Source organism: Biomphalaria glabrata, chromosome 2 (genome assembly GCF_947242115.1).
Source record: "Biomphalaria glabrata chromosome 2, xgBioGlab47.1, whole genome shotgun sequence".
NCBI lineage: Eukaryota > Metazoa > Mollusca > Gastropoda > Planorbidae > Biomphalaria > Biomphalaria glabrata.
Window position 1 is genome coordinate 41403578 of NC_074712.1, and position 72089 is coordinate 41475666.

General features: G+C 35.3%; 3 protein-coding genes across 13 annotated transcripts in view; 2 read left to right on the forward strand and 1 right to left on the reverse strand.

Annotated features, from left to right (window-relative positions):
* Positions 1–1240: 1240 nt before the first annotated feature.
* LOC106054307 (uncharacterized) lies at positions 1241–40745 on the reverse strand. 7 transcript variants are annotated; one of them, XM_056020606.1, is made up of 4 exons: positions 40692–40745; positions 17613–18426; positions 7001–7165; positions 1241–5888 (listed from the first exon to the last, which is right to left on the reverse strand). In XM_056020606.1, the coding sequence occupies exons 2-4, from the start codon at positions 18334–18336 to the stop codon at positions 5260–5262; spliced, it is 1518 nt and encodes a 505-aa protein (XP_055876581.1). In that variant the 5' UTR covers positions 18337–18426; positions 40692–40745; the 3' UTR covers positions 1241–5259. The 7 variants fall into 7 exon arrangements, with proteins under 7 accessions (XP_055876581.1, XP_055876578.1, XP_013065581.2 ...); XM_056020603.1 differs by lacking the exon at positions 40692–40745 and adding an exon at positions 40278–40536; XM_013210127.2 differs by lacking the exon at positions 40692–40745 and adding an exon at positions 40050–40270.
* Positions 40746–40767: 22 nt separating this feature from the next.
* LOC106054330 (cytokine receptor-like factor 3) lies at positions 40768–57310 on the forward strand. 5 transcript variants are annotated; one of them, XM_056020608.1, is made up of 9 exons: positions 40768–41168; positions 41275–41463; positions 44075–44190; positions 45026–45233; positions 47394–47481; positions 48988–49168; positions 50288–50531; positions 50879–51124; positions 54449–57310. In XM_056020608.1, exons 3-9 carry the CDS (start codon positions 44083–44085, stop codon positions 54736–54738), a joined length of 1365 nt encoding a protein of 454 aa, XP_055876583.1. In that variant the 5' UTR covers positions 40768–41168; positions 41275–41463; positions 44075–44082; the 3' UTR covers positions 54739–57310. The 5 variants fall into 5 exon arrangements, with proteins under 5 accessions (XP_055876583.1, XP_055876582.1, XP_055876584.1 ...); XM_056020607.1 differs by having other exon boundaries at positions 40768–41463; XM_056020609.1 differs by lacking the exon at positions 41275–41463.
* Positions 57311–64976: 7666 nt separating this feature from the next.
* The window catches only part of LOC106054291 (monocarboxylate transporter 9-like), a 12993-nt gene continuing 5880 nt past the window's right edge, over positions 64977–72089 (forward strand). The window contains exons 1-3 of the mRNA XM_013210101.2: positions 64977–65179; positions 66052–68806; positions 68940–69141. Coding sequence (XP_013065555.2) covers positions 66337–68806; positions 68940–69109 — 2640 coding nt within the window. The 5' untranslated portion in view covers positions 64977–65179; positions 66052–66336 and the 3' untranslated portion in view covers positions 69110–69141. The remainder of the gene's footprint in view (positions 65180–66051; positions 68807–68939; positions 69142–72089) is intronic.

Sequence of the window (72089 nt, forward strand, 5' to 3'; positions counted from 1 at the left end):
AGATGTGAATCTGGCCTAACTAGTTCCCCTTTCAGACCTTGTGGTCTATAGGGCAGATGATGTAAAGTTCATCTGTTTTTGTGGCCTACAGTTAACGAGGGTGTCATGTAGCCAGCACAACGACCAACCGCCTTTACTTTTTCCCAACTAATGTCAGGTACCCATTAGAGTTGGGTGGACTCAGAGGCGCCCAAGGATTCCAAAGTTGAAAATCCCAGGATTCGATCCCGGGACCCCCGGTTTGGAAGCCAAGCGCTTTACCGCTCAACAACCGCGCCTCCCCTGGCCTAACTGATGTCTTATAATTGATCTAATGGTTTTGAAAAAGCTCAATCTTAGGTCTAAATTATGATGCATACTAATTAGCTTTTTCTCTTTAAAAAACTGCTTGAATGACTGATTTTAAAAAATTAGATTTTTCGCTTTCAGAAAAAAAAAAGTAGCTGTTGCATCAGAACTTTGAATGGTCTAAAATATTGTGATGTCGGATTTTCAATATCTTTTCTAGTTTACGAGATCTGAACGGGACAGACATTTCGCACAAAACTAATAGCATCTTTTCCCCTTTCGGGGGCCGCTAAAAATGAACAACAGCCAGTATTTACTAGAGATGCTCACATACAGCAAAAAAAAAAAATCTCAGGAATCCAATTGTTTTCCAGCATTCTGAGTTTCAGAAATGTATTTTCCTGGTGTATCCAACAAACTATTTCTTCTAGAAAGAAGAGTGCAGCTTGAATATAGTTCAATTAAGAAGACAAGGGATTCATTTGAGGCAATAGCCCATGTTAGTCTATATAGGGTTTGATTGTAGTAAGATCATCAGGTTAAAGCAAATATTTTTGGCATGTTTGTTCACACAAAAGATTTAAACAGAATGAAAGGCTCCAAATCACTTTGGCCAAAAGGACATGTATTCTTCACAAAGAAAGGTTCGAATTAATCATGTGCCTTGTCCCAAGATCTTATTTAAAAATGAAAATTATTTTTTTATAAATATTAATAACAATGTTGTTTTTATTGGATGAACTCTGGATTTATAACTAGAGTGCAAATACATGACATTAAACAAAAAAAGACTACTTTTGCTTCCCCCCTTGGTCAACATGTTAGATTTAGTTATGTTACCTTTGGGTTGAGCACCCATTGAGAAACATAATGTAGACATTGAAGTAGCACTTTGCATCAATAACCACTAATCAGGATGATAAATATAATTGTAAAATGAGAAAACTGAAACTATCAAAGAAAAAAAAAAGTTTATTTGTTTGAAACATAAACATACATTGTACTACTAATAATAATACATCCTACTTATAGGCAATGCCTTTTGTAGAATATCATGGCAAAGTATATAAATGACTGAATGAAATGACATAATTGTTTTATTTTGTAGACGGAAACAATTGTATGCAAACTTTGTACCTTGACTTCATAAGAACATTTCAATGAAAAAAAAAATACAATTGTAGACTTTTACAAGATTACAAAAATTATCAGATAAAAACTTTTCAAATGAAAAATAAAAAGACTAGCAGCAGACTTGAATACAAACACTTTTGGAATGTCCAGACAAACATTTGGTCAAATAACAGACAACAGATTTTTTGTTTCCCAAAGCTATGACCTTGATGGTCTCCCTTGAATAGCTTCCCTCTTATTGAACTTAGACATCATCAGTCAAAACAAAATTATGACACACTTTCAGTTGAATCACTTGCATAGATAATTGTATCACTCACTGAAATATTTCACTTTGCCTGCCAGGTAAAACTTTCACAAGTTTGATTTTAGACATTTTTAATCTGGCCTAAATGAGTTCAACAAGAAAAATTGAATAAAACTATGTGATGAAGTCTCCATTACACAAATCATAATGTACAACATGACATAGGTATTAAAAAATGACATTCCATTTCAGAAACCAATCAAGAATGAATCAACTCACACTTCTCTCCACAGGTGTGTTGTGTTGGACATAACATTGTTTACATTTTTCAGCAGTTCTACAAGTTTATGCCACTAGTCATCCCATTTCCAATGGGAATACCTAGAGCAATAAGTGAATTTAATGAGTCCAGTCAAACTGAAATACAGATCTAAAAATTTTAGTTATCTGGTTTTAATAATCTATTGTTCTGTAATATGTACTTGTGTTACATATAAAAACAGAAACAATTCTTTAAATATAGAGACATAGATCATTGATTCTGCAAGTTGTTTTCGTGTTCTATGGTAGGGTAAGTGACCTGTAATTTTAGCTAGAATGTCAACCATAGAGTAGTAAGTAAAAAAAAACCCACCTAGACCAGAGTATTGGAAACTGAGTGCTGTGATAAAAGATGTATAGGTGCTAATATTTTTTTTAATCCAGACAATTCTTGTTTACCTTTTAATAAAAAACCAGCAAAGTGATATTGTTCAAACTTCACTAGGGATTGACCTGTTGGTAATGTGGCATCTTAGGTAATATTGGTGGTAAGATAAGAATAATTAATTCTTACATTAAGAGAGAATTTTCTTGCTTAGACAAGTGTAAGAGTCCTCACTTCTACTAACAACCAAACTATAATGACTTATAATTTTAGATAAGTAAAAAAAAAAAAAAAGCTCATGACTATACATTAATATCTGTACTTTATCTGCTGTGACTTCACATGTTATCAATAATATTCAGCTAGGTGATAATGTCCCAAAAAGCTACATGCCAGATAATCATGTTACAAAATTTCTTGTAAAAACAGATTATCACTCAATTGAAGTTTGTACATCTTATAAAAAACAACAACGTTGATACCCATTTAAAAAATCTATTTGAAACAAAACATTTTAAAACAAATGTGTAGATAGAACAGTTTTATAAATTTGATAAAAACATTGAGACACACAAACAGAGATTTGTCTGACATTTGAAGAAGATAAAAAATAAGTACTTTATATTGTAGTCAAAACATTCTGATTAGTCACACATAACATTATAAACTATTTCTATTCTAACTTCAACCATCTACAGCTAAAAGAAACCAAGATGAATTGCTGCTTTTTTTTTCAAGATTTAAAACAAATTGTTTATTATTTCAATAAACTTAGCACCTATACTAATTTTTATATTCAATACATTAAACTGATAGATTGGAAGAGAAGTTGCTATGCATAATAAAATAATAGACTAGTAGTGCTTTAACTATTTCTTCCAATCACTCCTACATTCATTTAGTCTTTACTATACATATATATATATATAAAGTCTGTCTTGTACAAGTCAACAGTTTCAAATAGGAAAAGAAAATGAAGATAGACATTTATTGAAGAACACAGACACAAATGAAAGAAACACGAGTAGAAAAACGTTCTTTCTAGAAAGAAAAGTGAATGTAACAGCAATAACTGTGAGAAATGAAATTGACTTGAGCAGTTATAATTGAGGTAAGCATCCATTCCTTTCAGTCAAGGTCAGTCCCTTAATTTTTGGGGGTTTTCTACTATAAGCCCTGGATTAGTCTAAAAAAAATTCTGGTCACCTTGTATTGAATATCTTTAGACACTGTGATGCTCTCTCTCTAAATTAATATAAGGCACAGTCCTAAGGCACATATAGTAACAAACTTTTACAGTAACAAAAAAGTTGTAACATTTTTCCAAATACAATTCTTGTAACAATGGTTAGGAGAGAGTAGACAAAAATGCTGAAACAATTTAACAGGACATTTATTTATATGAACAGAAAATATCCTTAGCAAAAACACTAAAAACAATCAGAATTTGTTCACATATGTAATAAGTTAATATTAAATATTTACAATTAACAAATACAAATAAATATCAGTTATTCATTGGCCTCCTTTGAGTAAGCGAGATGAAAGCCTGGGCATTGTTTATGGTCAGAACGATGTCGCCCAGGCTATGTATGCTCTATATATGAAACACACTAATAGAAGTGTATAAAGTCAGCCTGAAAAAAAAATGTTGTTTAGGGAAACAATTTGTTTTGCACTTATAAACTCAATATGAGATGAGTGGCACCTCAGAACTGTTCAGAAGTCAGCACTGCTGACTTTATAAAATTGGTATAAGTCATCTGACAATGGATCCAGTATTGTTTTCATTACATTTACATGCTGCACCTTTAGATCAATTACATTTTCTAAACTTCATCTTTGAAAATATGTTTGAATGTCTATTATCTAAACTATTGGTTAAAATTTTACTCAAGTTTCTACTACTGCCAAGACCTAACAAAATGAAAAACTCTACATTTGTTCTCAAGATCAATATGAATTTAATTTTCAACACATCAAAGGTAATTCAAGTTAGCCTTGGTAACTCAAATCCTATTTCCAGACTTTTATTTGGGCACAATTTTAGTTTGAATACAAGCAGAAGTCAATGTTACAAAACAATTTTTGTCTATAGATTCTAGTATTTATTAGTCTCATGTCAAATAATATCATTATAAATATCAAAGAATTTTTTTAAAAATATTAAATTTCAATGAATTAACATTAACAAATTTGGTGGTTTTAAATTATTTATTGCAGTCCCTAATTTAAGAAAATTTAGGAACCGCTGATATATAGGATTGTAAAAGAATAGTTTGATAATATTTCATAACATAAAATTACAACAAATGAAAAGAGCTGTACTGAACCAATGACTATCACAGATATCAATATTTTGATGTTTAATCTCACTTGATGAGCTTTTGAAACAATTAAAAAAAAAACACACAAAATATTTACATTTCCTAAATAAAAAATTATTTTAATGTTTCCAACAATTAAAACTTATAAAATCATCCTCATGTTAGCAAGTATTGAGAATTTTAACAATGAAATTTAAATACTACTACATGCTTTCAATGTATTCTATGTATTAAAACAACAACAAAAAAAAACAATGACAGTGTTTGATTGAAACAATTCTCTTTCTTCTCACAATAACATTAGCCTCCTGGCAACAGACAAGTCAAGTCTTGATTCAACTTAATAGTCCTAAAATAGGGCTCTTGTGTACATTTACTGCAGCAGACAGAAGAACCAAATGTAGTCCAGATTTCTTTGGAACACTTTTCATGTTACTTGAGCTGGTTTCTTGGTTTGTGCATATTTAACTCAAATACTGCCCCTTATTTTCATGTATAATTTAGGCATAGTACATGGGCTAGTAAACAACTAGTATTATTGTCTTGTCAAGTCAATGTACATATAAACAGTGGTTAGTAAGGACAGTCGCAGGAGTTTCAACAGTTACAGATAAAGGCTATAAATAAGTGTTAAAGTCTGGAGGCAACTCTTGCTCATCAAACCGAGCCCCTTCATTTGTAAAACCTCCACTTTCATTGAAGTGCTCCTCTAAAGACTGCAGGGTATGTTCCAGGACATGGCGATCCTCTGAAGCCATTCTGTGGTGAAGACTAGGTCCCCCACCTCCCCCAGAATGTCCAGGCAACACAGAGGAACTAGGTAAATAAATTTCTTTTTTCTTGACGACTGTTACCACAGATGAACCAGGTTGTGCCAAGTTATCAGATCCTATGGCAGCAGTATTAGGTTCACTGGAGACTGATCCATCATGAGTGGCACTAGGACCTTCATTTACCTCCCCTATGGGAATGGATGGGCGACGTGAAGGTGCCCTTGACCTATATGTAGGAGGCCTAGAGTTCGGTAGGTCACCCTCGTGATCAAATGTTATATGAATGCCAGAGTGAGCAGTAGAAGCTCGTGAGCGGTACGAGGGTGGAGGAGAACTGGGTGCATCATATATTACAGAGGTGACACTTGTTGAAGAAATGTCTTGCTCTGATAGTCCTTGGCTTTGATAATCTTGCATAGAAGCTGCATAGGATGGGGGAGGACACCTGTATTGAAATTCTGGATACAGATAACCTGGAAGAGAGAAACAAGATTTAATACAAAAGTTATAAGTTAAAGATTTATACATTCTTTTCAATTAGCGGTCCCAAAAGGTAAATGCTGCTAGTGTGTGACATCTTTCTGACAAGTTTCAATCTCAAAAACTAAAAGAGTTACTGAAAATCTGATTTTACCATTGCCTTCATAATACATACAACATAAACATTTCATATGAAAATTAAAAATGCTAATTTTAGGCACATTTAGGCACAAAAAATTTTTCACACTGTCTTTTCTCAAATACTTAATTAACATTGTTGAAACAAATACTATGAACTTAATAGTGCTTGGGTTATTTAGTCCTCATGAAGCATATTCTTTTGTTTTTAAGATAAAGTATGCATATTTTATGCGTATACATATAAATATACATTTTAAAAACAAGATTTAAGTAAAGGTAGTTTGTGTTAGATTAGATTCAGTCTCATCTTCTCTATGTTATTTAGATAGAGATAGATAGATAGATAGCTAGCTAGCTAGCTAGCTAGCTAGCTAGATAGATAGATAGATAGATAGATAGATAGATGGTACATTCAAATTTGAAGAAGTACAGCCTTCATTTATTCTCTTCCCCAAATAATTTAAAATTACTCTTCATTAACTAAAGATATATATGCTAATCAAATTTATAAACTATTTATTAAGGAATATAGTTTTAAAATATTTTCTTTAATAATGAATTCATAACATGAAAAATGCATTTTGAGATATTATTGACATATAGAAAACAACAACATTCATTCTTTATGCTTGTGTGCTTGATAAAAAAAGAAAAAAAATAGATGAATACCTTTCTTTGTAAACCAGGTCAAGAATGATTTTATGAAAATGTGCAACAATGTGTTCTAAATGTGACTAAGGAACTCTGAAAAAGTCATATATATACAGCTAACAGTTGTTTTAAAAAGGCCAGGGATAAAAGGTGAATATTGCCTTGTTTTTCATTTCATACTTAGATCTGTTTATTACTGAACTAAAAATAAATATATTTTTAGTTTTGTGTTGAGAAAATGCAGATGAAAACACTTTTTTTTTCCAATTCAAGTAATTATTTGCACAACAATAATAATTATAATTTAGCTTGCCTCCAAACCAGTTTCCATCACGGTTTCGATGCCTTCTTGGATGTCTTGTTCTGCTGTGACCATGGCGAAATGTTCCAATCCCAAAGAGTGCATGGAGAGGCTCATGACCTCTGGGTGTGCACTTCCATCCTACTCCAACAACTATTACAAGCAAGACACCCAAGCCTAAAACATAACCAAAAATAAACATATATACAAACAGTAACTATGACTAGCAATAGCTCCAATAAGTAGATGCTGTGAGTGGGACCTTATCTTTTTACATCTTATGTCTTTATTCAATTATGTATAATTGCTCTAATTGTTTTGCAAAGGGTCAATCTCTTATTCCTCAATAAAATAAAACATTTCCTTTTTATAATTTATAAAAATAATTCCTTCAGTTCTATGAAAAACTACTTATTAATTGTTTTAATTTATGTCCAACTTATATGCATACTAAATAGATTCTTTCTCTTTGGTCTGTGGACCACTGGGGCACCACACCTTTTTTCTCCATTCTTCTCTGTCATTTGTCTTTCATAGAATTTCATTCTGATCTTCTTTCTAAAAAATATTGAAACCTGCCTTTTTACCTGCCTGTGTGGACCACTTCAGGGCCGATTTTGAGTTTGTGTCTCCACACAAACTGTCTCTGTAACCATGTTATGTGTTCATTCTATTTCTGAGGTCATGCAATATTTTCTTGACAAAAAAAATATATGGAAGGTTTGTTTTAATAACTGGCTTTGAGTAGTAGTTCTAATGAAACATATGACTAACAGCTAAGTGGTCCCAAGAATCCTGTGGCAAACCTAAATGCTTTCATTTTTGAAGCCTACTTACTAAAGGGTTGCCAAGTATATTTTAAACAAAATAGTTTGATGGCAACAAACTAAACAAACATGGTAGTAGATCTACAAGTTGGACAACATTGCAACAAGGATTCTACAAGTGTATGTGTGTGTGTGTTGAAATACATGTCTTCTCTGCATGAATGTGTTCAAACTAGATCACATTTCTCACAAATACAGAGGTACACTTATAATTTGTAGTAGATACATTTATAAATTATAGTTGATACACTTATACATTACAGTTGAAACACTTATAATTTCTAATTGATACACTTATAAGGTATAATCCTATCACTTGTCTCGACCAGTTGGGAAGGGGTGGGGGAAAGAAGGGTGCTTCTGAGTGAATATTAACATGATCGCTTTTCAAATGCATTTATTAAAAAAATATTTTAAAAAGTTGAACGATTTGGGTTCGAACTCAGGGCTCTAGCTTCCTCAAGCCAACACACTAACCAATGTAACAGTTCATTAAAATAGAAGGTTTTATGGTTATATACTGTTAGTTTCAAACTTTAAAAGAAAGTATAAAGGGGACTAATTCAGCTTATACCACCGCATCACAAACCAAGAAATCAGAGACAGGGTTACTGTAGCGATCGGAGCCCATGACGACCTGCTAACTATTATAAAAAGACGAAAGCTTAAAACCTTTGGCCACATTACAAGATCTACGGGGCTCGCAAAGACCTTCCTTCAGGGAACAGTGCCAGGAAAAAAGAAGAAGAGGCAGACAGAAAAAGCGATGGGAGGACAACATTAAAGAATGGGCGGGCCTGCCATTGAGAGAGGTTCTAAACAAGGCAAAAAAAAAAAAAAAAAGGGAGGAATAGAGAAAGACGGTCGACAAATCTTGCCTGGTGCCCCAACGGTCCAACAGACTAAGGGATAGGTAAAGGTAAAGGTAAAACCACCACATCAGTCAAGTACCATTTCTTTAAGTCCTTGAAGGACTAAGGGCACAACATGGTCTAAATTGTGCAGATGTGCCATAGAATCTAACCACCATTTCTTTCCCTTCTTCAATACCAAACAAAATAATTAATTACCAATAGTTAATTAACTAATTGGTTAATTTTTGAATATTGATTCTTCTTGTTTGGTCAAGTAAAAGAAATAATTGTGCCAAATTTCAGCTTCTTACAAGAGACAAAATGTCCATCCCACTCCTCTTGATTCCCTCGCAAGTGCACACAAAATGAAATCAATGAATATATTATTTTAAAAGTGTTTTTTTTTCTTTCTAAATTGTACATTGTGCAAGTACCTTGGCACACTTATGACAAGACTGTTTCCACATAACTGTGAGAGTGTTTTGAGAGAGTTTAATGGATGATCAAAGTAAAACCAATTTGGTTGAAGTATTAAAACACAAAAAAAGGAGGGGGACCTCTGATGACACAGCACTTCTCGCCACACGTGTCAGTGACTGCCATAGCTAGGTGACTGGGATTTAGACTGGGAGAGTGAGAGCGAGGGAGAGTGAGAGCGAGAGAGAGAGAGAAAGAGTGAGTGAGAGAGAGAGTGAGTGAGAGAGCGAGAGGAGATAGAAAATTGATGAACTGTTGCCTGTTTCAGATGACGACATATGACTTGAAGACTGAGATGTGGAGACCGGACGAGTCGTATGCAGACTTCACCCATCTCTAGTGACCTCCCCCCCCCCCCCACAAGAGAATGTCACTAATCCGTCGAGAGCTGTTTGTAAATACAAGGTAGGGGAAGAGGAGGTAAGGAGAAAGAGACAGGCTGAAGAAAGATTTTCAAAAAGTTTTTAAAAAATCAAAGTGTGTAATTGTGATTAATATTATTGTAGGTTTAGTTACACAGCCTCTCCATTTTCGACCTAATAGAATATATTTGTTTCGTCGTCAAATAAATCTGTTATACTAACAATAAATCTATATGATTATTGTATAATTCAAGACAAAGAATGATTTGTAGATATTCCAGATGTACACAAGAACAAACAGGTGCTGTTGTCCCCCAGTAAAAAGTCACACTTTCAATTCTTATAAAGAAACATTATGATGTTGCAATCAGATCGCAATATGGAGTACAAGTAGTCTAGAGGGAGAATGACAAAAGAGAAACAAAGAAAGAGAGAGAGAGAGAGGGGGGGGGGGGAGAGAGGGAGAGAAACGGAGATAATGGTAAAAAAAAATGAAACTTGAAAAAAAAAACCTCTAATTACATTTGCGTGCTATATATTATCTCTCTCTCTCTGCAGAATTTGGACAAGATACTAGCCACGGAATCGAGATGTTACAGAAGACATCACAGTATTCCCATACAAAGACCGCATTACAGACAAGGAAATACGAAACAGGAAATCAATAATGATTGTACCCCCACCCATGATGACCTTCTGACCACTGTTCAAAAAAACGTAAGATAAGACTGTAAGGCCATATAACAAGATCCTCAGGACTCGCAAAGACTTTTCTGCATGGAACAGTACCAGAGCAAAGAAAAGGAGGCTGGCAGAGAAGCAATGGAAGAACTACATTAAGGAATGGACGGACCTGTTGATGGAAGAAATCCTGGCAAAAAAAAAAACAAAGAATAATGGAGATGGTTGTCAGATCTTGTGTGGTGCCCCAACAGACTAAGAGGCAGATGAAGACGATGTTTATCATCAAGTACTTAGACTAAGGTACAACAAAAAACAAAAAAAAAACAACAATGAGCAGGACCAAAAAGACGTCCCTGGAAAAGCTGCACAACATTTTGTTAGTTGCAGTACTTAAAGTTTTAGTTAAATGACTGTAACTCCTACTGATGGCATTAAACCAAACGTCCACATTCAAATCAATCCACCAGTCTAGTTGAACTACAGTATATCATGATTATAGTTACACACTAAATAAAAGATTAATTGTGACAACCTTCCCATTAAATGTGTAAAACAAATCTCCCGTCGGCAATGTATCTTAGTTTCTTTCCAGTTCAACCAACTAGCTCTAGGATTGCGCAAGATCGTTTCATTGATTTGAACCATCCAAGGAATACATTTATTTATGTAGTCTCTTGCTATTTACATTAGCTAATGTGTGCGTTATTTAGTATCTGATCTTTGCTTAAAAAACAAACAAAAAAAACAGACTATGCTCATAGCGTTGTGTAAAAATGTTTTAAAAAGAAAACAAGATTACAAAGAGAGTTTGTGTTACACAAACTCAGAGGCGGCCCCCGTCGAAGTCGGATCCCTGTCGGATCTGCATATTCGCAAATAATATTCAAGAGGTGATTTAATTTTGATGTAAAATGTTTTACATGTTTCGGATGTTCCTTCAGAGTTGAAGATAATTACTTCCTAGTCCAAACCTCCCGCAGGAAGACGGGGGATGGGAGCGGGCAGGGTTTGAACCCTGGACCATCCAAAAATCTGAACGACAGTCCAGCGCGAAAACCGCACGACCAGGCAGCCATCCGATGGTCAAAAGTAATAATGTTTCAAAGATTCATTTGCCGTAAATTTAAATTTAAATTAAATAAAAAATAGTAGATTAGTTTTAGTATATTAAAACATTACAATATTGATCAAAACGTTTGGAAATGAAAATCTACACTTTTTTTTTACACTTTAAGTTTAGAAATTGAAATTCTACATCTTAATCTAGTCTATTTTAGTCTAAACTAGATCTAGAAATTCTAGATATAGACTAAAATAATTTTAATTAGAATATAAATCCAGATCTAGATATAGGCCTACTGTTATAAAAATCTAGATCTAGTTTAAAAAATCTAGATTAGATCTAAATCAAGATATCATTCCTTTTTTAAACGCGAGTCACATAACGAGGCTTAATAAACATTACTAAACCGAGTTCTTTTTTCATTTCATTTGAAGAATTAATTCCATATAACGTCAGATGAAAAAAAAAACACTACGTCACACGGCCTAGCTAGACTAAAAATCGCCTTCATCAATAAGAGCCATTTATCGAGTGTTCATTGACTTTGGTGCACCGAGTGCGTTCTTTAAGCATTTCATTTAAAGAATTCATTCCATATGACGTCAAAGGAAAAAAAACACACTACGTCACACGGCCTAGCTAGACTAAAAATCGCCTTCATCGATACGAGCTATTTATCGAGTGTTCATTGACTTTGGTGCACCGAGTGCGTTCTTTAAGCATTTCATTTAAAGAATTCATTCCATATGACGTCAAAGGAAAAAAAACACTACGTCACACGGCCTAGCTAGACTAAAAATCGCCTTCATCGATACGAGCCATTTATCGAGTGTTCATTGACTTTGGTGCACCGAGTGCGTTCTTTAAGCATTTCATTTAAAGAATTAATTCCATATGACGTCAAAGGAAAAAAAAACACTACGTCACACGGCTTAGTTAGACTAAAATATGTTTTTATTAATACAAGCAATTTTTCGAGGGTTAATAGACAATGGTGCACCGAGTGCGTTCTTTTAACATTACATTTAAAGAGTCCATTCATATGACGTCAAAGAAAAAAAATTCAATTACCTCACAATAGGCTAGTACCGGTACCATAAAAAAAATGTCTTTATTTACACGAGATATTTAACGAGGGTTCATAGACATTGGTGCACTGAGTTCTAATAGAATTTATTTAAAAAGGATCAAAGCCGCATTGTTTTTGCGTTTTGTCTGTCAAACGGTCTGTCCGTCATCTTGATATAAAAAAAACAACAACAACTAAAAGTTATTAAAAATTGATTAACCTTTATTCTACGTTTCAAAACATCGCAATAATTTTTAGGTATGAACACAATTGAAAAGTTTATATAATAGATTGTTCCGGATGTTTGTATAAATAGTAAAAGAAAAAGAGAATTTCAGATAAATGAAATACCGTTAATTAAATTTTTAGGATGGTCTCGTATAAAAATTAGATGTACTACAGCCATGTGGAGAGATTTTCATACCTTACTTTGGTGTTTGCATTCTGTTTTCCATAAAAATCGGAACATAATATTAACGATAATTAGATTTTTTAATGTTTTAGGTAGAAAGTTAAATGTACTGTAAGAGAGTAGTGAGTTAAAATATTTTTCATAAAAATCCGTAAAAACATTATTTCGTAAATGAGAAGATTATTTGTTTATTAATTAGAAGAGGGAGTTCAAACAATTATTTGGCGTTAGTAGATTTTTAAATAAATTCGGAAATTTCTGGCGACGATTTGTAAGAAACAAAATCCGGAACTTTCTTTATCGATTACAAAACTTCTATGTTATGTTTTAGCAAAAAAATTAAATGTCTAAAAAGTAAATTTCAGTAATCAATTCTAGTAAATTACTTTTTTAAAGCCCTGAACAACCTATTGTCGATATTTTAAAAATTTGTTTAAAGATGAAAATACGGAACAATTTGATATTGATAACCAAATTATAGTGACGCATTGTCAAATAATATAAGTGTAATATTAGTAAATTATGCGATTTCAAACAATCATTAGGCATAATTCATGTTTTATAAAACAATATCCGGAACATTTTTACACTTAATGAAATATAAGTCAGTATAGAGATTTTGATTTAGCATTAATATGCTATTTACATAAAAAACGGAACAACATATTATTAATAATGTGTTTTTGCAACGTTTAAGCATGGAAATTGAATGTAATATAAATTAGAAGAGCAAACAAACATTTGTTGGGGTTGATTAGTTTTGCACAAAAAAATCCGGAACAATCAATTTTTAGATACTTAAAACTATTGAGATGTTACGGGAGGAACATTAAAGTGTAAATCAGATTTTCAATAGCTTTTAGAGTTCTAGTTTTTTTAATCTAATCGTGACGGACAGACCGACCAACAGACAAAACGCACAAAAATAATCTTCTTTTATTCGGATGGGGGCACTAAAGAAAAAATAAATAAAATCTGATTTTTTTTTTTAAGTTTAAGGGATTGGTTTAGCACCTGGTCATGTAGCGACGTTACGCTACTGCACGAAAATCGCCGCATAAAAAGTCCATTAAAAAAAATGTGCAGTGATATTTACATACAAAATGCATTATTAGCCTTTATAAACAAACAGAAATTTTAGCAGCTAGTTGACTAGAAAAAAACATCTTTAACTATTATTTATATTTGTTGTAAACATTTCCTGTACATTTTTAAAATATATTTGACTTAGTGATACTGAAAATACACAACAATTGTCCATCTTTGTTAGCATATTGTAACATTGCCTCCCTTACATTTACGTAATTGTTTTATAATTGGTGTATTTTTATGAAAAAAATCGCTTGCATAATTAATTTTATAAATTAAACGGTTTGCTTTTAGAAAACCAAAAGTAGCCGTTGCACCTAAACTTTTCAAGCCGCATTTAATGATGAAATAATATTTTTCATATCTCTTCTAGTTTTCGAGATCTGAGTGTGACAGACGGACAGACGGACATTTTGCACAAACCTAATAGCGGCTTTTTCCCCTTACGGGGGCCGCTAAAAATCGCCGAATTTTCAGGAGCGAGGGAAAAAACAAACAAACTAAAATCTTCTATGTTTGTATTTCTATAGAATTTCTGTTGTTTTTTTTTTTGTCTAGAATTCAAAGCAACAGGTGGACATCAGATGATTATAACAATGTTATGAAACAGATGATGGAGCGCAAGAATCTTTGGTGGAAGATGTCAAGACCGCACTACAAACAGCGATGTCCTTGCGAACGCCGGTATGGACAGTATAGAGGGACTTCTTATGGTCCGACAGTTGCGCTGGGTAGGGCACGTGTCCCGTATGGGATATGAAACAGATGGAGACGTCAGATGATTACAGGACAATGTTATGAAACAGATGGAGACGTCAGATGATTACAAGACAATGTTATGAAACAAGACAATGTTATGAAACAGTGATGCCCAAACTACAACCCGGGGGCCATGAAGCGGTGGTGTCCAGTCCCTAGAAACATAATGTAGCCCACAGAGGCTCGGTTGAATTGGACTCGACAATTTTTGAAGGTGTTGCGTTAAGAGACACAAGTAGCCCGCAGGAAGACAAACGTTCGCTATTTAACTAGCAAAATATTTAACAAAAAATACTTTTTAAAAAGGTTATTAAATATTAAGTGTAATTGTATCAATCATGTAATTAATTTGTAACAGATCTAAAATCTAGACAAACTAAAAAAATATTGGAAATATTTTCATCAATTGTTTTTGATTTCTAAAAGCAATAAAAAAAATGTTTCTTGAATTCGAACTAAAAGGCTTAAGCCCCCTCAAGCCGACACACTAGCCAATGAGCCAGCCATAAAATAGAAAGTTGTACCGTATCTATCGTTAGTTTTAAATTTTTAGGCGTCGACCTAATTCTACACACAAGGCTTATCTCTCCTTAGCAAGTACTGACTCTTTCTAAAACTAAATTAATTAATTATGACTAACTGATAAAATAATTGGTCAATTTTTCGATCGATTCGTGTCTTCTTATGGGCTATGAATAAATGTGCAAAGTTTCAGCTTGATCCGAAAAATGGGTAGTGGGAGAAACAACGTGTACAAGATTCCTGAGAGATAGACCAGAGTTGATATAAGTTTTGTAAAACTTAAGCTGTACCTTCAACTTATGTATTGGTTTAGTGACGGTGTTGTTAACCCAGTCAGCTATAGCAAGAATCTTTGCCCTGCCTTAAGATCCACATGACAAGGTAACACAGGGACAGGGAAGGCACACAGTACGTTTCATAGTCATGATTTAGTAATAGTAGTAGTAATAGGAAAAGTAGGCTAAAATAATACAAATAATAATAACTCGACCCTGGCAGTGCCAGAGAATGAATACTTGTTCGTTTTTAGCATAATAATAATAATAATAATAACTGAAGGTCAATCTAATCCCTGACTCTCACTGCTGTTAGTGGTAGAAGAAGAGGATCAAATGGACAAGAGAAATGAATATTAAACTGCTTCTCTCTTTTCTCTCCCCCCCCCCCCCCTTTTCCCATTTTACTTTCAATAAACTTGAGATTCCATGAACAAAACATACAACTCAGTGGAAATCGATAAACTGTTTGAATTTGTCTAAAAGTATTTTTCGTTTGATTTCGTGCTCTCCAATTTTAAAAATAAATTTTCGAAAAATGAATTGACAAGTTAATACAACAGTTACAAGCAGCGATTGATTACAAACCTAATAGGACTCTATGTCAGCATAGCACATTTTTTTCCCAATGTTCTGATAAAAATATCAGTATATCAATTTGTTATCTTTAAAAATAATATTTGTAATATTTTGTACACATTTTAAAGTGCCGGTAGCTTTCTTCTTCATTCAGCAAACTTTTTTTTTTTTTTTTTTTGCTGTAATCTCTTTAGCAGTAACTTGCAATCAGGTATTGAAATGGAAGGACAATGTGTGCATCGTTTGCTTGCCTATAAATAACAGTTTGTGCTGCAAGACATTCAGCTAGGCTAGAAGTAAAGATCTTCTAAAGAGCGCCGGTGTGGACAGTATTCAATATTTGACGAAAACGACAGTGGCCAAAGGTAGTCTTCTTCAACGGGCTTAATGGAGAATGGCTTTCACAGGAAACGATTTAAAGTCCAGCTTAGATGGCAGATAACCCTTACTCGAATAGGAAATAAAAACTGAAAGCAACTGGTTGCCAAATGAAACGAAGACCGTCGGAAGAACATTTGGTTAACCTAAAAACTTCCGCCTAAAAGAGGCACAAACAGCGAAACAGAACTTTACTCAGCAATAGATCTAGATCTGTATACCAACTCTAAAACACTTCGCAACTTTTATTTACTTATTAGTAAGAACATTTTGACATATATATATATATATATATATATATATATATATATCTATTACAAGATAAGAACTTCCAAAAAGCACATCGGTAATAAATAATGGTTACTTTTATATACGGCGGGGCTACAATACAGAGAAATATCACAGTGACAATCAGTTTTCAAAATCTGATTTAAGTCCCGTCCGAACTATAATACTGCGAACAGAATTTGACCAGCATAAATATAATGCTATAGTCAATATACGATACACCAATTAAATCAATATACCAAGATTAAGATTTATACTAATCAAAGGCTAAGGAGGAATTGTTGGTTATAATGGAAAGTCCTAAAAAACAACAACAACAACAGTACCCTAGTAATGGTTTAAAAAAATGCGCCCACACTGCCTCCCCACTATACAGCAGTATATTATTAAGTAAAGTGACAGTGTTTGCCCTTGTTGAAGCTATTCACCTTGCAGTGCCGATGTTTATGGTGACAAGTGACATCATTAAAGCCCCGTCGGTATGTTAACAGGAAGTATTCATTTCGTTGTCTAAATGTGTTTTGAGTTTTTTGGCACATCGGCACACTTTAGGCCATGTCATGCCCGCGTCTAAATGTATACACTTTGTTTTGTTTTATCAGTTTTGTGGCGATCAAATTCTCGAATTTCTCAAAGTATATAGCAATTATGAACAAGTAATTTAGGAGTAGCCCGTAAAATTGACATTACGTCCAAGGTCACAATTAAATGAGTGCACATTACAAAACTCATTACATTGCCATACTATTAAGTTAACAATAGATGTACATTAACAACTCACAACATCTTTTCTCATTATTAACTGAATACAAACAGCAACCTAACACTTCTAACTTCTCTTTAATGCCAATTTATCAACAACAACAACAACAAAAACAACAACAACAAAAAAAAAGATCAACTTAGGATGATATCAATTGTTGAAAAATTGAAAGTAATTTCTATGGTAAAAGTTCCCATTGAATGTAGATCTTGACTCTACTTACCAATGAACATGATAGCCAAAAACAAGAAGCTGTTTCCTGCTGACCTGATGGCTGCTAGAACTATTCCAGTAACAACACAAAATACTCCAAGAATGGACAAAACAACTAAAACCCAACGGAATGTTGTGATAACAACTACACACTTTACACAAGGCTCTTTACACGACCCCTCCTGTGTCGGTGCTGCTGGCGCTGAGTGAACTCTGTGTCGCCTCCTATGCCTGCTGCCATGAGCTCTGTGATGGGAAGGCGCTGCCTCCCCAGCCCTCCTGTTAAGGTTTCTGCTCCTCTGTTGCCTGTGCTGGTTGTGCCTGATGGGATGCACTGGCTGAACGACGTGCGAGTGAAGAATATCAGGCAGAGAAGAGTCTAGGTGGGAACTGCAGGAAGCAGGATGACTTGAGGAGATTTCTCGGCTGATCTGGGGATAACTGGGCAAAGTGGGCCCAGAAATAACCGCAAGCCCTTCTTGGTTGCTGGAGGATGTGATGTTTCTCCGATGCTGGCCAACTCCATCCGTCTGGTTTGTCGGAAGGGTTTGACTGGTAAACTGGTCATTGACAAGAGTGGTCCCTACAGACGCATCACCAGGACCATGGCTGATTCGTTGCAGATTCTGGAGAGCGGGGTAGACACTTCCAACATTGGACGGGGACAGCCTAGCTCTTTGTTCATAGAGTGCAGGAACAGGCTGGTGAGATTCTAAACTCTGCTCCTGATCCATTGGTGTATAGAGGTTGCATCTCTGGCGGGAAGGTCATCACAGGGAGACCTCTCTTTCAATGTGTTAGGAGTCCAAGGGTTAACATATACTCTGAAATAAAAACAGATAAATAATTAGTATCGTCATCATCCAGAACAATTTATCAGATGAATTATGTGCGATATGATTTTGGTATCAAAACAACAATATATATATATATATATTTCGTGCAGTAGACAGCTTAGGTCAGCTATAGACAAAAATGTAACAAGTGGAATACAAGAATTGAATCGCAATGGTTTGAGACTCTCGAATGAAGGGACAGCACGCCAATCAGATAACACAGAAAGACCAAGTCCTGCTAACACCGCGGGGTGGGAGATAATAGACACAACTAACCAACGGTGACAGGTCAGATTGTATCCTAGTGTCTGACAGCACTGGTGTCAACATTGGAACACATCGTCGCGGCTACGCTGTCATGGTCAATTACTTTACAAAGTCCATTCCATTAGACGCATAGTCAACATGCCTGACACATGGTAAACAACCGGTATTATAAACATGTATGTAAACCAGCGGTTCTATTTTCTTTCATTCACTGACTCTAACTTAATCTAAAGGCCATAGCTTCGTGGTTTAGAAAATTACCATACTGGTTGAGAAGGTATGAAAGAGGGTCTATGCAACCTAAATATAGTCTCTACACTTGTACAAGCTGTATCTGTTTACACCAGTCACATTATAGTAGTAGTACACGCGTATAATGTAACGCTCATTTAATGTTATAGGCCAGGGGTGGGCAAATTACGGTCCGAGGGCCACATGCGGCCCGCCGGGGTGTTTTTATGCGACCCGCGGACCAACAGAAATCAAGTGTGCCCACAGTATATAATATAAAAATTGAAATCTATTAAAAATATCTATATAAAGTATTGAAACTGTCTCATTATAACATTTCGAAGTAACGAAACAAGTTTTTATTGGCTATCTTCAATACACTCTTTCTAAGACACAATCTGGAGCTCGATCTTGGACTGAGAAAGTTTTTTTTTTAAAATAAAAATATCCCAACCATAAACTCTAAACAAGAAAGTTTGCATAAAGCTGTATAAAATATTAACGTATTATATTATACAATTAGAAGTATCAAATTTATCAGAGGTAAGGGTCTTAACTAAAGGCAGTTCTGAAAAGTATTTGAAGATTTAGAAACAAAATATTCCAATGTATCCTCTGGCTTAGAATGGGAATGGTAAAAAGAAGAATATAATATGTCAAGGAAGAAATGTGTATGTTCCTTGAAGGACATTGACTGTGATTTTATTACTAATATTTATGAAGAGTAGAAGAAAGAGTTAATGCTTTTCATGACAAGTATTACAATGGGTTGCTTGCATATGACATGTAAGTGCATGTTAAATCGTCCAACAAGGCTTTCCCATTTCTCCAGACAAGCAAGTGAAAATAGAATTTATCATTTTCCTTTGCTGAAAACTGAAACTAGTTTTAGTGAAATGGTTAAAAGTACAAGACTTATTTAGATTCCCTAATTGTGGAATTTAGAAAAGCAAATTTTAAGACAAGAACCTAGAACCAGTTTTCAATACCACCAGATCAACATTTAGCGCAGAAGCTCCAGAGAACATAAATCCAAGCTAATTATGAGCTGAAAGAGAAGTTCCAGTCAGTACTTCCAGTACTATTATGGGTGCCAGAAGCTGTACTTCCGCACTTTAAAAAACACTTAGCTGCTAAACTTTCATGTCATTTCGGTACACATACATATTTGAACAAGCATTTATTTTTTTTTTTTTGTGGAAACTAAACAAGTGTATTCACAGGTCCACGGTGACTGTCAGCAATCACAAGGATAACCAACTAAGCTAGTTCCATAGTTCCGGAACATTACGCACGAAAGTAAATAGTTGAATACCTTACGTGTAACTATAATGTTGTAAAAAGAAATTAGCATTTTTTTAAAAATAGTAAAATTGGTTTCAGAAATGGCTAACTCTTGTTGCTATTCCTCTATTGGGAGTGTAAAAAAAATGAAAAGGGGATGTATAATACTGTATAAATATAAATTAAAAGACAAAAAAGACATTATACACAGTTAGCTAGTGTATTTTTCAAATTTATGTATATATATATATATGCGACCCTCCGTTCCAAAATTTGTTTAATGCGACCCTCGATACAAAAAGATTACCCACCCCTGTTATAGGCAGTTTTTGAAACTGAACAAAAACAAAAAACTAGACACGCCTTGAAGTTCTACTGTTACTGTCATGAAACATACTAATATGGTTTTGAAACACTGCAGGTCTGTTTCATCTGGTAATTAAATGAAAAAAAAAACTTGAACCAACACTGAAACCATAAAATATTATCCTACATTTTACAAGTTAGTTTTCTATGCCTAAGGTAAGTAATGAAACGTTGAAACAGAAAGGGAAGTCATCCCGTCCTATTTTCACATGACAGCTGTCAAAACTCGCAACACTCCAACAGCAATCCCCCCACCCCAACTTGGCTTCTGTCTCTACAGCCCAAGTAACAACAAAAAAAAAAAATGCCCATAAACCACATACCTTGTCTACTAAATGATTACTCCTTTATTATAGTATGTGTTCACATGCATACACAGAATTATAGCTGCATATTCCATGAAGTGTATTGTCCCCAGTATGGCTATATTGTGCCACATATTCCTAAGTGTATAAAACAAACCGGGTTGTATTATGGATGCATTATGCTACATATCCCTTAAGTATACATGAGCATACCCGGTTGTATGGCTGCCACATACTCTTAAAGTATATACAGTCATGCTCAATAATATGGCTGAAATGTGCCTCATATCCTTAAAATATATACAGCCATGCCCTATAGTCTGGCTGAAATGACATCATCCACAGTTCTTCCCTGCTTACAGTGTTGAAAGCTTTAGTTGGGTTCATACATGTAAACAGGTTAGTGTTTTATTCTTGGAATTTCTCCTAAAGCTGTCCTAACATAAGCATCAGGTGGCACACTGACTTTCTGATAGCAGGCCAAGTTCAAGGTGAGTTATGAGCCGATTTAGTTGGATACGCGTACGAATTTCCCAAGCAATAGAGAGAACATACATTTTTCTGTGGTTGCCACAGACTTGGCGTTTTCTTTGCTGCGCTTGTATACATGTGCAGCTGAAGCATCTTTGAAGTCAAGCCGCTGGGGTCTCTTGTTACCATGAATAAGAAACGGTAGAGCAGACTTTTAATCAGTTTTATTTCTCAATCATGTTGTGGCTAATGTAGTTATTAGTCCCCCCCCCCCAACGGTGCTTAATTGTTGAATCAGATAAGTAAAAAGAGTCTAGTGACGTCATTGCGTTAGGGGGAAAGTTTGTATATACTGTTGTAACTCTCTAAGGCAGGCACTCAACGAAAGGCAGGTCGGCAACAGTAAACCATGTATTTATTTAGTATAAGCATCAACAAATAGTAATAGTTACTAGTTAGACTTGGACGTCTGCTATAAAGTCACAGAGAGTAATATGTCTTAAGTTCTAAGAGTCCTACTTCATACCAGAACACAGAACAGACCACCCACACACTTCCCAGTGTCGCTCCAGGTCTCCCAAACAGTTTCCTAGTATCACACAGGACAGCACTCAGCCCCAGACTGTTCAGACTCCCATGACTTTAGCCGGCTCCACAACAGTCCTTCTCCCTGTCTTAACATGTCTTCCACTCCGTGTGTTGAATGGCGCTCTAATGCGCACCATCAGTGAGGCTCGGGAGCGGAGTTACAACAATATATATACATACACACATACAGACTGGCCGGATGTGTCCCACGGCTTGCAACCATACTTAAGGTTTGCATTTAGATCTATGCCAAACATGGAGAATGTTTCCTTCACATTTAAAAAAAATATAATTAGATTGCTAATGTAAAATCCTGTGAAAACGGGCTAACCCGATTTGTTCAAAGTTTCGTTCATCAACAGAGATAAATTTAGGTCATATTTATTTTATTTTTGAAGAACTTCTTGTGGGAGAGACATTTAACATACATTACGTTCTCCGCCCTGCTTTATATATAACTAGTCGACCGGCGGCGTAGCATACGCCGCTATTTTGCAGGACCGACCTCAGGCCACTGCAACCTATGCGACCGCAGTTGGCCCAGCACTTTTATAGGACCCGCGCTAATTTTAGGTGTATAGATTATTAAATTAAACCATTTTATAACTTGATTTTCCGCGGCCTCCTGTCGATTTAACAGGAGGTCCTGGAAATCTCCTGAAATTGCAAAATATACGAAAAAGTCCTGGAAATATCCGGAAATTATTAAAATCTTTTGAAAACTCATACCAATCTCCTGAAATATACGAAAGAAAATTGTCCTTTTTTTTTCACTCTTAAATTAACTAGGATAATTCCCTCCGTCCGAGTTCCAAAAATAAAAGAGTGATCTTTCCATCGTGTCCAAACTCTTGAGCGTGCTCTGTCACTTCGACAGTTACTACAGAGTAGATTACCCCCCCCCCCCCCCTTTTTTTTTAACGTGAGGTAGAAATAAAAAAAAAAAAAGTGATATTGCAACGGTTCTGCCCTGCTATTGTGTGACTATGTGTTCTCCCTCCCCCACCCTCTTGTTTTCTCGTGGACTATCCGCAGAGTTATCTTTCCTTTACTCCTTACTACTCGTTTAAACTGCAGAGGGAAAAAGAGAATTATATATATATATATATATATATATATATATATATATATATATATATATAGATACGCCGCTATTTTGCATGGCCGGTCTTAGGCCACTGCAACCTATGCGACCGCAGTGCGCCCAGCACTTTTGTAGGACCCGCGCTAATTTTAGGTGTATAAATGATTAAATTAAACCATTTTATAACTTGATTTTCCGCGGCCTCCTGTCGATTTAACAGGAGGTCCTGGAAATCTCCTGAAATTGCAAAATATACGAAAAAGTCCTGGAAATATCCGGAAATTATTAAAATCTTTTGAAAACTCATACCAATCTCCTGAAATATGCAGACGAAAATTGTCTTTTTTTTTCACTCTTAAATTAACTAGGATAACTCCATCCGTCCGAGTTGCAAAAATAAAAGAGTGATCTTTCCATCGTGTCCAAACTCTTGAGCGTGCTCTGTCACTTCGATAGTTACTACAGAGTAGATTACCCCCCTCCCTTTTTTTTTTAAACGTGAGGTAGAAATAAAAAAAAAGAGTGATACTGCAACGGTTCTGCCCTGCTATGTTGTGAGTACGTGTTCTCCCCCCCCCCACCCTCTTGTTTTCTCGTGGACTATCCGCAGAGTGATCTTTCCTTTACTCCTTACTACTCGTTTAAACTGTTGAGGGAAGAAGAGAATTATATATATATATATATATAAATAGATACGCCGCTATTTTGCATGGCAGGTCTTAGGCCATTGCAACCTATGCGACCGCAGTGGGCCCCCACTTTCAAAGGATCCGCCCTTTCATAGGACCCCCCCCCCCTTATTCAAGGTGAATACATTTTTAATTAAACCATTTTATAATTTAAAACACATTTCCCGCGCCCTCCTGTCGAGTTCTCCCGAAATCGCAAACTATATGAAAAAGTCCTAAAAATATACGGAAATATATACCAAAAAATGTCATTTTGGGGTGTCATTCAAAATGGAAAACAATTCTCAAAGATAGATTGAAACATTTGGTAATTCTTGCTGTTGAGCGGGATCTATGTAGGAAACAGAATTATTACGATATACTGTATGACTTTGCTACAAGCAAGGCTCGTAAAGTAATTCTGTACGTAGTAAAAAAATGAATAAAATGCATAGACGAATTTATTTTCTAATACAAACTCTTAAATTTTACTTATTATCCGCTTCCCTACCCAAACTTGGCCCCGCGAAATCCGTTTCGCATAGGGTCCCACAATGGTTAAGTCCGGCCGTGTAGATTATTTAGATTAGTTCCTAGTCCAAACCTCCCGCAAGACAAAGGGGGGTGGGAGCGGACAAACATTGATACATTTAAACGACAGTCAAGCGCGCAGCCTGTCATCCGTAGTGTGATTACTACTCTTGTTTTCTCGTGGACAGAAATACTTCTTACTACTCGACAAACTCTTGAGGGAAGAAGAGAATTATATATATGGAAGATTATGTATATATGTATGGCCGGGATGATCATAAAGTTAGGAAACGTCAAGGCACCTTGAACAAGACATTACATGCATAAAAGCAATACCTAGGTATAACTTACGGAAAACGAGTCTGACTTCCTTAGTGTCCTACATTTCTAAAGTGACTGTTACAAGTGAAAGACTAGACACAACCATGTAGAACCCACTGAACACACGAACCACTAGAATGCCGCGCACGAAACTGTCCTGTCCCGCCATTTTCTTTTCTTATAAGTATGCAGTCTGGGTTATAATTTTAAAACTTCACCCCCCCCCCTTTTTTTTTTCTCTTTTTTTTTTTCCCTTTACCTGTTTCTTTTTCTTCCCGAGGTTATAATTATAATCCTAGAGGCTAATTTGGAACAATACGTGCTGCGCTATCCTGACTGGTGCCCTTAAAACAGTGTCAGGCGTATCAAATGAAGGCTTCTAGAAAGAGAAGAAAAAAACGTAAAGACGATATGAGCTAGCCAGGTAACTAGAGACCTGGTTGAAACAATAAAACAACGGCCGAGTTGTATACTTTTAGGATCTATACGTGAGTATATAGAAAGAGGGAGGGAGAGAGAGAGAGAAGAGAAGAGAGAAAAGAAGAGTGAGGTTTTGATTGTAACGATTGTATAAATGGGGATAACATGCACAGGGAAGAAACAAAATGTGACTAGATTACAGTTATACATCTCATATCTTCAGGATAGGGGCGATAAGGATGTAGAAAAACTGATACAATCACACGCACAACGGGAAAATGCTAGTATCGTAAAAGCATGATGGTTAATGTCCATTAGAAGAAACTTGTAGATATCAAAGTTCGCTTTGGAATAAATAGAACTCCATAAATTCAAAACAAATGTTGTTCTTTCATTTGATCAAATTCAGTAACGACTATTCCTCTTTTGAATATATCCAATTCAATTCTGTATAGTACAACATACTAACTATTATACCGATACTATTATATTCTTTCATTGATGGTTAATTAATGCGTATATAGAAACTAATGGCGTTACCCACCGGCTTCGCCCGTTGATGTGTTCCCAGGCTATATATATTGTTTATTTTGCCATAGACCACTCCAATTTCTTCTTAAATATAACAATATAATGGACCCCCAACCTAAAGCTCTTATACCTGTCACAGATATGTGTGTGTGTGAGCAATGTTAATTTTTTTTTTCACGGCTCACTGACAGAATTGACAGAGTACAGACAAAGGGTAGGAATAGTGTGACACTTAGATGTATAGATTGTAGGGCGACTTGATTCCCGTAAGGCGGGACAGACACAGAAGATTTAGTAGCGTTAGTTTAGGCGTGGGTTAGGGTCTCAGCCTATACAGAGTAGAGTTTTGGGGCAGTCGGGACACAGCGCCATGTAGTGTTAGCAGGGGCGTGTGTCGTGTGCTAGGCGTTTTCTGGTGAACGACACATACAGACATCGGGAGCAAGTCGCCGAGGTTGGCTCGTGATCTTGGCTCCAATAGGTGTGAGTTGTTTACCAGAGACATGTAGGAATTAGTTCTAAGGGACCAGGTGACAGTCACAGTTTAAGCCAGAGTCATAGAGTCAGTCAGATTCCGAGGCGGTAGATGATAATCTGGGTAGCAGTCTTGAGTACCCAGAGACACAGAATCCATGCTAGCGACAGTGGCGAAGACCAGATATTAAGACTATGAGCGACATACAGTGATTGGCATCAGATGGCATGGACAGCGGTACTGAACTCTAATGCAGTGATTGGCATCAGATGACATGGACAGAGGTACTGAACTCTAATGCAGTGATTGGCATCAGATGACATGGACAGAGGTACTGAACTCTAATGCAGTGATTGGCATCAGATGACATGGACAGCGGTACTGAACTCTAATGCAGTGATTGGCATCAGATGACATGGACAGAGGTACTGAACTCTAATGCAGTGATTGGCATCAGATGACATGGACAGCGGTACTGAACTCTAATGCAGTGATTGGCATCAGATGACATGGACAGAGGTACTGAACTCTAATGCAGTGATTGGCATCAGATGACATGGACAGAGGTACTGAACTCTAATGCAGTGATTGGCATCAGATGACATGGACAGCGGTACTGAACTCTAATGCAGTGATTGGCATCAGATGACATGGACAGAGGTACTGAACTCTAATGCAGTGATTGGCATCAGATGACATGGACAGAGGTACTGAACTCTAATGCAGGCTGCTGCGCTGGGTCCAGTGCATGGAGGAGGGAGTAGCCGTGGTGGTCTTATTGGCATGGGTGACTATTTGCTGTGTTGTTGATTATGTCTTTATTGTTTATTATGTTAACAGATACAATAGTTTTATTAGTATTTAGTATTGAAGCCACTTGTCTTATGTTATTATTTTATGTTATTACTAATCTATGTCTACAGTTATCAATTCATTCATCAATCAATTATTACATATATCTATCTATATATCTATATATCTATATATATCTATATCTATATCTATAGATATATATATAAAGCTATTGCGCGATTAGGGAGTAGAACTCCTGACCCTCAGATTAAAAGTCTGGTGCTCTACAGACTGAGCTAACCGAGCGTTATTAATATCAGAGGAAATTGGAAATGAAGCACAAAAAGAACTTCTTTAGTGATTAAAAACGGAAGTATAATCAATAGTCGGCTAAAAAATGTTGGTCGAAATTTCGAATAAAAAATCGTTTTTGGTAAAGTTTAAGTTTTAATTACGATTTTATAACATTAGCAAAATCACATTCAAGGCCTTCAAAGGCCTATGAGCGAAATAAATTTTACAGTTGCCTATGCCAATGAATATTTGTGCGAAGTTTCAGCTTGATCCGAGAATAAGTGTTTGAGAACTAACGTGCACACACTTTTTACAAGACAGACAGAGTGAGTTGGTAGAAGCTTTGTAAAAATTAAACTGTTAACAAAGAGCACTGTGATTAACTTTTAAAGTGAGAACATCCAACGACCCGCAAGATAGCAGTGGTATTGACATAAACCAGGACAAATACTTCAATAAAAATTATAGCTTTTCTTGTAAATGCCATAAACTGCTGGATGTAAATGGTGTCTTATTTACTTAGACTTAGGTCCTCCAGCGCCGTTCGGCGCGTTGGGCGGCAAGCTGTCTCCATAAAGATCTGTCACTGGCAATGTCTGAAGCTTCCTACCATCTGGTGTCCACTGTTCTGAGGTCCTCCATGAAGGTGTGTCGCCAAGTAATACGAGGACGTCCCTGTTTGCGCTTTCCTCATTTTGGCTTCCATGTTATCGCAACTCTTGGTGTGCGTAATTCATTTTGACGTAGAACACGTAAATGGTGTAAAGATGTATTATTCATACATTAATTATGGGCAGGGTCAGTAAAAAAAACAACATGTTTTTTTTTTAATTAATGTCGAATGTCAACTAAAACTATGAGGTAATGCAACACGCTCTCTGCACACAGACGCGAAAAATTGTCAGCTGTGTAGAGCATTACATAGATACGTTATGACTGACTTGAGAACAGATCTAATCTCTCGCCCTGGAGGAGATTTATAACACTTTTGATGAATGTATTCCAGTGTCGAGTCTTGAAATTTATCTTCCTACAGGTGATTAAAAGGGGAGCTGTAACTGTACACAACGGGATAGTGAAGTGGATTGCCTCCAGGGCATAGGCTTAACCAACAGAATATCTAAGGCCAGCTTAAGCTAGCCACAAGTGGCAGTTTTTTTCCCTCTTGTTGATACGTATATTTATTATTGGAGAGATAAGAGTTTAGAAACATACTGAAGCAGAATTGAAGACAGTTTGAACCCTAACCCCACCGGTCAAGAGTTGAGAATAAGGAACCACTCATCTTCATCAGAAAGTCACTACTCACCGGCTATGTACATTAGAGCGGCTGACAAGACGGCATGCGGTATAAAGCCAAAGCCCTCACCTTTCAAAAGTCTCGGAATAAATCTTTACAATGGTTAGACTAGAAAACAACAAAAGAATACAATAGTAATAATTATTAGAGGACGATAAATCAACTTTCTTTCTGTCGCAATAAAACTTTAAATACAAATCATTAGCAGCCTTAATTAATCTAAGTCATTGTGACGAAATACGTCCTCTCAATACAGAACTGACCAGTGCGGAAATACCCCCCCCCCCCTTTTTACCACTAGTTAGCATTGTATAGCCCCTTTTAACACTAAACCGACCAGTGTAGAACACAAACATCCTATCACACCAAGGTTAGATCCTACCCCCAAATTATAGGCCATAAACACACATCCCAAGTTACACCCAAACGCCGAAACAAACGTACGCAGCCGTTAAGTTCAGGAACATTAAAATTGAAAGTTACGCCCCAAACGCCGAAACAAAAGCACGCAACCGTAAAGTCCAGGGACATTAAAATTTGGTCCAATTTAACAATTCTAAACTCAAAAGACTCGCTGGCCATTGGATCGTCACTACTCTTAACATACCGCTTGGGAACCTATAAAAGCCGGAGACGAAAGTTTCAGGTTAATGCCATTCTAGATCAGAATCACTGAGAAGTCAGAAGACTCTCAAGTCAACGAATCATTTAGGAACTTGTGTGACGCAAAGCGGGTGAGTTGGACAAACTTTATCATTATTATTTAGTGTGTCTTCGCCTGTAACATTTATGTTCATGTATCATTACCATGTTAAAACTGGTTTGCTTCCAAATATTATATTTGTAAATCTCTATGAATATGTGCTCCTTAATAACTCGCCAATGTTGACTGTATTCCCAACGGTGGACATCCACCTTACAATTTAGTTGATCCTAATGTTTATTTATGCATTTGTTATTTTTTCATATCCATATTCATCTGGACCTACTCGCGTCTAGATTATTTCATTGCCTGTGCATATGTACCTGTATATATGCACATATATATACATTATAATTATGCTTGTTTTTGCTATGCACATACTGTGCTGTTACCATGCATCCTTAGGCCCGAGAATCAGGCTCGCATGTCTACCCCACTATTTTCGGCTTGTCGGCCTGCATAGTTATGTGCCCTTTTCTACCCACCCACCCTTTTCTTGTCACGGCCCTCTGGTCACGAGCGATCGTGGACTTGTTTACCTGTGGGTCAATGAGGTCACAGGGGCTACAACATTGTAATACGGTCCCCCTGTTTTCCTCCTCATTTATGCCCCTGCCTTGTACATTTATATGTGTATCCGTAATATTGTTATTATATTATTTGTGCAGCAATTATTATCAGACCTAGTGAACTGTCGTTAACATGTGTCTTAGTTAGTCTGAGGGAGACGCTATCAAGGATGCGCCCCTCGCCAACCAGCCTGTATGGTTTAATAATTCAGGCTCCTCTCATGTCTCATTTCATAGCCTCCTACACCAGGGCTGGCGTGTTTGGTTGCCTGAAGGCAGTCCTCAGCAGCTATCCACACATTCCCGTTGAGGGTGAGTCACTCATCACCCTCGACCCGAACCGAAGGCATTCCAGGATGAAGTCCCAGGACCGATCTGCAACTACCGCAGGAGTAAGCCCACCGCGTGGCATCCTCATATTCATCACACTAGTGCCTGCCTACTCGCAGGGCACCAGCAATTGTCTACAACACAACGGAGCTTCAACTTACCCCACCCCGAGGGAGAACCTTGAATACAGATAAGTGAGGGACAGCCGAATAAGCAAACCATACACGAATCTTTATGAGCAACATCCCAGTGATGATATTATCTTAAACGATATCATAAAATCCTAAACCATTCTGTACATCCCCCCCCACCTTACTCGCTGATTTTCTTCTTAATTAATCTTTATTAAATATTTGTTCTTCCACAAAATCATTAAGCTTTGCGTTTTGCTTGTGCCTGTCTATGTGCCTATATAATACCAACAAAATATTTACCACGTTGTGGCTCTAAGACTTTACCCCTAGGAGTCGCAGGCCATCGTCCCCATCGGGAAGTGCAAACGGACCGCTCGGCGGACTTATTCCACCCCAGTCATCATCGCATCCATTAATCAGCACACATGCATGCTGGTATGAAGAAAGCACACATTTACAATGAAGTGGCAAACTACAGACATAGATCATTGACATTGTTGGCAGCATTGTACGACCAAGTGTAAATACTTTGAAGAGCCACGAAGTTGACCCAGAGCAAGAGTTGATCGAAACTAGTTCCATTAGATTTATTGAATATGTAAACCTCTGTCTCAGGGCACACCCCAATGACGCCGGTGAATATATTAAATTAAGGAAAATGGGACGGCATATCTTTAGTTAAGACAGAGAAACGATAAGTCTTGACCATTGGATATTGATCATTTAGTGCTATTGGGGGAGGAGGGAAGTATATACTACGACATTCTAATCAGATCTAGAGTTTACATTCTCACAGCGTGGGTAGCAACGTTCTGACATTAAAATAATCATATCTGAATATTGTACAGCTACAGCTAAATAAAACATGGGCACTCCGTGGGTGAGAAGCTTTATTTTTTTTTTTTTTTAGACTTTAGGTCCTCCAGCGCCGATCGGCGCATTGGGCAGCAAGCTGTCTCCATAAAGATCTGTCACTGGCAATGTCTGAAGCCTCCTCCCACCTGGTGTCCACTGTTCTAAGAAGAGACTAAGACTAAGACTGCTTTATTGATCCTTACGGAAATTTGTTGTGATTACAAGGACTCGTTTCTCATATAAAGACAACACAACAGAAAAATACACATAAATACAACAGACAATATAAAGAGTTCATTCAGCGACTACACACAGGTATCTTGGTGCATTTCATGTTCCCTGATCAATGAGTGGCGGTGATAGAGTCTGACCGAGTGAGGTACGAACGAGTTTTTGTACCGCTCCGTTCTTGTTTTGATTGACAGCAGTCGCCCACTTCGCGACGACCTGGCTGTGACAAGTCAAAAACTCGCTGTCAGAGTCACTCTAAATTTATCACAGCATTAATTATTATTTTTCATTATTTATTTATTTTATTTTAATTATTTCCCCATCCTACCTCCAATTTCTTCCCCCGCCCCACCTTTCCTCTCTACCAGGCTAGACTTAGTCCACCACCTTGGAGAAAATTAGGCCAGTCCTTTCATTTATTTGCCCTTGACCGGGGCAAAGATAGACACGTTCTCTTTAGTCTTATCCGCGGATGTCCGCCGCGATTGACCCCCCCCCCTTGGGTGGAATGTAGGTCACTCTCCCCCCCACGTCTCTCTTTGATCTAAGAGATTACACGGGTCAATACACCGCGTGGTACTCCAAGGTGTGACGCTTGTCGGACTTCACCCACGTGTAAGCTAATTCTTAGCCTAGGACGTTTCCTGTGTCCGCCCACATTTCCCAGGCATATATAAGTAGATTCAAATCAAGCCAGACCCTTTCACTCCTCTATCGCTGTCGATCGAGTCTGGACTATATCATTTATTCTCCCTCCTAGAGGAATACCTGGTGGTAAGCCGAACTTAATCACAAGTTCCATCTTAATTACTCTGTGTATATTTCCATTTGATTTTATCACGTGTATTTTGCTTAGTTCATTTATATTTAATTAGTGCATTGTGTATTTCTCACTGGCGTAAGTAGAAAACATAAACATGTGCTATGTATATATTTTAGTATTGCATTAATCTATTAATGCTACGTTGCTCAATTGATCATTGATGCAACCATGTATATATTTGTACACCTTATTTTATTTCCTTTATCTCGGTTGATCGCCTTGATGATTTTACTATCGCACTAATACTGCGCTTAGAAAGGAGATATGAATTATCTCACCTGTAATGAATTATCTCCCCTTTACTCATTTTACTCTAATGAGAGTTGCGCCGCTTGAACGGACACACCATTCAAGCGCGCTCCATTGTTCTCGACCCACGGTCATATGTAAACAATCATCTGGGTCGCTGACCACCGCCCAATTCAACCCCCCCCCCCTTTCTTTCTCTATCCACCTGTGTTGTTTATTTGAGATTATTATTTCCCCTTCTATGTACATTTTTATATTAGTATTTCCCATTTTATGTACATTTATATAATGCTACTATCTGCCATCTATTTTCCAAATCCCATTTGTCATCATCTCCTCATTGTGCTCTAAAGCAATTTCACCAATCTGACGAATGCACCTCAGTCGAGGGCATCGATAAGATGTATGAGAGACATGTCCTAACTTGTCTTTATTTATCCGCAGCCTCCCTCAGGTGTCTGCCTATTTGCCTACTGGCCTATCTATGTGCTTAGTACTATTCAGCACTGTATTTGCTATCAAGAATCACCTATCGCCTATTTGCCTACTGGCATATCTATGTGCTCAGTGCTATTCAGCACTGCACTTTCCTATTGAGCATCATCTACCGCCTACGGAGATCTACTCAACTCTACTACTTGGCGCTATCGGCATTGCCCGCCTATTCGACAGCCCACCTGTCAAGCTATTAGGCGCGACGTCCCTATAGAGTCAGATCTGTGCGAGACGTCATAGCTACGCCAACCCTCTGCAACTCACTGGACATATCCTGTTACCTACACTGCCCACGGCAGATCAGCTCTGCCCGCAGTAACCTTGTGCCCACGGTATCCGGCTACCCGCCATACTGTGCCCACTACAGATACTAGAACTTGGGACTGAGACTCCACAAGAACTATATCGCCGGCGTCCCTCTATCCGCTAGAGCGCCACCTCCAGCTGCAGAACCTCAAGCCAGGACACAGCCAGCTGCGACATCAACAGGACAACCAGCTAAGTCAGAGGACAAAGTGACATACTCTCTTATTATGTGCAAGAGTGATGATTAAACATAGAATATACTAGAGATAGATGCAAACCCTCCCCCTTTTTATTATTATATGTATATTTATGTAAATAAATATCCTTTATTTTAACTTTTGTATCTATCTTTCATTGCCTTGTCTCGTTGCGTGTCTGCTCCCGATTCATATGCCGATAAGTGGGGGTGTGATAGCATTAAAAATAATCATCCCCTAGACATAAAACGTGCCAAACACACGTCACATTTCCCCACCTGTCACACTGGCGTAGTTCTGATGGAGCGGGTGGCCGTTGTCTTCCAAGATTTTTTCGATTTTTCTTAGGCACGTTTGTTCAAAAAGTTCCTTTAAATGTGGTAATGTTGTGAGTGTAATTTTTGATGCTTTTTTAATGATATTTTCTAGACGTTCTGAGGTCCTCCATGAAGGTGTGTCGCCAAGTAACACGAGGACGTTCCTGTTTGCGCTTTCCTCGTTTTGGCTTCCATGTTATCGCAACTCTCGGTGTGCGTAATTCATTTTGACGTAGAACATGTCCCGCAAACCTCATGCGACGCTCAGTCACAATCTCACTAAGTGTTCGATTCCCAGTTCGGCAAAGGATTTCCTTGATTTAGGAACAATTATAAATATATGCACGACTTAAACCTTAACCCAGTAGAGCCTCAAATTTGAATCGCTTGGAATATCAGAGTAATTCGTTATGATGTAAGCACCTTTACAGTGCTGGTATGACCTTGAACTAGATTACACGCCCAGTGATTCCATGCTGAACCGACAACAGAACAGACTTTTCCGAATGTTATGAAGTAATACATTCGCTGTATTAACACATAATGTACACAGATGAGTATTGACAACAGAACAGACTTCTGAGTGTTATGGGCCAGAAGCAAACAGCACGCCAAACAGGTTTAAAGGCTATGGACGGATTTTGTGGTAATGTCAAGGCAGATTTGGAGACAAAGTCCACCCCGGCCGCTGCCTGTTTTTAAGCTGATCTTTTAATTGAAAAGAATTAACAAATAATTCATTACTTTAGGAGAAACTTTTATATTGAAATTCATTGTTGGCTATTCTACATATGCATTGCCTTGCTAATATTAAATGATAGGGGGGGAAATCGATGCAATTTTTCGTTAGCACAAAGATTTATATAATGATTTTATCGTATATATTTAAAATATGCTCAGGGTACGTTTTCATTTGTTCGCCTTTATCTATGCCTAGAGAAAATGTGTCATCAAAATCAACCTTACGCAAATATTTTTCCAAACAAAATCTACCTTTTAAAAGTTTCTTAGTTAGTGAGGATGCCGATGCTTTTTTAAAAATGTCTTTTGGAAATAGAAATCAATGGATGTAGTACAGTGCGCTTGGCAGAAATCACATAGAATTTAGGAGGGGGGAAGGGTGAAGCATGTCATTACCATGGTCTCAGGTAGACATCTGACATTTTATATGTTCATGAAATAATCAAAACCTTTGTCAAAAGACAATTCGGTGGATGAGGTAGAATTCCTACTATGCATACAATAATATAGTAGAGTGAAATAAACGTGCTTCTTAAAGTATGGTCAGTATACCTTGCGCCAAGACGTCACGTACCGGTTCACATACTACTCAAAACTAGACTGGTTGCGTAGCCTACTTCTAGTTTATTTGGATACAACTTATTGTTTACCTAACATGAAGAGACACAATTTTATTATGAGAATACAATCACGTTTTCTTGATCACAGTTTCAATGTGATTGTTCCGCTTTACCCCAGAACATAGTCTATTTCCAGCAGAGATAGTACAAGATACTTGATATCCCGGGGTTTAATAGCGTTGCTCTATAGAGCTATGTGTTGAGCTCACTTCCTTATTTAAACAATATTTGTTTAGCATTCATTTTAAATTTAATTGTTAAATATCCCCTGCGTGCAGACACATGAGTCATAAATAACCAAACTTAAGTAGTAAAACTTCCCAGGGTAGTAGACTTGTAATACCTTTTAATTTCCAGACATGCGTTATTGTCTCGTAATAGTTAAAGTAATACAGTGGGCTCTCGATAGTTCGAAATGATTGGGACCCGACCCATTTTGGATTAACGAATAGTTCGGATAAAGCGAAACTATGTCTAAAATAAACATAACTCTGAAATGCAATGTGTAATTACATCAACTGGTACAGGAGATAAACACAATGTCACCAAATATGTGTCTGAAATGAGAGAAGAACAGACAGAGAAATGTTTCTTAGATAGAAGCCAAAGTAGTTTTCTATATTACTGTACATGTATCAGATTTTAAAAGACCAGTATCGTACTGTTGCAACCATGCAATTAATCACACACATCGCTGAATAATATTAACACTACTTTTACTTAGACTTAAATCATCCTGCGCCGTTTGGCGCATAGGGCGACAAAGTGTCTCCATAAAGATCTGTCACTGGCAACGCCTGGTGTCCACTGCTCTGAGGTCCTCCATGAAAGTGTGGCGTCAAGTTGTACGAGGGCGTTTTTGTTTGCGTGTTCCTCGTTTTGGCTTCCATGGCAGTGCAACTCTTGGTCTGCGTATTTCATTCTGTTGGAAGAAATGTCCCGCAATCTCATGCGACGCTCGGTCACAACCTCATTAAGTGGTCTAATCCTCAGTTAGGCATAGGATTTATTTGTTGGAGACCCGATCTCTGTAAATGACTCCTAAAATCTGTCTTAAGCCAACTTTGCTGAGCCACATTCTCAATTTTGGCAGTTGACTTCCATGTCTAGTATGCACATGTCCCTGTTGCGATGACGATTGCGTTAAGTAGTGGATCTTTGTCTCAAGTCTAATAGCTTGGCTTGTCCAAAGAGACAGCAGCCTTTGGAAAACGGTCCCTGCCATTCCAATTCGGCATGCTACGTAAAGGTAAGCCTCCCCATCGTTTGCTATAATGTTGTCTGGGTATGTGAACTTATCCATCTCTTCTAGCTCCATTTAAGTTTCATCCAAGTTTATGCGGAGGCCAATTTTGTGTGCCTCTCTGTCTATGCTCTCCGTCATTTCTTGTAGGCCTTTATTTGTAGACCCGAGAAAGGCAACGTCGTCGGCGCTCCAAGTCCGTCGATTAAATTCTGTTCACGCCACGGAATACCGAAGGCAGTCTGATTCATTACTCTCCTCATTATGGTTAGAAGGAACAAGAATGGCGAAGCAACTCTGTCTCAGTACTAAACATCTCTGTTGTTCCTTCTTCATACCCTTCATGAAACTATTTTCCACAAATTTCCAAGCATTTATAATTATTAAAAGAGTATTCTAGTTGACCGACTTAAATTACGGTTTATAGTTGTATCCTGATTACGGTTTCCGATTAAGCGGACTTTAGGATCACCGAAGTTCGGATTATCGGGACTCCACTTTATGAAATCATACCAAGTTCATGTATACCTAGTTCATGTAGGATTTTTTAAAAAGTTGAGTTAATGAGATGATGATGGCACTGAATCTGAATCTCTAAACTGAGGCGAACTTGATGTGTCGTCAATCAGAAGCGCCATAGAACGAGTGCTCCAGTCAGTGCGGCGACAGGTAATCTATGAAATAAAAAGAAACTGAACAGGTTCGAACTTGCTTTCTAAAACCTACACTCCCAAGGCAGACATGCTAATTGCACGAGGCGCTATTAAGACATGCAAAGGGAAGTCTACTCTCTACCACTACACATTGAATACAACTGTAGTTCGTGCAAGTCAGACACCTAATGATCATTAAAAGCCTGTCCAACTGTTCACAATGACGTGTGGGGAGGGTGCAGAAAGCAAACAGATACGTGCATTGATCCAATCATTTCAATGAATACATTCAAACCACAGCCACTAGAAAATGTTTCGAGATTTGAACAGCTGCTGAAACCAAAAATAAACAATCGCGACATTTTCACAGCAACCATTACAAAGAGAACAAGGATATAGCTTAGATAGATATAAGATAGGTAAAGAGTAACATTAAGATACTAATACACCTTTGTCATGGCTAATGGTCCATGTTGAGCCGGAACTTCGACTGTTATGACTGGCTATTAGCATTAGACCTAAAAGTATTTAATTCAGTGGTAGGACATCTATTCACATTTTGGGGGAAGGGTGATACGTGGATCAATTATAATAAAATTATAAGAGTTCGCTTGAAATGCATATTTAAAATTACCAATATCAATGATAGGTATCAACGTATAAAGAAGTTCCAACACATTCCATCGTTCTTGAATGTGCACAAAGAGACCATATACAAATATTCGTTTTTCTCCAAACAAGACCAGTCTTGAGTGATACGTTAACACCGCTAAATGGTAGTGTCACTTCGTTATTATTCAACTAGATCGTCCTAATCTCAAATTTAATACGGGCAAAATGACTTGCACAGAATCAATACCAATTGCAAAATGTACATAAAAGAGACACATAGTTTGTTGTGCAGGGGTTGAAACAAAATTACCAAAACACGAATCCATACAAGACTTTTGAATCTCCAGCTAACAGGGGAGCAGAAACTCCAGGTAATTTGGTGTACTCTAAGAGCCAGTGGGGAAGATGACGGTGTCAAAACTTCATGTAGGTTATAAGTACAGCACAGTGTGGAGATAAGGCATGTGCTTACTGAACCAGATCGGTCAGTTGCACTACTTTGTTGAACTCGTGGTTAGTCAGGGATGTATATACATTCAGGTGATGGAAATATGTAGTTGCCCCCCCCCCCTCCTCTACGTATTTATGATCTAGTAATAGGTAAATAAGTTTTCGTTTAATTTAGTGCAAACAAAAGGTGTGCGCGAGTGAGAGAATTACAGAGAGGGGCAAAGAAATAAGAAAGAACAAGAAAGAAATAAACAAGATTACAAGAGAGTTTGTATTATCACACAACTCAAGTGGCCCCCTGACAGACACACCCCTGGGTCCGAAATGAATGTAGACAGGTTTCAACATTTTCAGCTCGAATATCAGAAGCTATGAACTAAAAGCTACCAACATTTTCAGCTCGAATATCAGAAGCTATGAACTAAAAGCTACCAACATTTTCAGATCGAATATCAGAAGCTATGAACTAAAAGCTACCAACATTTTCAGATCGAATATCAGAAGCTATGAACTAAAAGCTACCAACATTTTCAGCTCGAATATCAGAAGCTATGAACTAAAAGCTACCAACATTTTCAGCTCGAATATCAGAAGCTATGAACTAAAAGCTACCAACATTTTCAGCTCGAATATTAGAAGCTATGAACTAAAAGCTACCAACATTTTCAGCTCGAATATCAGAAGCTATGAACTAAAAGCTGCCAACATTTTCAGCTCGAATATCAGAAGCTATGAACTAAAAGCTGCCAACATTTTCAGCTCGAATATCAGAAGCTATGAACTAAAAGCTACCTACAACCACAATCCTCCCTCCCTACACACAAACTCCTTATTTAAATCCTGACTGCACGTGGTCACTACTCACACCCAATACCTAAATGATTGTGGCCCTGTGTGATTAAAGTCAGCGTGAACATGTCATGATTTCCTACATAAAGAAAGAGATAAAGAGCAACAATCGGAGTCCTGGGTGTGTTGAAATGATCATCTAGTTGAGGGATCTACGGGGACAGGAGGGTGGAGGTGAAATAAAGCCTCTAATTCCTGAACTTCGTAACAAATCCTTTCTTTTTCATATACCAATGTTCTCAAGGGCATTTGGCATGAATCAATTACTAGGCAACGGCATATTTAATATTGCTTTCAAAAGACAAAAGTAGGTTTGCTCTTCAATATTGTTGACAAAGTGTTGGCTAAAATAATTGAAATCTCTGCAACTGCTTTCTAGCGCAGTGTTGATGTTGTTTTTAATTAATGTTCTACGGCTATTCCCCTAACCCTAATAAAACGTATTATTTAAAAAGCAACATTAAATTGTTTTAAAAAGTATATTATATAAATATATATAAGTATGTATTCTATGAGTTTTGATACCCATTATTTTTTCAGTTATAGATCTAGTAATGATACAATCACCCATGCAAAATTAATTATACAGTAAACTTCCAATTAATAATTATTTTAAAAGTCGTATTTTGTATTGCAAACTGAAGCAGAGCAGACATAAAGAACACAACATAAATAGGCCTATACTGAATTATTTGATGATTTCTTTTTTAGTTAATTTAAAGCATAGAATTAATTATTAATTCATCACAATGAATTTCCATTTAATGACATATATATAATGGAGAGAGAGAGAGAGCTACCCATAGGTCTATATATGTACCCTCTCTCTTTCTCTATAATTTATAATAAATATATAGGCCTACTCTACAGACTATACTAGATAAAAATAAAATATTGTGATGTATATAGATCTATAGAGATAGTCATAACTATCATCGAGAGTAGTGTCATTTAATTGAAGAGTTACTCAGTTTGAGTTATGATGAGTGTCTGTACTGTAGTCAGTGAGTATAACAAGTATATATATTATAGACAGTATACTTACGACCTATCCTATACATACTAGATTTATATTTAATATATTTTATACTCAGTATATTATATAGATCTATATTTAATATAAATATTTAATAAAATTAAAAGTATAATATAATATAGATCTAGTCTCTAGATCTAGATTCTACATCTCTATAATAAAAAAAAATAATACTGCATTTGTGATTTGACTATATTCTATATTCTAAGCTAGATCTATATTTAAATTATAATTGTTATTCTTTCAAACTTTGTGAATCTACTTACCTACCTTGCCTAACAAGAAAAGTTCATGTGCCTATCTTCTTATCTTGAACTTGCTAATTATTTAGAGTCCAGTATAGATCTACATCTAGATCTCTAGTTACTTAACTTAGATCTAGATCTAGAACTAGTTTTAGACTTCCAATTTAATAGAGAGTATATAACTAGATTAGATCTATTATTCTATAAGTCTATATTACTATATTACTATATAGATCTAGATCTAGTAAGTTACCCAAGTCTCAAGTATCTAGACTCTAAACTAGATTTAGATTTTTAGCACCGATGAACATTATTGGTGTTAAAGGCATCACTAGATATGTTTATGTTATTAAAGGCATCACTAGATTAAATAAATAATCCAGATCTATAAGTATATAAATATAGATTTAATCTAGTCTAGTAGTTTGGAGTCGATACTTTGTTGATCTGAGAAAATGTTCTCTCCCTTTGCTATTTCTTTTCTTCTTTTTTTTCTAAAATATTTTTTTTTCATTAGCCAGGTTTTCGCCAAAATATATAAACAATACAATTGGCAATCTAGGTAATTTCATTTACATCTAGATCTAAAAAAATAATGCAAGAAAATTTGTAAAAATGTATTGTTTTCTAAATTTTATGAAATAAACAGTCTAGTAAATGTGCTTACTTTTTGTACAAAAATATCCCATTGACTTGTTGCGAATCCTGATTTCACCTGGCAGATGAAATTATTCCTTTGTTTTCATTCTTATTTCCCTTGGAGTACCTCAACCGTAGCCGTGGTTTTAGTACACCTACTAGAGACTCTACTAACACATAGATTTCATAGAATCTAGTGACAGATCTTAGTTATGATGTCAATTAAATAGATCTAGGAAAGATCTCTAGAACGTGACATATTGAACGTATTTGAATTATATCAGATTCTAGAATCTATAACAATAATAAGTAATAATCAGTCTCTCAGTAGACTGAGTGAACACTGTGACTGTAGACTGTAGTCTGTAGACTACACACTACACAGTAAGACTAGTAAGAGTCACTCAAGTCACTGTAGTCGGTAACTTAAGACTTTTAGTTAATTCTTTAAATAAATAGTTACGTTACACTGACTACTACACCACTACACTTACCACTACTAAAGGTACTAAAAACTAACTAGATCTAATACTAACAGTAAAGTAACAGTATCATTAAGTCCTAAGTTAAAGTGATCATTTTAACTTACAACTAAATTTACTCTTACTCAGACTTAGATCTAGAGTCATTATCATTAACTCATTAACAAAAAAATAACAAGACTCAGGTGTCTCAGGCAACAGCTTTCCTTTTAAGTTTAAGTTGATCATAGTTAATGTTGAACTTAGTCTTAGTTTTTCACTTTGGATCGTTGATCAACTTGAACTTGGTTTTTTAATCCGAACTGTCAACTGTCTGAAGTAAGACTCTGTGTGTCTGTCTCTAAGAGTCTAGATCTATATAGATTCTAGAATTCTAGATTTATAAATCTATTATATTAGATCAAATATTCTATAGTCTATATAGATCTATACCTATATAATAATGTGTATATCAATTATCATAGTATCATTATAATCATAGTATAAAACGTATATTACGTATATCTATGATTATTATGATTTATATATATATATATATATATATATATAATATGTCTTAGTCTTATTGACATATATAACTTATTGTTTACATTCTAGAAATTCTAGATTGATCTAGTGACCTAGTCTAGGTTTGAGATCAAGTAAGACAAGATAATGTAGATCTAACTAAGTTCAAAATAACATGAGGTTGAGCCATGGGTGCCCACAGGGGGGTGCACTTGCACCCCTCTGGATTCTGAGTAGCTTAATTCTAGCCACTTTTTTGCACCATCAGATCAATTAAAATCTAAGTAGCAACTGAACAAGTGCTTCCACTGGTGACTGAAGTACATTTGTAGTAGACTAGCCTAGGCTTATCAGGCATTGGTGGCTGACCATTCACGTGCCCCCCCTTTGAATTCTGGGTAGCCAAATTTTAGCCAGTTTTTTTTACACCTTTAGATCAATTAACTTCTGCTAGGAAGCAACTTAACATATATATAATATAATCCCTGCATTTGAAGGAAGTTTTCGGTCTTGGCAATTGGCTTCAATACTGAATTAAAAGAACATCTGGGTCTGAAACTGTAACTGGAATATCCATGGGACAAGGTGGGGTCAGCCAATGGTCCATTCTCTGTCATCCATAGAGCTCTCCAAATGAAACTATTTTGCAGTAGAAAAGCTTAAGGTGGACTGTGCCCTGGGTATGCCCTGTGTAATCGTCACATCCTGGATCCAGGCCCCTTCACGCTATCACATTCACCAGTTCAGAAAAAAACTTCTAGATCATGGGTTTATATCCAGTAGTAGAGCATAGTGAGACATAGACCTCTGTCTGGAGTAATGCAGTCCAGAGACCTTCGTCAAAAAGCACTTAGGGGGGCGGGGGGAAGCTCCACTATTATTCGCCTTCTAGGGAAATGAAATTTAAGTGGAAAGGCTGTGGTGTTATTATTATTCTTGGTTATTTCCAAGCCCTGATACCCACACGGGGGAGTATCGCCACAAAGTGGAAGTTTGGAGTCAGAGTTTTCCTTCTCTTAGATGGGTTGCATTATTCAGGCTGACGTGCCCCATCAACAACAAGCTAAACTGGTTTTGAGGTGCCAGTGTACCGCCTTTCATCCCTTCTCCTGTCGGTTTGTAAGAACAGGTTTCTTCGGATTTTAGCGAAAATCACATGTGAAGGCCAGGAGCTGGAAAACAGCACACTATTTTTCCTTGGCACAGTCTGCAAAAGAGTTGACAGCTCAGCAGCAAAAAGCTGGCTAGAAGAAGAAGACATCATCATGACTGTCATGAGTATTAGATTAGTAGATCTTTAAATAAAGTCTCATAACTTGAATATAAGTCATGGAAAGTCCAATATAGTTATACATATAATATATATAATATATTTAATTATTTATTGATCTAGACAAGATGGTAGTAGAGATATAATTACATGTATGTATTAATTAACTAGATCTAAACCTACTTGATATAGATCTAATCCATACATCCATCACAAGACTCTACTGTTGCTTACAAGTTTTTTCCACTGAAAATGTAGATCTATTTATAAAATTACATTACTTTTAAAAATAATTGGCAAAGCTTGATACAGTAACAACATCTATATATTATATTTGAAATTACAATTTATATTTAGAAGTAATTTCAAGTGAAACTGAAGATGTATGATTACTTGACTAAAGTGTTCTTATGAAACCTTGTTGTTTTGGTGTCAAATTGACAAGTTATACTTGCTATAAATATATATATATAAATATATATATATATATATATATATATATATATATATATATATATACAAAATATTTGTCTAAACTTGAGCTCAGAAGGCAGAACTTTGAACTTAAATTCATTTTGCCAATAAGTAACTTTACATTGTAATACAAATGTAGAGGGGAATATAATCTATCTATATAGCCACTTTGATGGGTTTAAGAGGAGTGTTTGGTGGATAAATTCTGTTTGCTGTTTTTTTTTTTGTTTTTTTTTTGGTCTGATTTTACAGAACATTTTTACCAAGTAAGCAAACAACATTAAGCTTTTGTAATAGAATATGTTGATAATATTGGTATTGAGTTTTAATCCTTATAAGTGGCTATTAGTATTTTTGTTATCTGGTACACACACACACACAGTATGTAGGTAATAAATTAGTATTTTGATTAAATACATTTTGTCTTATATTTTTTTATAATAATGGTGAAAATATAATGTAGCCTGGAATTACATTACAGTTTCAATGATGTCAAGGGATATTTTGCTTTTTTTTTTATTTATAATTATACCATTTAATGAATATTAAAGAAACATGAATATTTTGCCTTCTAATAATACTTTTGTGGTTTAGTTTTTGAAAAAAAAAATCTTATTTTTAATATAATATAGAAGGTTTAATTGTTTAAAATTAAATACTATGTCATTTTTACCATAGGTTTGAAAATGGCAGCAGAGTTGGTTCAAAATGTTATTGAAATTATGGATTCTGCTCATAGCTACCAGTATGAGCTTGCAGAAGTCATTGATGGAATCAAAGCTTTGCAAAGTCAGGTATAAATATTGAATTCACCACATTTTAATGCTTAAGTGCTAACATTTTTTTAAAATGTCATATCTATATATTTACATGTTTGCAAACTGTAATTATATTTCTTTTTTACAAAGCTTATATCAACTCACTTTGTTTGTCTGTCCAGAAAAAAGTTTGTACACATTATTCTCTGACACTCTAATTCAGAACAGGTTGAAATTTTGCACAATAATTTCTTTTACCTGATAACACAAGAATCCATTTAAAAAATTAACCTATTAGTTAATTAACTATTGGTAATTAATTATTTTGTGTGGTATCTCGAACAAGGGGAAAATTGTGCTTGACTGAAGTGGTGGTATAAGCTGCATTAGTCCCTTTCATAGGTTGCCGCTTTAAAGTAAGTTTCAAACAAACAATATAGAACAATACAATCTTCTGTAGTGATAAGCAGCTAAGTAGCAGAGTGGTTAGAATGTTGGCTTCAGGAGGCATAAGTCATGAGTTCGAATGCAGGTCGGTTCCCCCCCCCCCCCCCTTTTCTTTTAAAATGCTTTTTACAATTGCTTGTAAAATTCACCCAGATATCCCTTTTTTTTTTTCTTCCTCCTTTCCCCCTCCCCCTCCATTTTCTCAACTGGTCTAGATAAATGATATCATAGCATAGTGAGAAAGCTAAAAGAATAAAATAGCGCTAGACAAAAACAATAATTCTAATTGCACAGATATTTTGTTGTTTTAATACATGACTTATCCGAACTAACTGATACAATCATACTTCGAATAAGCTTTTTTTTTTTTAAAGTATTTCTTTAATGTTTTTCTTGTTTTGTTTTTTTCCATTTTTGTGCTCAGATAAATTCTAGCAGTGATGCATCAAAGAAACAAGTAGAAGACCATTTTAATCGTCTGAAAAATGCCCTCATTTCCGCTCTGGATAGCAGACGTGATCATCTTTGTAAAGAAATAGAAACTATTCGTGCATCTGCCTTGAGGCCTTTAGAAGAATGTAAAACACTGGTGGAAGAAAATTTAAAGTTGGCAACACATGTAATGGAGGAAGGTAAAAGTTGTTTCCCACCTACACTATATTGTCTTTAATAGTTTCTGCCACAGCAAAAGGCTATAGATTGGCTTTCATATAGCTTTTTGAAAATAGGTACTCACTTTTTTAAAGGAAAAAGGACTGAAATTTCAAATGCTTAGAATATATATAAAAACTGTCCATTTTTAGTGGATAAGGAACATTTTTCTATACAGAAAAAGAACCTTAAAAAATAATAGCTGTGGCTACTTCTGTAATCTTAAAAGAAGGTGACCTTTTTATTGTGTATGCTTATGTTTATTTTTGCTCCTATAATGTTTGGTTTGTTACATGTGTGTTTTGTTAAACAATGAATAGAATCTTATGAATGATACTTGACTGCTGCAATGCTAAAAGTTTCCCACACTCATTCTAATTACATGAATTTTAATGACATTGTGTACACATAAATTAGCTGTCTTCAAAGTCTGAGAAATACTTTACAATGATTAAATAGTAGAAAACCTTATTATTTAAATGTTACAAGAAATAGAGCCCGGCTTATAGGTTAATAGTTGAGCCTTTAAATACAAATAAGCACTAAGATTTTTCTTTTTTTTCTAAAGTTTTTTCAAAATTACAAATAATTTTCTTCATTTCATTACATTATGATTTTTTAAAATTATAGCTAATCTTCTGTTTTAGTTTCACTAAGTGAGTGAGTGAGTGAGTGTACATTGTTATGCTAGACATGTTGTTTGGTTATGTGACCTAAGTCTAATTAAAAATTGTCTTCTATCACCACTCAAGTTTTGATTTGTTTCTAGACTTTTTTACAAAGCTTATATCAACTTACTATATCTGTCTGGTAAAAAGTTTGTACACATTATTTCTCCCACACCCAAGCTTGGATTAAGCAGAAATTTTGCACAATTATTTCTTTTACTTGCCAACACAAGAATCAATAAAAAAAAACAATTAGTTAAATAACTATTGGTAATTAATTATTTTGTTTGGTATCTCAACAAGGGAAAGAAAATTTACTTGATAAGTTTGTATATAACTAGAAAACCTATTTTCGTAAGCAGCTTCCTGGCCCAGTGGTTACCATATTGGCTTTTGGAGGCCTTAGCCCTTGAGTTTGCATTCAGGTCACTCACTTTTTTTATAAATACAATTAAAAAGCAATCTCCTAGATACCCTCTTCTTTCTCCCCCCACCCCGTTCCAACTGGTCCAGACAAGTGATAGGATCATAGCGTATTGAGAAAGCTAAAAGCATGAAATAGCGCTAAACAAAATAATTGGTAAAAATATTTATAATCACACATATTTATTATTGTTAGTAGATCCATTACAAATTTACATGACTGATCGAAACAAATTGATACAACTACACTGAATATAAGCTTTGTTTTTTTTTTTTAATTTTTTTTTAGATTTCTTTTAATTAAAAAAAAAATTTTTTTTGGATGCACGTGTAATTTGCATTAAAAATAAAATTGAAAGTATACATGTTATAATTTATTATAAATTTGTTGTGAATATGATACATTACAATGTTTAAATTTAAAGTAATTTGAAAATTATTATGCCACTAAAACTTCAATTCATTAATTCTGATTTTTTTTTGACATCTTTTATTTCTTTAAAAAAAACAACACATTAACTTATCCAATTTATTAGTTTCTTTGCTTCAATAATGAGATGAACTGAAATATTACATAGAAATTATGACACAATTTTGAACATTAAAATCTTTTAATTCATACACTAAACTTTAAATATTGATTCTAGTTACTCATGCTTCCCTATCCCAGTAATCTCCCTAGGGTAGAGAGCTGTAGTGGTGGAAAGGTTCCATAATATGACTTCAATAAATGGCATTGCATAATACCTGTTCATGTAAGGTTAGAAAAATATATAGAAAACAATAACCAGAACAAAGAATTTGCACAGCTGTTAGAGAGATTTAATACAGAAGGTTGTATGTGGTTGCGGTAATGATGCAATGTAAAAAAAAAATATCAGAAGTTACAATAGTTATCTTGTGTATTTGGTTCATTCAGTTTACTTTTCAAACTACTTGAATGAATCCTCTTCACTGCACCCATGCATCTTTTCTTCAAAATATTTTTCAATTATTTTAAAACTACATTAGTTTTGTATTGGTGCACCTAAAATGCATTTTCTTTTCCAGGTACAGCTATATTGAGCCATGATCCTGAAAGTAGTGTGGAAAAGATTATTAAGTTTAAAGATAATCCAAAAACTAAAGCATTATCAAGGTATTTCTATTTAGAAAATTCTTTAGCATTAATTTAACCAGTTTTTAAAAAAATGAAAAAAGAACTATGAAAGAATTGAATTTAAATCTAGCAGAACTTTAATTTATATTATTTATAATTTATTTATATTAATTTTATATTGTATATTATACATAATCCATATATATAATTCTCTTCATGGCTCAAGAGTTTGGACACCAAGTAATCACTCTTTTATTTCTGCAAGTCGGATGGACTAGAGTTACCCCACATAATTTTAGAAGCGAAAAAAAAAAGAGGGGGGAGAAAACAAGTAGTATTTACCTGTCGCTAAATAGAAGGGCCAGACTTAACCATTGTGGGGCTCAATGTGAAATGGATTTCGTGGGGCCCAGTTTGGGTAGGGATACGGATAATAATTGAAAATTAAGAGTTTGTAATAGAAAATATATTTGTCTTTGCATTTTATTCAGTCTTTACTGCGCACAGAATTACTACACGAGCCTTGCGTGTAGAGAAGTCATAACAGTATATCATAAAAATTATATTTCCTACATAGATCATGCTCAATAGCAAGAATTACCTAATGTTTCAATCTATGAGAATTTCTGCAAGTCGGATGGACTAGAGTTACCCCACATAATTTTAGAAGCGAAAAAAAAAAGAGGGGAGAGAAAACAAGTAGTATTTACCTGTCGCTAAATAGAAGGGCCAGACTTAACCATTGTGGGGCTCAATGTGAAATGGATTTCGTGGGGCCCAGTTTGGGTAGGGATACGGATAATAATTGAAAATTAAGAGTTTGTAATAGAAAATATATTTGTCTTTGCATTTTATTCAGTCTTTACTGCGCACAGAATTACTACACGAGCCTTGCGTGTAGAGAAGTCATAACAGTATATCATAAAAATTATATTTCCTACATAGATCATGCTCAATAGCAAGAATTACCTAATGTTTCAATCTATGAGAATTGTTGACCTTAAGTAATTCTTCATTAGTTTGATGCACGAGAAGCTTCTTTCACTAGATTAAAAAAATACATGTATTGCATAATGCTGGGTTGTTTTTTTTATCGTGTGTAGGATTGGCGTTTTCCTTATTTTTAATTGACACTTGTCAATCGACAGGAAGCGCTGGAAATCTGTTATAAGTTATAAAGTTTTTTATTTAATAATTTATATACCTAGAATTAGCGTGGGTCCTATGAAAATGCAGGGCACACTGCGGTGGCATAGGTTACAGTAGCCTAAGGCCAGCCCTGCTAAATAGCAGCGTATGCTACGCCGCTGGTCGACTAGTTTTTATTTATATTAATGTGAGTTTGAATTATTTGGAATTCATTGTTTAAGTTTAATCATAACATGGTAGTGCACAACAAATGGTCAAATCAAATAATTTTCTTTCAAATTACTAAGCATGTATAGTCCTGCAGTTTCAGTTACTTTCTTTTATATATCTATACATTATGAAAAAAACAGAACAAAAAAAAATTTTTTTTTAATGTTTAACTTTGATACTTGACAGTGTCCCAGCCATTCCAGGTCCATCAGAAGTAGCCTGTGTGAATGTGAACTTATCACCTGACTTCCAAAAACAAATGGAAGCTGTTATAAACCTGGAAGGTAAAATCCTGGCTCGGGCACCTGTTCAGATCATAGAAGCCTTGGAAAAACCTGGAAGCCTATTAATACAGTGGGCAGATGAGGTAATGATTACATCTCACGTTATCTTAATTTCTTTATTTATGTTATCTTAAAGGAACATTTTTTGTTTGTGAACCAGTTGTCGACAAATACAAACGTGATTGTTAAAGGCTTGGCTGAGGGTTTCAAAATTCTAGTCCTAATAAAGGCTTCGTAACCCTTTAAGACCTTGCCATCTATGTAAAGGTCATCTGTAAGACATGTCATATGGCCTGCAATACGACAAACTGTAGTTAATGTCCGTACTTTTTAAAGTTGGTTGGACTCAATTAAGGCTCAGGTGGATTTTATTGAGTCCCTGAGTTGACCCAGTTCTGGTGGGTGGAGACAGCAAGATGTTAACTATTGGCCATACAATCAGATCATATTTGTTTGCATTGTAAAAGACTTTTGGGCCTCTTTTTATTGTTCTATATATTATGCAATCATCTGCTAATAATCTGAATTTTGTTCTTGAACTAATGCAATTTGGCAAATCATTTATGTAAATTAGAAATAGTAGTGGACTTAAGACTTGAGGTACCGGTTAACCTGAGTGTTGATTTAGAGGCATTTATTATTATGTTTATTCTCTCCCTATCAGAAAATCCTGAATCCATTGATGTAATGCCAAAATATTTTAATTTTTTTTTAAGCAAGCCATGGTTGAGTTTCTATAATGTGGCTACATTGTATGTGTTCTATTATTTTACATGTGATGCTGTTTTGAAGTTTCTAGGATCAGATTTATCCTCTTTTTCAAATAGCTTCTTTTCAGTCCCTCAGTACTCTGCCTTGAAAATATGAAGCCTGAAAAAGTATTTTGATCACTGGTGCTAGCTCATTGCTTAGTTCTTTGAGTAATTTGGCTGGAATGCCATCAGTTTCAGGTGCTTTATTTGGTATTAGGTTAGCTAAATTTTAACTATTAATTTTTTTTTTGTACATCTTTGTTTCTTATGTAAACATTTTGGTTTAAATTAAGCAATACATTTTTGTCTCCTGGAGATTGGTTTTCTGATGGTAAGTATTTATTTAGAATGTTTGCTTTAGTTTCATTATATGTTAAATTTTATCTTCTGCTTTTCATTAATTGAATGGAATCTAAATATTTAAACAAAGTTTTTTTTTTTTTTTTTCAGTCAGATGATGACTCAGAAATATGTGAGTTTTGGCTCCAGTATGCCATGGGCAACTACAAAAGTATCAATGAAATAAATGCAGTTTTCCATACAGCTTACACAGGCACAGCGACAAGTTTTCTAATTAAGCATCTTCGCACACAAACTGCTTACACATTTAGAGTATGTGGAAGGGTTGATTCAGAAACACCTTGGTCTGCCTGGAGTATTCCTCGTGTAGCATTCACAACCATAGATCATTACCGTAAGCTTTATGTATTTTACATTTAGCTAATATAATATAAATTAAAATTTTGTATTAAAATCTATAAATTCAATGAACACATTTTTTAAAGAAAATGTGAGAAGTAAAGGTGAAATTCTTTATTTAAAAAAAAAATATAGTGTTTTAATTCCATAATTCATTGCAACATGATGGTTAGGTATTTAACTCTAATTGAAATTTACCACAGCACAATGAAAAGGTATTTGGAGATTTTGTTATTGCTTTTTGTTCCTTTGCACCCACTAAAAGCAAATTAAATTTGTTTATTTTATGGCATAGTATGCATGAGGTGCCTATGACTAATAAATCTTGAAACTTCATTTCAGAATGGGGACCAACAGATAATAATGCCTACAGTCTGAGCAATGAAAATAAAACAGCCACAAGAACTTGTGAGGGTGTAACCCATGTATTATATTCAAATGTAGCCAGCTTTATACCTGGATATTCTCTCACTATCAAAGTTTTAGATGATGCTGATAAATCTCCTGGTGATGGCTTGTGTATCTCTGTAAAAAACACAGAGACCGTGGCATTTGGTCAGGAAGGAGTGGTTTATGTTAATTTGTATGGTAGGTAGATGGGACTTCTAGTCAGTTTGTATAATTGTTTTTTTTTTTGTTTTTTTTTTCATTTTACAGTAAAACTATAGCATAAGGCAGAAATAGCTGGACTGTGAATAGGCCTAAAGGATCAACTTCTCAGTTTAAACAAAAACTATTACAAACATATCTTATCTAAAATGAATTTTAACATTTTGTAAAAAAAAAAAATGTTAAAAAAAATTTGTTGATTTAAAAAAAAATAAAAATAATTTATAACTTTTTTTTTTATGTTGCCCCCTAACACACCATTCATAGCCAGCTCCCTTTTTCAGCCAATGTATCTCATTACCCTGTTCCCTAATTTTCTGGACTTAACTACATTCCTATCAAATCATTTTCATAATGGATTTTCCTTTTGTACCACCCACTCCTGCAGGTTATTCTGTAAGAGGTGGAGAAAGTTGCAATGTTCAAATGTTATTGTGCTATGCCCCAACCCCAAAACAAAAAAAGATTTTCTATGTGTCTAGTTTTTTTGTTGTTTTCTTTAAGTATCTTTCTTGTATGAACTTTTTTTTTTTTTTTATAAATTGGCAGAAATACATTATATACATTATAATCAATTATTTATAGAGCTAGGCTATTTCTGTCCTTGCTAACTCCTAGACAAAGAGAGGTAACTCTCAAAAGAAAAAGCCTCAACTATTTCCTGATTAGGCCTTAAAATTGCACTATTGAGCATGTTCATTATAAGATAAAAAAAAAAGTGTTATGAACATCCAGTTTATTCTGGGAAAAAAAAAATCATTAAAAAAACAACAGAGAAACCCATGGAAGTTGTGTATGACCCATGGATTACAATTTAAGAAACTTGATGGGCTATCTAAGGGTAGGAAATTGCCAATTTCTTTAAGGACTTTTTGGATAACAATAATGGACGATTACACATTTTGTTCATGTCCATGGCTTGTGAGAAAAGTGAAATGACAAAAATTAATATTTTAAAGTTGAACTTCAAAGATGTATGCAATTATCAACTTTCTTTAAGTAATTTTTAACAAACAATATCAGTTTTTTTAGGGACATTCCAATTATACAGGCTTAGATTCTTCTTCTTCTTCTTCTAGCCAGCTTTATTGCTGCTGAGCTGTGAGCTCTTTTGCAGACTGTGCCAAGGAAAAAAAGTGTGCTGTTTTCTTCAGTTGTTCAGCACTGCCGTACAGGGTGTTGGTTATGTTGGGCTGTAGTGGAAGTAGGGTCTGCCTAAGGTGGATTAGGGAGGGGCATTCAAAGAGGATATGGTTTACGGTTTCAAAGGGGTGGGCGCAGTGTCTGCAAAGGGGTAATTGTGTGGAGTTTATTTTGTTCAGGTGGTAATTTAATAGTGGTGTGTGTCCTGTTCTTAGTTGGAAGATTGTAGATTGTTCTTTGCGGGGGAGGAAGTTAATACTGTCCAGTTTGTTAGGCGTAGTCATTTCTCTGTACAAGGCTCTGCCTGTGTTTCCTGATGCCCATTGGTTGAGCCACTCCTCTTTGTGATTGTTGACTAACATTGACCTTAGGGTGAGGTAGTTAACAGGTCTATCTGGTTGTTCCATAGTTGAACCTGCCTTTGATAGCTTATCTGCCTTTTCATTTCCCATGATGCCAATGTGTCCAGGGATCCACTGTAGTGTAATATTGATATTTAATTTTGATATCATCTGGTGGATTATCACACTGAGTGTTGTCAACTCTCTTGGGCTGTTTGAGGTGCTGCTGTTAAGTGCTTGCAGAGTAGATTGGGAGTCTGTAAAGACAACAATATCTGATGGTGGTTGCACTCCTTCATATAATTTGTTTTCCACTGTCTGGAGTGCTATGGTAATTGCCTCAATTTCGGCTTGGAAGTTTGAGCAGTAATCACCACAGGGTGCGCTTATCTCAAAGTGTTTATTTTTAGGGAAGACCAGGAAGGCACCAAGACCAGCATTGATGGTAGCTTTGAAACCCGATCCGTCTGTATAAATATGGATAGCTGTTTTTTGATAGCTTTCGATTGTTTCAAGCGTGCCTACTTTGAGCTCCAGTGGATTTGATTCTTTTGTTAAGGTGTTATTTAGTAAATGTGTTTTGATGGTTGGTTGTTTGTAGTTTAGTCCGGGTGTAATGTTTGAAAACCTGGTAATCTTTTCTCTGTTATTGGGTAGGTGGTGTTTTAGGGCTAGTTTGTCAGTAAGTTGGATCAGAGTCCTTTGCTTTTTTTGATTGTTTTTCCTATTTCTCTGTGTTAGTAATTTGTTTGGATGATCGTCCTCCAACCTTCTGTATCTCTCAATAGCTTCTAATGCTGCTCTGTTGCGCCTTAACTTAAGAGGTTCAATATTGGAGTCTATTTCACAGGCTGCTGTGGGAGTAGTTCTCATACCTCCACTAATTAACCGCAAGGCTTGGTTTTGGATTGTATCTAATGATGATTGATAGGTTTTGTTGGCAGCTACTTGTATGGAGAGACAGTTATCCATTACAGATCTGACATATCCAGTGTATAACTGTCTTAAGGTTTTCTTTTCAGCTCCCCAGGATGTTCCTGCTAGGTGTTTTATTATGTTTAATCTTTGTGATGCCTTTTCTTTTAAATCTGCCATAAAGTGTTTTAGAGACTGTCTTTGGTCTAGTTTTACACCAAGATATGTTGGATTTTCTTCTTTATTTATTGGCTGAGAGTCTATTTTTAGGATGTAGTTTCTTTTTGCTGTTTTGTTGCTGTGGCTAAAGATTGAATAAACTGACTTTTCTTTGTTTATTTCCATTTTCCATAATTTTGAATATGTGGAGATAGTTGTGAGGGCTCTATTTAGTTTGGAACAGGCTTAGATACAAGGTAACCGGTAACCACCTTAAACTTTTTTTCAACATTATTTACAGTTTTTACCTATCTGTATGCCTGCATATAAATATTTTTAAAAAAAAGTAAAGTTCCACTTTCAGACCTTGTGGTCTATAGGGCAGATGATGTAAAGGTCATCAGTTTCTGTGGCCTATGGTTAACAAGGGTGTCATGTGGCCAGCACAATGACCAACCACCTTTACTTTTCCCTAACTAATGTCAGGTACCCATTAGAGCTGGGTGGACTCAGAGGCGCCCAAAGATCCCGAAATTAAAAATCCCAGTCTTCACCAGGATTTCAACCCGGTTTGGAAGCCAAGCGCTTTACCGCTCAGCCACCGCGCCGCCTGCATATAAATATACCTCTAACAAAATAAGTGGTTAAATTATTACAATGTCAAAATCAAGTGGGTTTTTTTTTTTGTTTTTTTTTCGACATTATAGTTCAATAATTTTAACGGCTATTCTTTATTTTTACCCAGGCTCTGTATTTGTGGATGGTCAAGAAATGGCCACAAAACTTCCAGAAATCAAAAAAGGTTCTGTGGTTGCCTTTCAAGCTGAGCGACTTCCCAATGGCAAAGTAAGGGTTAGTGTACAGACAGAAAACAAGGAAGTAGCTTTTGATTGGAAGGTAGATTTATCCAATAGATCCTCCGGGCCTTTACAGATGCTGACAGCACCAGTAATAGGGGATTCTTCCAATAATAAAGTAGGATTTTATTTTGGTATAAAATTTAGCCAAGAGGATTGGAAGATAGCTGTAGATTAACATTTAATAAATTTACTAAATCACACACTATTTATTTTATTATGAAATATAATGCTCTTAGAAGCAGAAAAAATCAATTTCAAATGTACACAAACCTTGAGAGCCTTATTAAAGGCATACGCTGTGTAATAAAAGTGACTTGTGTAAGTTTCCTGCTTTTTAATAATCTATGGTTTAAAGGGTGTGAAACAAAACATTCTAAAATATTATGGACATGAAATTCAAGTATTAATGGAGATGAAGCTAATTGATACTAAATTTCTACCATTTGTGACTTAGAAAAAAAAAAGGAATCTTAGTGCATTGTAGAATTTTTATTGGTCAAAAATTTTAATGCATCTAGATCTGTTTATTGTTTTTTTTTCATTCTAAGTTCAGAGTTAAGTTCTTTTTAAAATAGAGTATGGTCATTTTATTGCTGATTGGAAGTCAATGCTTTCAAAATAGCTTTCTAATGAGTGCTGAATTATTTTTGTAATAAAATTATTTTTTTTACAGTTAACACATTAACTCCTAATACACTAGAATGCAGTGGTCATGGCTAGCTCTTAATGCAGTACAATGTGATAGGAAGTTATCAGTAGTTTTTTTTTTAAACTTCTTTATATGAATAGTTCTCATTCAGAACGAGAAGATATATACACTTAGTTAATCTTATTTTTTGTGAAAACTAGATGCTTATAGCTCTTTTTACTCATAAAATGTGTTCAAATAAATTGCATGTTTCTTTTTGATGAAAAGTAGTAATTTGTTTTTTATTAATAAAGTAACAATATTCTTTGAAAGTCTTTTTTCAAATAGTCAACTCTAAAGAAATCGAATGTGGGGTTCTGAACTTATCAACTTTTTTTCATGTAAACTAGATGTGTATGCCGCAGTGTTTAAGGCTTACCTATTTTTAAAACTTGTTTTTGTTCTAAAAGTATATATCTTTTTTAAAAGTAGACATTTTGTTTGTCTTTCTTTTTGGTTAGAGTTACCTCTCTTTGGTTGGGGTTGGGGCTGAGTGGTTAAGCACTTGGCTTCAAAACCTGGGGTCCTGGGTTCAAATCCTGGTGAAGACTGGGATTTTGAATTTTGGGAATTTCAGGGCGCCCCTGAGTCCACCCAACTCTAATGGGTACCTGACTTTAGTTGGGGAAAGTAAAGGTGGTTGGTGCTGGCCACATGACATCCTGTTCGTTAACTGTTGGCCAAAGAAATAGATGACCTTAACATCATCTGCTTCATAGATTGCAAGGTCTGAAGGGGAAACTTTTTACAGTTTTACCTCTCTTTACTTAGGGCACCTTTTAAAAACAAATTGGAGTGATTGGGCTCAAATACCCAAAATATTCTTGAGTGCTTTAGTCATTGTTTCAAATGACGATTGGGTGACATTGATTTGATTTTCTTCACTATCCAGAGAGTTTTATTTCTACAGTTACTTCTACACTATTGATTCATCATTCCTTTTTTCAAAGCTTGACAATAAAAGAAAAAGTTTATCTAAGAAATTGTTGTATTTAAATTTTGTATTGTGGCTCTGTTTTAATGTCAATATTTCCAAACTAACCTTCAATCTCTTGCAAGCACTCTGCTGAAATAAATATGTGTAATTAATTCCATAATCGTGAATCAAACTGTTGTTTTGTTTGAAATGCCAGTAATTTGTTTTGAATGAGTTTTAAATGTTTTTCTTGTTTAGCTTAACTTTTAATTGTTGTAGGGGATTCTTTAAAATAGATGTCCTTGTCATGTATTCTAATTCCATGTTGTTTATATAATATGTTGATAGACCTGAACATTCAGCTGTTGTTTTGAGCGCAATAGTTCCAATGGATTCTGTGAAACAGTATTATAAACTTTGGAAATATTTTACTATTAATTGAGGCATTACATTTGTTTATGATTTGCACATTTATTTATCCCATTTTTAATGCATATCAATATCAATTTATAAAATTGTGAAATTATATTTAGTCTTATTATGAAAAACAAAACATGACTTAACAAAGAATAGACATTTCTTATTTTTGTATATGTAAGATTTTGGTATATTGAAGACATTTCTTTATGCCAAAAAAAACAAAGCAAGTTCTTACTCACCTATTTTATGGTGTATATTTAAGTAATTGGTTATTATGATTTAAATTAAGAGCGATGTAACCACACACATAAATTAATTGCATTTTAATTCCCACCATTTTTTGTCTTTTGTTTTGTTGTCAAAAAAATTTGCAGTGCAATGTTTTGTATTTCTTCTTTCCAAAAATGCTTCCATTAAAATACATAGTTTAATTGAACTGGATAAATGGAAATGAAATTGTTCCATATTCAAAAAAAATATTTTTTTTCAATAGTAATAGATACATTTACTGAACTATGGCTGTAAGAAAAAAAGTATGTAATGAAATGTGTGTTCTCTTAAATATGCCTGTTAGGATCAGATGGAATATGACTGCTGTTTGTTGATTGAGTATAAAAAAAAAACTTATGTGGTAAAAACAAAAAAAAATGTTTTTTCAAAAATCTTGTAAAGATTTAACTTTTTTGAATATTATTAAATTTGACAATAAATGAGCTTTGTATACTAGATAGTTGAAAAGAACACTATTAAATCTATAACGTAACTATAAGAGATTAGGTAACATAAAAAACAACAACTTTTTAACCCCATTTTCCCTCCCCTTGTAACAAATCGTAACAAAGCTCCATAAAGAAACTTAAAACAAGAAAATTTGAATTTTACAAAAATTATTATTTATTAATTGTCATTTTTCCAAATTATGTTTTTTAAATGGTATCCTCAGAAATGAGATTAGTATCGACTCCTTTCGGCTCTTCAATCTCTTGTTTTTTTCAAGCCCATGGTGTAGTTCTTGTGCAAAAGTCAGATCCATGAAAGTCAAGGAAACATTGTACCTGTTATTTTATTTGAATTTTTTTTTTTTTTGCTTCATTACCTAAAAAAAAAAAAAAAATTACACCCCTTCCCCCAGTCATTACATAGTATCCAAACGTTCCCTAATTGGTTTGTAGAGCCAATCATTGAGATATCTGTTACACTTTCACAAACATTTAAAATCCAAGAACCAAAGGTTGCTATTGACTATCTTATGCACTTAATGTTCCTAAGCTTTTCACAGATTGTTCTAGATTCACTAATCATTGAGTTTTCAGTGTCTTTTTAAATACATAGATCTACAGTTATTTGGAACGTTTCATAAGCAATGGAGTCTAGGTTACTCAACTCTCGGTGTTTGTTATTATGCTTAGTTCCTGTTGTTGTTACATATCTGAAGCATTGTAGTATAACAAGTCTACCAAACTTTCCAAATCTACCCATTTGGTTTCTTCACACTTTGGGTGAAAGCTTCAAAAATCAGTTCATCTAGGTCTCCAGGAAAAGCTAAAGAAGAAGGTACAAGAAACAATGGAAAGGAAATTGTCCCTGAATGAGACGCTGTAAGGATGACAACAAAAATAAATAAAGGGGAATAATTGGCGAATCCCTTGGGACCTAAATGGACCTAGACTTTGGGGCTACTGGGATAGTGAAGTGAAAGATAAAGGAACATATTAAATGGAATATTTTATGTCCTTTCTGTTTAGGACATAGAATCCTAGATCTATACTTTAAAAAAAAATAAAAATAAGACGTGTTAAGTGAATGGTTCCTTAGCCATATAAAGTTGTATAGTTAATTAGCTATGCAGTTACATGTCTTCTTAGCCATATAGGACTCTGTGGTCAATTAGCTGGATGGCTGCGTGGTCATGCGGTTTGCGCGCTGGATTGTCGTTCGGATTTATCGACGGTCGAGGGTTCAAACCCTGCCCGCTCCCATCCCCCGTCGTCCTGCGGGAGGTTTGGACTAGGAAGTAAACTATCTTCAACTCTGAAGGAACATCCGAAATATGTGAAACAAACAAAACAAGCTATGCAGCTACATGTCTCTTCAGCCATGTAGAGTTAGGCCTACATGGTTAATTAGCTATGCAGTTACATGTCTCCCTAGCCATATAGAGTTCTATGGTTAATTAGCTATGCAGTTACATGTCTCCCTAGCCATATAGAGTTCTATGGTTAATTAGCTATGCAGTTACATGTCTCCCTAGCCATATAGAGTTCTATGGTTAATTAGCTATGCAGTTACATGTCTCCCTAGCCATATAGAGTTCTATGGTTAATTAGCTATGCAGAGTTAAATATCTCCTTAGCCAAATAGAGCTGTATGGTTAATTAGCTATGCAGTCACATGGTTCCCTAGCCATATAGAGTTCTAAGGTTAATTAGCTATGCAGAGTTAAATATCTCCTTAGCCAAATAGAGCTGTATGGTTAATTAGCTATGCAGTCACATGGTTCCCTAGCCATAATTAGCTATGGAGTCACATGGTTCCCTAGCCATATAGAGTTCTAAGGTTAATTAGCTATGCAGAGTTAAATATCTCCTTAGCCAAATAGAGCTGTATGGTTAATTAGCTATGCAGTCACATGGTTCCCTAGCCATAATTAGCTATGGAGTCACATGGTTCCCTAGCCATATAGAGTTCTAAGGTTAATTAGCTATGCAGAGTTAAATATCTCCTTAGCCAAATAGAGCTGTATGGTTAATTAGCTATGCAGTCACATGGTTCCCTAGCCATAATTAGCTATGGAGTCACATGGTTCCCTAGCCATATAGAGTTCTATGGTTAATTAGCTATGCTGAGTCACATGGTTCCCTAGCCATATAGAGTTGTATGGTTAATTAGCTATGCAGAGTCACATGGTTCCCTAGCCATAATTAGCTATGGACTCACATGGTTCCCTAGCCATATCTATAAATAGACACACACGTTTCGACCTGTCCTCACTGTGGCCCCCAAGTTCAAATCTGCTTTCTGTCATCCCTGCACTCGTGCAGGTTTGGGCTAGAACATAATTTTTTTTTTGTTCACCGCCTCCCCCCTTGGTGTCTGTCTCACGGCCATAGACATTCGCCTGAAACTAGTTGACCCTAAGGTCACTAAAGTATGGCATTCATCTATAGGCCTAAATGTTCGAAATATAGTTCTGGAGACTCGAATAATTTTTCGAAGTATGAAAAGAAATTAACGGTAAGTTAAATTTGGCTAGAGAACTAGAAAATATTTATCTGAAACAAACTATAGGCCTACGTCTTCGGGTAGCATATTTCCGCATATAGGCCATATTCATTCAAATGTTAAATTAATCTTCAGAAATATTTTACTAGTAGATTTATACATTCGTACAACCAGGATTTTTTTTTCACGGGAAAAATAGGGGGGGGGGGGTCGTGGGGTAAAAAATATTGATTTTTTTTTTTTACAAAGCTTACTTACATCAACTCACTTTGTCTGGTAAAAACGTTTTTACAAGTTATTTCTACAACACACAATCTGCGATAAAGCTGGCACAGTGGTTAGTATATTACCTTGAGTAGCTTTAGACCTAAGTTCGAATTCAAGTAGTTTAACTTAAAAAAAAAATATGAATGCATTAAAAAAGCGATCACCCAGAAATTTCTTTCTTTCTCCCATCACAATCCAGACAAGTGGTGGAGCATATAGCGTAGTGAGACAAGTGATGGAGCATAGCGTAGTGAGACAAGTGATGGAGCATAGCGTAGTGAGACGGCAAGTGATGGAGCATAGCGTAGTGAGAAAGCTAAAAGCATGAAACTGCGCTAAACAAAAACAATTGGTACCGGTACGGTAAAAATATTTGTAATCGCACAGATTTATTATTGTTGGTCTAGACTACTCTAGATCTACTACAAATTTAATTACATGACTGATCCAAACTAATTGATTCAACTACGCTTTATATAAGCTTTGTTAAAAAAAAAAAGTATTTTTATGTTTTTCTTGTTTCTAACATTCATTATTGATTCAAAGAATCGCTCTACGATAGTGGCGTAGCTAGGGATTTGGGGGCCCCGGGGGGGGGGGGGGGGGGGAGGGGGCTTTTTAGGGGTCCCTTCTTCATTTTGACATTCGACATAATGACATGAGATAATGTACTTAATAAATATATGTCTAATTAAATTCCAATTGGTACAGTATATAAGTAAAACTAACAAATCAAGAATCATTAAGACTATTTTAATGAATAATAGGGGCCTACCGTTGTTTATTGGCGAGATAAATCAGATAACACAAATCTGTCGAAGTGAGAAATCTCAATTCATGTCGCCTCACGTCGTGCTTTCTCTCCAGCAAAGGTATCTATATCGTTATCTAGATCAATGCTGTCTAGTATTTTTGACTCCGTGTGAATAGCAAGACTACATAGCAATATCTGAAAAAAAGGACATTCCTTTGTGCCCTCCCCCCTCCTCAATTTGATGCTTAGGGGGACGCTCGGACCTCTCTCTCCACCCTAGCTACGCCACTGCTCTACGAGTTGTTTTTAGTTTATATATATGTGTGTGTGTAATACCGGGGTACGCGCTGTGTTGCACAAACCAGCTTTCGACATTAGAAAAAGAATACCACTGAGTAATAATAATAACAATACAATAGCCGGTACAAAGATGGATTGACGACATTGCTTAGGCTTATTGTAAGATTCCGAGTAGAAGACACATTCTGTCAAAAATACTTTTGTTAACTGTGTAGAAGCCAATACGAAATGTAAAATGCTTTTTACTGAATTTAAAAAAAAAGATTTTTCGATATAAAAGATATAATAAGATATGTAGGCCTACGTAATTTCTATTGCTTCTTGCGATGGTAAAAATACCCATGCTTTCTCGCAGGATGCACTTAAATAGGTCTGTCTGTTTGTCTATCTGGTAAAATCTGTGCACGTTATTTCTCTCATACCCATTCTCGGATCAAGCTGACACTTTGCACAATTATTCATTGCCGCAGACAAGACATGAATCAATAAAAAAAAAAGAGTAATCAATTAGACAATTAATTTCTGTTAATTCATTCATTTGTTTAATAGCAACAAGGGAATCTAATACTTTATTATTTACAGATATGGCTAAATTCGTTGGCTTTAGTCCTCTTAATTGATTGTTAGCGCTATTTCTCCCTCACGCATTCTCCGATCAAGTTGTGTTAGCTAGCTAGTTTGGTTAGTTGAGTTGCGCACTTTATTAGACCGACAGTGAACATACATTGTATAGTGACGACATAGACTTTGGGTTAGAGATTAGAACAGACTTTTAGAAATCAGTCACTGCTAGACTCTTGAGGAGTAAACATCGTTGTTAGTGACGGACTAGACTGTGGCCCATTCTGTATTAAACATTGTTTGAAGTTTTCATCTTGAGTGAACTTACTTGAGTCTTTGTTCCTGTTGGTACCTGTTCATCCTGTGGCGGATAGCATAGTCTAGAAACTCGCAACTACAATACACTCAACAAGGTACGCACGCATCTAGTATAATCAAGCATCGTTAGAAATGCTTCAAGTACATTTGATTTACACATGCATCCGTTACAGTTACTTAAACAATTATTTATTGTAACTAACAAAACATGAACAGATTTTAAAAAAAAATCAATTAGTCAATTTAATAATGGCAATTAACTATTTTGTTTGATATCGAATAAGGGAAATAGCTTGTACAGCATTGGTAGATATATAGTTTTAAGGACGGAGTTTTTCCCCTTTATATAAGCTTGTTTTTGTTTTTTGTTTTTTTGTTGTTTTTTTAAAGGATTTTTTATTTCATTTCGTTGTAAAACAAAAAATCACAGTGAACGTTTATACTGATCACTAGATTAGAACAGTTAATAAAATCAAATGGAATCCGAATAAATATATGTTCTCAGTTTTCAGGTCTTTTGAAATCGCAAATTAGTAATGGTGTAGCCCTAATGGTGTATAATGAAAAAACTACTTGCATAGTTAATTTTAAAAATTAAATTTATATCGCTTTCAGAAAAGAAAAAAAGGTATTACAGAAAGTACTTCATTTAGTAATACTATTTTGTAAAAAAAAAAAAAAACAAGGTTACAAAGACAGTTTATGTGGAAACACAAACTTATAATCGGCCCCGAAGTGGTCCACCCAAAGGTCACCCAGGCAGGTAAAAATGCAGGTTTCAATATTTTCACAAAGAACATCAGAATGAAATTCTATCAAAGAAAAATGACAGAGAAGAATGGAGAAAGAAGGTTGACATATCTTGTGTCGTGCCCCAGCGGTCCAGCAGACCAAAGGATATGTGAAAGTGAATGTGAAGTTAGATGTGAACCTGGCCTAACTAATGTCTTATAATGAGTATCTAATTGATCTAATTGTTTTGTAAAGGGTCAATCTCTTATTCAAATTCTCAAGAAAAAAAAACATTTCCGTAAATTATTTTTTTTTAAATATAGTAGATAGTATGACAGAACTTACTTAACTTTTTTTTTTGACAAAAAAAAAACCCCAACTAAAACCATTTGCATAAATGTGCTAAAAAATATGGTGCATAGTCTTTTCCCCTACTAAGGAGCCTCCAGTGTTTGTTACTATTAATAGTGAATAGTTGTAAAAGTGGTGTATTTTTATGAAAAAAAATCCTAGCAGAAATGATTTAAAAAATTAGATTTTTCGCTTTCAGAAAAGAAAAAAGTAACCGTTGCATCAGAACTTTGAAAGTTCTAAAATATCATGTTGTCGGATTTTCAATATCTTTTCTAGTTTAAGAGATCTAATCGGGACGTACGTACGGACAGACAGACCACACAAAACTAATAGCGGCTATTCCCTTTTGGGGGCCGCTAATAATGTGTTAAAATATGCTAAATAATAATTACCCTTAATACTAAATTGCCTCCCGTGGTTTTTACTATTAATATTGAATAGTTGTAAGTGTGGACGTGTACGTATTATGATAAAAAACTACTTTCATAGTTAATTATAAAAATTAACATTTTCGCGTTCAGAAAAGAAAAAAAAAAGTAGCATTTGTATCAAAACTTTGAAATATCTAAAGTATCATGATATCAGGTTTTCAATATCTATCTTTTCCACTTTTGGGGCCGCTATAAAAAAAAAAAAACATTTGGAAGAGGCAAATATAATGTTTTCATTTTCTAGATCTTTCAAAATCACAAAATATAGATAAAGATTGCATTTCTTATAGCCTACTGTCACCACTTAACGGCTTTAATGCAGACATGAATTAGAGATTAGAAATCACTCTTTTTATTCCCTGTAGGCCTAATATTAATATTCCCGACCCTTTAGCGCCTGGACAAACTTATATCTCAATACACTTGAGTCAACAATACTGATACATAGACATACTGAAATTGAAATATCAACAAATAAGAAACTTAAACCAATGCTCGAACAAATTAAGATAGGGCCTACTACAAATTCTGATCACAAAAACATATATATTCTACTTTTATATCCTGCATTATGGGTTATTGTACAGAAGTTGTTGACTTAACATTTCTGTATTCCTATTCGGATTTGGCCATTTTGAACTTCTTTAAAAACAAAAACGGCTAGGAATTAGTGCTCAAGGGGGATTCGCGTTTGCTACTTACAAACATTGAGCCGGGCATAAATACTAGGCCTATACATTCATCACATCACATAGGCCTACATCCAAGTCATTGATTTATTTTATTATATACAAGTTACAAATTATAATTTAATTTCAATAGCGTTAAATGTTTTTTATTTGCATTTCTTTAATTACTAAGTATTTATGTAGCTTATTCCAGCGGGCAGGTTTTGACTGTAAAAGAAGTCCATGTACCAAAAATATTTGAGAACCAGTAAAAGTGTTAGAGCAGCGGCTCTCAACCTTTTAAGCTCGGCGACCCCTTTTTACAATATCCCACTCTGCCGCGACTCCCCACCCCATACACACACATACAGCAATAGACGAATAGACAACAACAATTCTTATTTTTGTTGGTCTTAGGCGACCCATGGCAAATAGTCAATCGACCCCCCAAGGGGGTCGCGATTCTTAGGTTGAGAACCCCTGTGTTAGAGGAAAGCTATTGTGAAAAAAAGGGGCTGTAATGGAGCTGTCACGTGACAGCGAAGATTTTGGAATTTTCCGATCACTTTTTATTCGGATATAAAGAGATAAATGTATTTATACTTTTTAAATTAATAAATTAAAATGTACTGAATAATCCACACATACTTTTAAACACAAAAACCTTATTTTAATACATTATAGAACCTATATACAAAATAAATTAATAAAGGCTAGTTTATTTAAAATATAAAAAAAGTAGACTTTCTTATTCCCTTTCTTCTCGAATGTCAAGGTCAAACTATTTTTAATGTGGGCAGCTGATCTGACATACAGTGGGACTAGGCTAGCTGTGTGCTCTAGAACACTCCCTACTGATTCCGGCAGGAACTTGTCATCAATTTTATTTTGTTTCTTTTGTGTTAGTACATTTACTATGCCAAGAGACAAATTTTGTGGTCCATTCAGCTGAAACCACCGTACACATAAACTCGAAGGATATGGGGTGAGTAGATATAGATCTATAAATTATATAGTAGATTTTTAGAATATTTATTTAATTATTAGATCTAGATTATTTAGTCAAGATCTAGACTCTAGATTTTTAATTATTAGAATAGATCTGATCTGGATTCTAGATCTATAAATAGATTCTTATAATTATTATTTAATTATAAAATCTGTATTATTATAATTATTATAATAAAGATCTAAATCAGGATCTAATTTAGTCTAGATTCATGGCTAAGTCTAAGTTAGTAAGTCAAGATAACCATGATTTAACAGAATTAATAATTTAATGATTTTCTAGTACACTCTTAGTGACTCTAGTAAACTCTAGAATCTATTAGATCTATCTATAGTCTATACTCTACTATACTTAGACTTAGGACTTAGTAATACTATTACTAGTCTATAATCAGTCTATCTAGAAAGTCAATATCATCTAGATTCCTAGATTCTAGAGCTATATCAAGTATATCTAAATGATCTAAATCTAGATCTATATATATAGTATAAATACTTATATAGACATATCATTATCATTCCATATGATAGATCAAGTAAGTTTGAGTTTAATAAGTAAGTAATCTATACTAGACTGTATCTTATTCTCTTCCATATATTACATATATATATATATATATATATATATATATATATATATATATATATATATATATATATATTATAATGATAATACAGTCACTTACAGTGTATCTACATCTAGAGTCTAGATTGATATAGAATAGATGTAGACCAGAGGAAAAGTTTTGTTCTAAAATTAAGTTAAATAAAAGTTGAATTGAATATTGTTATATATTAAGTTATTTTTTATACATGTTGTTATTTATTATATTTTTTTTGTTTCCTCAGAGTTTTCCTAATGTTTGACACACGCCGGAGATATATGCCAAGCCCTCACTATAAAGATAATCAACAGTGGAACGACCTCAATCTGTCTTATGCTCTTAAGACTAGCAACGACTCAATGACTAAACTATACTTTGATCTAAACTATACTGACATCTTACCACTTCTAATTCTATTCAGAAGTCTATCTCACATTTCATTAGGTCTTCTTTACAGAACTGTAGAATTATTAGAAGATATCAGGTTGTCTGAAACTTTTCTTCGATTTCGCAAAAAGCTGCTCTTAGAATGTCAATTAGTTTTGAGCTTAATCAACTCAATGAGAAAATGCCACCTTTCGGATGCACTACTAGTATTTCACTTGATGACCAATTGTCCCAAACAGTCAACAAGACTATCTTGGGCTGTGATGGACTGAAAGAAAAATCAAATACTAGTGAAGCCCAGGTGTTGCTTGATAGTGAGAAGACCCAAGAGCAAGAAAATGAAGTGGAGTTCAACCCAGATTCATTTTATAGCTGGCTTCGTCCACCCTTTGATGACATGGCCATTGGTAAGAAGTCTAAAGACAGTAGTACAAAAAGCATTAGCTCCAGTAGCAGTTCCTCATTGCCTGTGCCTACACCTCCGGATGGTGGATGGGGCTGGCTTGTCGTGTTGGGTGCTTTCTCTGTCAGTTTCATATGTGATGGCTTATCTTACTGCTTTGGCGTTCTTTATGCAGAGTTGCTTGATCAGTTCAAGGAGACAAAAAGCAAAACCTCTTTGGTTGGAAGCATATTCTTTGGTGTTGCAATGATTCTAGGCCCCTTTTCTAGTGCTCTTACTACACGATTCGGTAGCCGAACTATGACTATAACTGGTGGATGCCTGGCCTGTTTTGGACTGGTCTTGAGCCACTTTGCTACATCCATTGAGATGCTTTGTTTTACTTTCAGTGTGATTGTTGGTACAGGCTTTTCATTCTGCTATATCTCTAGTGTTGTCATAGTTTCATTTTACTTTGAAAAGAGAAGGTCTTTAGCTACTGGTTTGGCAGTTTGTGGTACTGGTGTTGGTACAGTTACATTCGCCCCTTTGATGAACTATCTAATTACTGAATATGGCATGAGAGGTCTTTTTCTAATTATGGCTGGTATCAGTTTAAACCTTGTTGTTTGTGGCATGCTCTTCAGACCTTTGAAGTTCACTGAAAGTGAGAGGTGGGAAATGTTGTTAGAAGAGTTTAACAAGATCCCTTACAGTCGTGAGGATATAGAGTTGGGTAGAAGTAGATATCCCAGTGAGTCGAGTGATCAAGACACAGATGAAAATTTAGAAGATGATATTGAGGCTAGAACACTTTCTGTCCTAAGTTTACCAACTTTTGTTCAAGCCAATGTACTTGATATTCCCTCAGATATTCTTATGGAGGCTTTAAAAACAAGTAAAAATCCACATCTTACATTACAGAGGTACATGAAAAATGCCATGCTTGAAATTAATCATGCAAATGAACAAAGAGCATTGCAGGAACAAGAGGATGGTGTTGATGGACACAGTTTCAATGTAAATGAAGCAGAATTACAGCATGAAATATTAAGCAATCTGCCACCTTCATCTTTTATAGATAATGCTATACTAAAGCTGGCTAACTCATCTAGCATCACTAATATGGTTGGTAAAATTGAGGATGTCAATGGAAACTCTAGCCACCCAGAAGACAAGCTTGCCAAAGTTAGCCATGCCAAAACACATGCACATTTGGCATCTAATGATGTAGATTCAAAAGGAAAAGAAACTGCTAAACTGTTACCCAAAGATCCAAGCAAAACTAAAGAATCAGCTGGTATGAAGAGTGAACAGGTGAATTCTACTCACAAGTCAGACTCCAAAGGCAAAGTGCAGACAATTGTACAAGTTAAGAATGAAGTGAAAGGAAAAGATATTTTGTGTAAAGCTCTGGATAGCAAAAAGTCAGTCGACATCCAACACACAATGCACCATAGAAGAGAATATTCAGGTATGAGTGCCATGTTGACAGACAAAGGATGTGCTAAAGAAGCTGTGTCTGTTGTCAAGAGATTAGGTGGTGTTCACATGGGGAGGCACAATGCTCTAGGCATTCATTTACCACTGTACAGGACAGACATATTTTACAGACGTATGCTTAAAAATAACACCTTGCACAAAAACACTTTGGCGACCAGTTGCCCTGAGTTATCTGAAACTATTGTTGTTGAGACTAAGAGAAATTTTGTATATGAAATGTTGATCAATTTTACAGAAGAAACTGTTGATATTTTGAAGAGCATGGTAGAATTCAGGTTATTCTGCAATCCTTTTTTCATAGTTTTTGTCTTGTCTAACTTCACATACTACTTTTGGAGTGATGTCCCCTATATGTATGCTTCTGACCATGCCCAAAATAATGGAGTCCCTACCCAGCAAGCTTCTTTTCTTCTCTCCATTATTGGTATTTTTAATACACTTGGCCAAGTTGTTTTCGGCATAGTGGGAGACCTAAACATCAACTTGCTCAATGTCTACGCCATAGTCTCAACATTAGCTGGTGTCTTTGTTGCCATGATTCCTTTTATGACCACCTATGTCAACATGTGTATTGGATATAGTTTGTTTGGATTTTGCATCAGTGTCAGTTTTCCTTTAACAACAGTCCTTCTCATCAGGTTCCTGGGAGTCAACAAGCTGACCAATGCTTATGGACTGTTAATGTTGATGCAAGGAATAGCCAATTTTATGGGACCTCCATTTGCAGGTATTTTGTTGTATGCATTATAGAATAAGATTTTTCACACTTTGTTCTACCTAGTATGCTGTTTTCTTAGGTTACCATTATTCACAATAAAAATTCCTTTAGTAATCATTACAACTTTTCCTTTTGTCTTTAGGAATGGTCTCTGACAAGTCAGGCAACTACAATTCAACTTTTTACTTGAGTGGTTTTTTCTATGCTTTGTCCGGAATAATGTTGTTTCTGACCTATATACCCAAATGTCGCACAATCCCTAGGTCAAGGAGGAGTTCATTAGACCTTACCATGGAAGTAGAGGCACCTTAAGCAGTGTTGGTTTGGAGGTATTATCAAACGAGGTATGTGTATTAAATTTTTTGGTAATTATTTTTTTCAGTGCCCTATTTAAAATAGCTTATATTGTTGAAGCTTACTAGGTAATTTTTTTTTTTAAATGTGTAAACTCTTAAAGTAGATTTTTGTTTTGAAAAAAGTATTTTATTAAACAATTTTTTTGCATTATTTTTGGAAAATTAAAAGAATTAAGTTACCATTTTAAAATTAAACAAATTGTAAAAAATACTTTTAAAAAAAAACAACAAAGCTTAAAAAAAAGTAAAGTTTCCCCTTCAGACCTGTGGCTTAGTGGTAAAGCGCTTGGCTTCTGAACTGGGGGTCCTGGGTTCGAATCCTGGTGAAGATGGCTTTTTAATTTCGGGATCTTTGGGCTCCTCTTTGAGTCCACCCAGCTCTAATTGGATACTTGACATTATTCGGGGAAAAGTAAAGGTGGTTGGTCATTGTGCTGGCCACATGACACCCTCATTAACTATGGGCCACAGAAACAAATGACCTGTACATCATCTGCCCTATAAAAACAAAACTTTTATTAAGTGTAATTGTGTCCCCTTTTTGTATTTTTTCTATTAAAAAATCAGCCAGCACCCCCCTCTAAGAAAAACACTTACAAAGAATCGTGAGAAGGCAAACATGAACAAAATGTCATCTATTTATTAATTTTTATGCTGTCAATAACACTTATCCCGAATGGAAGACGACCGCATGCCAAAGGCTATCTTCTTTGGCGAGCTTAGAGTAGGACGGAATAACAGAGGTCCCATCCCCCCGTTAGCGCTATAAAGATCCACTCAGGCGCCATTTCGCCCTCACAGGCATAGAGGAAAGTACCTGGCAGCAGATGGCCTCTGAGAGAGGCACTTGGAGAGCTCTCACAAAAGCTGCAGGACAAACATTTGAGACTCAAAGAAATGCCATTATTGAAGACAGGCGCAAAAGATGGAAAGAAAACATTAAATAGACAGCCAGCAGACAACGGCTTTTTCTGCTAGAAATTCTGGACAATATGCAGGTCGCAACTGGGTTTGCTTAGTTATGTGAAACACTGCACTCAGCCTTAATATTCGTAATTGAAGACATTGCCAATATTATCATTGTACAAACATTACATCAAATAATTTGCAGTGATTACACACAAAAATTAATTTCATTGTCATGACTTTCTTTCAAATTCTAAGAATTGTCCCTTTTTAAATTATTGAATATTAGGCGCCTACTGTTTTTAGGTTTAATTGTAAATTTATTTTTATTTTTAATATAAACATTATTATTGCTGAATTTATTACAAAATGAAATTAAGCTAATGGGAACCCTGTGCCTCCTGCAGTTTGACAATATTAGAAATTTCAAGCTTTAAATTAGTCAAATCAAGGTGAAGGTCTCATCTAATGGCTACATCCAGTCTATTTCTTTCCTTATTCATTAAATCTAGGTTAACCATGTATGTTGATGGAAAAGGTAAAACATAATTCCACTTTCGGCCAAAGTTTTGGAATTTTACTGAAACATTTAAATGCAGCCGCATCTCTGTTGTGCCTCCTATGTTAACATTCTTTTTACTGAAGACATAATTTTGTAAATCTATTTTTTCCTGCAACTCAATTTGAACATCGGTAACAGATGCTTAATAATTGTCATTTAGATTTATTTTTATTTATTTATTTATTTACCTCCTAGAAGCAAATTGTAATTTCTTCATAGGGCATTGTTATGTGAATTGCAGATATCAGTATCTTTAGGCAGTAATTCATTTGTTAACAAACAGGTTACGTGAGATTGTAAAACTCTTTAAAATAGATTTAATAGATTTTAATATCTCTATAAAAGACAAAATGATATAATCAATGAAAGTCCATTTCTTTCCTAGCAGTCGGAGGTTGGTTCATTCATTTGTGTTAGATGCCTACCATAAAAAAAAAAATTGTTTAGCCTGCTTTAAGTCATTGCCAACCGTTAAATCTTCCTGTTTCTCAAAAATAAAATAAATTCAAAATTTATTTAAGAGCTTAACTAAACGTACAATAACAAACCCCTTTCGAAATCCAGCGAACTAGTTTATAATAAGCAGTAGCGGCCTTAGGGGGTGGCAAGTGGGGCAACCGCCCCAAGCACCGTGCCTAAAGGGGCCCCACGATATGGGATTCACTTGTCACTGTCAGGTTTGAAAACCAGACCAGTTCTCATAAACTACAACTTGTTGCTCACTATTACTGGGCATTTATATGTTACCAATTAACTTTTAAGCTCTTAACACGACATTTTTTATTTTGAAATACTGTTCAGTTTCGATTAAGAAATCATCTTATAAGTACATTCTAAGCGGCTATCATTGTTTAACAGTTCACATTGGCATAAAAAAAAAATGACAAAAAAAAAAACAAACAAAAAACAGCGCATTTCATGGGAGAACAGAGAAACTTTATGCACTGAACAACGACCAGTTTTTAGGCTTGGTTGAGATGCTTGACAAAAATGACCTAACCATGCAAGAACTTTGACGAATTAAAACGCTCACGACCAGAATCTCGGATATAGGATTCAAGAGCTTATGGACCTGATGGCATATTTTCCTGTCATCCTTGATTGCACGATTGATGTTAGCCACAAAGAGCAGATGTCTTTTACAAAGCATTTTGTGGACTTATCAGATTCCGAAGTTAAGCTAGAAAATATTTCGAGTTTATGTAGTTTAAAGGCCAATAGTACAGTAATTACGTAAGATAGTATGTTTAGTAACAAAAAAGGCCTTCAGTGTTAGTGGCGGATGATCCCGTTAGCCTGACTTAGTACGATATATCTAATCTACCCTTACAGCGCAGGGCCCCGCATTTGACATTCACCCAGGGCCCCGCGCACTGCTAAGGCCGCCTCTGACAACAAGAGTCTAACATATTTTTCATCATTTGTTTTTTATCTAGTGGCCATTAACTAAAACTCTTGCAATTCTTCC

Bases quoted from the DNA above. Each gene is read 5' to 3' on its own strand.
- LOC106054330 (XM_056020607.1), top strand. From the start codon at position 44,083: ATGGCAGCAGAGTTGGTTCAAAATGTTATTGAAATTATGGATTCTGCT. The intron at 45,234-47,393 runs GTAAAAGTTGTT...TTTCTTTTCCAG, and splicing joins AACACATGTAATGGAGGAAG to GTACAGCTATATTGAGCCAT. The intron at 51,125-54,448 runs GTAGGTAGATGG...ATTTTTACCCAG, and splicing joins GGTTTATGTTAATTTGTATG to GCTCTGTATTTGTGGATGGT.
- LOC106054307 (XM_056020606.1), bottom strand. From the start codon at position 18,336: ATGGATCAGGAGCAGAGTTTAGAATCTCACCAGCCTGTTCCTGCACTC. The intron at 7,166-17,612 runs GTAAGTAGAGTC...GTTATGTTTTAG, and splicing joins TTTGGCTATCATGTTCATTG to GCTTGGGTGTCTTGCTTGTA. The intron at 5,889-7,000 runs GCAAGCTAAATT...TCTCTCTTCCAG, and splicing joins TGATGGAAACTGGTTTGGAG to GTTATCTGTATCCAGAATTT.